The sequence below is a fragment of the Chanodichthys erythropterus genome, chromosome 14 (assembly GCF_024489055.1).
Source record: "Chanodichthys erythropterus isolate Z2021 chromosome 14, ASM2448905v1, whole genome shotgun sequence".
NCBI lineage: Eukaryota > Metazoa > Chordata > Actinopteri > Cypriniformes > Xenocyprididae > Chanodichthys > Chanodichthys erythropterus.
Window position 1 is genome coordinate 11,345,570 of NC_090234.1, and position 60,948 is coordinate 11,406,517.

Consider the following 60,948-nt stretch of genomic DNA (forward strand, 5'->3'; position numbering starts at 1 on the left):
TCTTAAATAAATAATGTCTGATTACATGTGGAAGTTATTTTCTCTAGTTCACACTTACAAATGATCAAATAGAGTAAATAATAATAATAAATAATAATACTAATAATTGTCAGAGGGCTCCGAGCTTGGAATTTAGCCCAAAAAGAATTTAGCCCACCCCAAGAACGGGGAGGCGGAGGGAGTCGGCTCTTGTCTGTATACCTCCTCTTGAGCTGATTAGATAGACAGTTTGAATGAGCTCCTCGCAAACTTTTTTTTTTTGCAATTTTATTTGTATAGCACATTTCATACACAATGGTAATTCAAAGTGCTTTACATAAAAAAGAATAATAAAAATAATAAAAAAATAATAAAAACTTTGTTAATAAAACATAATTTGTGAATTCTTCAATCTCTCGAGAACCAGACATGTACAACCTACATTTTAAAACCTTTATTTGAATATAGCAACATTTTTATTTAAAAATCTTTATTTGAATATGACATTTTTATTTTAAAATCATTATTTGAATATGGCTACATGATACCTCTTTCAACAATATTTCTATGAATGAATCACTGACAGAGACTCCTCCTCCATCAACCAATCACTGTGGGCATAGTTAGTAAGCTTGTTGACATTATCCATAGCAACGAGGTCAACCCCGCCCTTACTCTTAGCTTAAGAGTTTTCTCTATTTCTTAGTAAAAGTTTGTCTCAGCAGCTTTGTGAATAGGTTTTAAGAGAAAACTCTTAACTAAGAACTTTTAGTGCCTCTTCACAAACAATCCTAAAATGGCTGTTGCCGGCAATCCACATCGGAACGTAAACATTTTAGAAAGAATTAACGATAACAAGCTTTTATTTTTTTATTTTTTTGAATATTTTATTTTAGAGTATTTTCCAAAAATAAACACAGAACAGACAAACAACCCTGTCTCGGACCACATAAGCAAAAAAATAAATAAAATAATAATAATAAATAAAATAATAAATAAATAGACAATAATAATAATAATAAATAATAACAATAAAAGTTTAGCTCAGTAACCAGAAATACTACAGTAAAAACCTGCTAAACAATCAGTCAAGGTGCTCAGGAAGATGTACAGTATTAACTTCAGAGGGGCCACTAGGAGCTGGTTGAGCAGTTAACTTGTCCAAATGGCCCAGGAATTAACCCCAAACAGCAGAACATTTTTCAATGGAATTAGTTCTCAAGAATCTTAGTCTTTCCATTTGAATAAGAGAGATCATATCCATAATCCAATTTCAAAATGAAGGGGATGAGGGTGACTTCCAGTTCCCATTCAGTCGGACAGACCGACGAATAGGAATCTCGCCAGAGAGGCCAATCTACTTTGAGAGTAACTAAACGAGCCAATGCACATTGGCATTCAATCATCTGCATCAGCTGCTCACCTCGCAGCGCGGGTATATAATGAGCAGCAGGTGCGTTGCATCTTCAGCTTTTCGCTTCGGAGCCGAACTACTGAGCAAACACGGTGGTTTCTACGAGCGAGTGTTTGAAGAAAGGACTTCAACGAGCCAGCTCTCTCTCTGACTGCTCTTCTCGTCCGGTGCAGGAGGAACAGCACAGCAGCGGGGCCGATTTTTTCTTCTTTGCTTTCATTTTTGCCTTTTTTCATTTGAGCAAAAAAAAAGCTGTGTATCAGCGTGAAGGCCGTTTTCACGGCTGGTGACGGTGCGCTTTAAGAGCGCTAAAAAGCTGTTCTCACAGCTGGTAAGAGCAGCGTCTGCAAAGAGAGTGCACACGACAGGCTGCACATTCCCTGTCTGTGCTGCAGCGGCTTTCCCCTGCGTGCTTCAGCACTGAGAGAGTTAGTCCCTGAAAGAGCTTACACGAGTAGTTCGCGTCTTTTTAAAGATGTCGTTCTACTGCTGCTGGATGCGGTCGTTACCTGGCGCCTCGGGATGGTCACCAACGCTGTATCGCGTGCTTGGGCTTAAGGCACGCTGAGGCGGCGTTTGTGGAGTCATTTACCCATTGTGGGAAGATGACCGTCGCGGAGTTGCGGTCTAGACTCCAGTTCTTGCAAAGGGGCGGAGTCCCAGTGCCGTTGCCTCGTTCCAATCCTCCTCAGAGGGTTGCTTCGGGCGGCGGCACTGGTGACCTGTGGATCACGGGGAGTGCGCTTCCTTCGGGGAACCAACCCCCTAGGAACCCTCATCCCTCCTGCACTCCGCAGCCAGTAGAGCTGCCGGGGGAGCGCGGTGGACCACCCCAGAGGTGTGGACCATCCGTAATCCTTCGGAGCTCCCCAAGACGACCGGATGTCGATCGCTGCATCGGAGGGTGAGCCTGATACTTCCGCGGATGACGATTCGGCGCAGCTGCCTCCCTCGGGACTGACAACTGTGCCCGATTCAGACCCGGAAATGATGGCTATGCTTTCCCGGGCCGCCAACAGGGTCGGGCTTGTGTGGAATCCTCCACCGTGTCCCGAACCCTCGAGGTTGGACGATTGGTATCTCGGGGTGGCAAGGGCTGGTTCTCAGCCCCCCACCCCATTGCCTTTCTTCCCAGAGGTGCATGAAGAGCTCACTGGCACGTGGACGGCACCTTTTACTGCCCGAAACCGTGTCGGTGGGTCCTCCTCCCTCACCACCCTTGACGGCGGGGCAGCAAAGGGTTATACGCGCATACCCCCTGTGGAATGGGCCGTTGCTATGCAACTGTGCCCTAACTCCACCTGGCGGGGGGAGCCGTCTCTCCCTTCCCGGGCCTGTAAGCACTCGTCGGATCTTACCGGCAAGGCTTACCAGGCCTGTGGGGAAGCTGCCTCTGCCCTACACGCTATGGCGTTGTTGCAGGTCCATCAGGCAAAGGCACTGAGCGATCTGCACGAGGGTGGTCATAACCCACAAGTTCTTCAGGAACTTCGTGCCGCGACGGACCTCGCGCTTCGTGCGACGAAGGTTACGGCGCAATCAGTGGGTTGTGCGATGTCCACACTTGTGGTCCAGGAGAGGCATCTCTGGCTGTGTCTCGCGGACATGAGGGATACCGACAAGGTCAGGTTTCTTAATTCCCCCGTGTCCCAGACCGGCCTCTTTGGCGACTCGGTCGAGAACTTTGCCCAACAGTTCTCGACTGTACAGAAGCAGTCTGAGGCCATCAGTCACATCCTGCCCTGGCGGTCAGCTGCTGCTCCACCACCGCCCGCAGCACCTCAGACTGCTCGCCGCCGAGGGCGCCCCCCTGCGGCCGCCCCCGCTCCCGTGCCCCAGCAGCAACAGCCTCCAGCTAAGCGGCGCCATGGAGCCGGTCGGGGCGCCCAGCCCGTCCCGCCACCCCCCAAGAAGAAGGGTGGCAAGGCCAAGTCCAAGCGGCCCAGAGATGGAGGGGCGACCCAGAGATGGAGGGGACTGCTCTACAGGAGGTGGTGACCGCACCGCTCCTTCCCCCGGAGGAGGGCCGGGTGGAGAATCTTTTGTTTCCTTCTGTTTTTGTTCCGCCGCTGGCCCAACAGCCAGCTGTACCCAAATTTTCAATAAAAGAGCAGTTTCCTCTATCTCCGGGTCCGAAGAGGGCTCGGAGAGCAGTGGGAGGGCAAGAACCTCACCACTCTCATCCCCCAAAGCCTCGACTGCTCCCTCTGTCCACCCGTGGAAGCAGGTAAGTGTTGCACAGCACACTGTGACGCCGCTTCGGGCCGCCTCGCAGAGAGAGCCTCCCGGGCCGCGTCCCACCTCGCTGCCCCTCTGCGGGTGTGCCTGTGGTTCCTCTGGTCCCGCTGATACGGTCTCTGGGGGCCTGGTTAGCGCTCACCAGTCCGTCCCGCTGGCTCATTCGGACCATCATGCTCGGCTATGCGATTCAATTCGCCCGGCGTCCCCCCAGGTTCAGGGGTGTCCACTTCACTGTAGTGAAAGATGTCGATGCCCCTGTCTTGCATGCGGAGATAGAGCCGGTCCCTCCAGCCGATATGAGGTCAGGGTTCTACAGTCCCTACTTCATTGTACCCAAGAAAAGCGGAGGGTTTACGACCGATCCTGGATCTGCGCGTCTTGAATTGGAGCCTTCACAAGCTACCGTTCAAGATGCTCACGCAGAAACGCATTTTCGAATGCATCCGTCCCCGGGATTGGTTTGCAGCGATCGACCTGAAGGACGCGTACTTTCATGTCTCGATCCTTCCGCGGCACAGGCCTTTCCTGCGGTTCGCGTTCGAAGGTCGGGCATATCAGTACAGAGTCCTACCCTTCGGGCTGGCCCTGTCTCCCCGCGTCTTCACGAAAGTCGTGGAGGGAGCCCTTGTTCCCATGAGAGAACAGGGTGTTTGCATTCTCAACTATCTCGAAGACTGGCTCATTCTAGCACAGTCCCGGGATCAGTTGCGCGAACACAGGGATTTGGTGCTCAGACACCTCAGCCAGTTGGGGCTTCAGGTCAACTGGGAAAAGAGCAAACTCACCCCGGTGCAGAGGATCTCTTTTCTCGGTATGGAGTTGGATTCGGTCGAGTAGATAGCACGCCTCACAGAGGAACGTGCTCGGTCGGTGTTGAACTGCCTGAATACATTCAATGGCAGGACAGCGGTCCCACTGAAGTTCTTTCAGAGGCTCCTGGGGCATATGCCGGCTGCAGCGGCTGTAAAACCGCTCGGTCTGCTTCATATGAGACTGCTTCAGCACTGGCTTCACGGCCGAGTCCCGAGATGGGCGTGGCAACGCGGCACGTTCCAGGTGCCAATCACTCAGGAGTGCCGCCGAACCTTCAGTCCGTGGTCGGACCCCTTGTTTCTTCGGGCAGGAGTGCCCTTAGAACAGGTGTCCCGGCATGCTGTGGTGTCCACAGATGCTTCTGCCACTGGCTGGGGTGCCACGTACAACGGGCATGCAATGTCAGGGGTTTGGACGGGACCCCATCTGCAGTGGCACATCAACTGCCTCGAGTTGCTAGCAGTACGTCTTGCTCTGAGCCACCTCAAAGGCCTGCTACGGGGCAAGCATGTACTGGTCCGTACGGACAACACTGCGACCGTTGCGTACATCAACCGTCAAGGTGGTCCACGCTTCTGTCGCATGTCGCAACTCGCCCGCCATCTCCTCCTGTGGAGTCGGAAGCATCTGAGGTCGCTTCGCGCCATTCATGTTCCCGGTGTGCTCAACCGTGTGGCCGACGAGCTATCATGAGCTGCGCTGCCAGGAGAGTGGCGACTCCACCCCAAGGTGGTTCAGCTGATCTGGAGAGAGTTCGAAGAGGCTCAGGTAGACCTGTTTGCCTCACCAGAAACCTCCCACTGCCAGTTGTTTTACTCTCTGACTGGGGGAACACTCGGGACAGACACACTGGCACACAGCTGGCCCCGGGGCCTGCGCAAATATGCATTTCCCCCAGTGAGCCTACTTGCACAGACTCTGTGCAAAGTCAGGGAGGACGAGGAGCAGGTCTTGCTGATTGCGCCTTACTGGCCCAACCAGACCTGGTTCCCAGAACTCTCTCTCCTCGCGACAGCCCTTCCCTGGCCCATTCCTCTGAGGAAGGACTTTCTTTCTCAGAGACGGGGCACTCTTTGGCACCCGCGTCCAGACCTCTGGAAACTCCATGTCTGGTCCCTGGACGGGACGCGGAGGTTCTAGGTGACTTACCCCCCGAGGTACTTAACACCATCACTTCGGCTCGCGCACTGTCTACGAGACGTGCTTACGCCTCGAAGTGGAACCTGTTCGTCGAGTGGTGCTCTTCTCGCCGAGAAGACCCCCGAAGATGCTCGATCGGTGTTGTGCTTTCCTTCTTGCAGCAAGGGTTGGAGCGTAGGCTGTCCCCCTCCAACCTCAAAGTCCATTCTGCTGCTATCTCCGCTTACCACGACCTCATAGATGGCAAATCTGTTGGTCAGCACGACCTGGTCGTCAGGTTCCTTAGGGGGGCGAGACGGTTAAATCCTCCTCGTCCCCCCTCCATACCCTCTTGGGACCTCACTCTGGTGCTCAGAGCACTTCAGATTGCTCCCTTTGAGCCTTTGCTGTCAGCAGACTTAAAGATTCTGTCTATGAAGACTTTGCTGCTGGTGGCAATGGCCTCCATCAAGAGGGTAGGGGACCTGCAGTCTTTTTCGGTCGACGAATCGTGCCTGGAGTTCGGGCCGGGTGATAGTCACGTGGTACTAAGACCCCGGCCTGGCTATGTGCCCAAGGTTCCTACCACTCCCTTCAGGGACCAGGTGGTGAGCCTGCAAGCGCTGCCCTCGGAGGAAGCAGACCCAACCCTGGCTTTGCTCTGTCCAGTCCGCGCCTTGCGACTGTACATATACAGAACTCGAAGCTTCAGGACCTCAGACCAGCTCTTTGTCTGTTACGGAGGCCAGCAGAAGGGAAAGGCTGTCTCCAAGCAGAGGATGGCCCACTGGATAGTGGATGCCATCGCCCTGGCTTACCAAGCTCAGGGCGTTCCCTGCCCGCTCAGGTTGCATGCTCACTCCACGAGAGGTGTAGCATCCTCCTGGGCGCTGGCTTGCGGCGCCTCGCTAACAGACATTTATAGGGCTGCGGGCTGGGCGCCACCCAACACGTTCGCTAGATACTATAGCCTTCGTGTCGAGCCGGTCTCCTCCCGTGTTCTCGCCTCAGGTCAGAGGCACGGAGAGGCCCTGGCTTAGTGTCGGCTTGCTGCGTGCGCTTCTTTGCTCCAGAGAGTCCCTACGGGCAGACCCTGTTGAGTCCTCCGGTTACCCTTCGGCAGCCGATGTGGCGGAGCGTCTGGCGCCAGGCCTATACTCCGTTGCATCCCTGAGAACCGGATTTAGGCTGGGTTCCATATGTGTGACCCTACGGGGATCCCATATGGCTTTCTCCACGGCTGCTCCTAAACGAAGCCCGTGTCTTTCCCTCTGGGAGAACCCATCTCTATCGAGTTGGAGTCACCCCAGTTCTTCCATATGTAGCACAGCCCTACAGGGTTAGTCCATATGTACTTCTCCACATAACTCCTTCGGGGAAGGATGTGGCTTCCGCAGCATTCCTTCAAACAAAGGTTACGCTTTCCCAGCGTTATCCAATAGTCTCACTGAATGGGTTTGGGAACAACAGTGATCGACCCTCTCTGTGTGTTAGCCCTGTCCCATCGTCCGCAGGCAAGGGGGTTCAGGTGGCTTACAACAGAGCGCTAAAGGAGGGCAGCTCCTGTGGCGCTTTGGTAGGGATTCCTATTCGTCGGTCTGTCCGACGTACATCGAACGTGACCGACTGAATGGGAACGTCTCGGTTACAAAGGTAACCCTCGTTCCCTGAAGGAGGGAACGGAGACGTATGTCCCATCGCCACAGTTGTTGTCCTGCTGTGCTGCCGCCTGCTTGGTTCGGCTCCTCAGCGAAAACCTGAAGATGCAACGCACCTGCTGCTCATTATATACCCACGCTGTGAGGCAAGCAGCTGATGCAGATTATTGAATGCCAATGTGCATTGGCTCGTTTAGTTACACTCGAAGTAGATTGGCCTCTCTGGCGAGATTCCTATTCGTCGGTCTGTCCGACGTACGTCTCCGTTCCCTCCTTCAGGGAACGAGGGTTACCTTTGTAACCGAGACGTTCTTCAGCACAAGTCTCTTAGCCACTACGATAACAAGCTTTTAAAAAGTTATCGCCTTAATCGTGGGGGTATTATGACTGTTGTCGAGCTTGTCAGGGATGCAGTCACTTCACCAACAAACAGAAATAACCCCATAACGTAAACATTAAGCATGTTTAGTTTCTGAGAATAGTACTCCTCTTGTAACTGAAGAAGCCTCTCTTGTACATCAAGGAACCTATGCTGTTTCTTTAATAAACTAAATTCGAGCTCTAATTTCTGTTCCAACAGAGATGCTGATGGAGCAGAACCACCACCAGCGGGTGCAGGACTGGCAGGAGCCGGGCCTGGAGAAAGAGCAGCAGGAGCCAGGAGGGCAGGAAGGAGGGGAGCAGGAGCATCATCATGATTGCCAAATGAAGTGATGGCAAGCCTTTGAGTCATTTTCAAAATTATTGATATGTTTATCATCATTTTGTTAGTCATTGTAATTTTATGATTTGTAATTGATATATTGACATTACTGTCCCAGCTGTGAATAATTATATGACCCCTATTGGAAACCCATTTAACTTAACCATTTTTGTTTTTACACAGCATGAACATAAAATCTTAAGTGGTGCTGCAGACAAATCAAGTTTACATCTGAGATGTTTTTACTGAAATTCTTTAGTTCACATTATTAATGTTTTCTGGCATACATTTTATGAAATATCTATTAAGTTAAATAATTTTAAGTAGAAATAAAGATATTTAAGTAATGTCTTGTTTAAAAAATAATACTACTTAGATTTATATTATTTGTATTAATTGGAAGAAAAAACAATAACATTTCAATGTTTCTAATCTACAAGAAAGACTAACCAACAAATAACAATTTTGATTGTATTAGATAACCAATATAGTATCACTTATTGTGAGTGTGACATGTTTTAAATGTACAATGGATATGGGCTAAGCCTGGTTTGTTGTGAAAGCGTTGTCAACAGCTGTCCAACATTCTCTCTCAGATCGAAAGATCTCAATTAGACGAATACTGTGAAAAAGAGTAACATCGACCGGTATTTTAACAAATAATGCTACCTATCACATTTTGCTACCAACACTGTATTTGTATTTGTTACGAGTCCCGGGCGTGGAACACGTAAACAGATTACAAAAACCCCTGAAATATCAGAAGTAGTAAACACAAGAAAAGATCAGTGGCTTTCCTCAAACGCAGCTTGTAGCGTCTCTTTATTGACATCATATCATCATACTTATCAATATCACAAAATACACATTAACACATCTGTAGTCTTTACTGTTATATTAGTATCTTTTAAAATTAAACCGTTTTACTGTACAAAATTATCACTGTCACGCTCATAACACATACACACTACTTTAAGTCTGAACAAATATACAAATATACACTTTCTGAGTCATTTTTATATTAATAAATTAGCGCATTCTCAAATAAAATGTATTATTTACATGTGAATTGACTACGATCATAACAATCAACCGTTTTACCCTTACTTTCACATTTAACACAAACAATTTATTAGTTTTAAACACATAGGAAATGTGAACCGACATGTCTTATATTGGCAATGGCACATATTTTCATTTCTTTTATGAATATATACCTGAATTATCAGAAGTAGTAAACACAAGAAAAGATCAGTGGCTTTCCTCAAACGCACGCAGCTTGTAGCGTCTGAAGTAAACACACGCGCATCACCATAGCAACCCACAACGGACTCCCTCTAGTGGCAACAATTGTATTCTTTTAAAACTTCAGTCTTAAGTAGTGATAATTAATGACTCAGTGTACAATAAACTCTTTGTCAAATAAATGAATAAATAAATACATAAATAATTAAATAAATGTATAAATAAATAAATATTAATACCAAAGACACATTACCTTGTGAATACACATGGGTGTATCACAAACTCCCCCGCAAAGAAAAAGATGGCTCCTGCCAGCATAATCTTAATTTATTTACACTCTTTTAATACCCAATTGTCATAGGAGGAACCCAAATTGGAAATGTAACTTGAGGCATGAGAATAGGGTAAGGTGTACTAATGCAAGGTGTATTAAGGTAAGGTGGAATGTGGTGAGATGATAACCCCCAATATGGTATCTGATCTATCCCGTAAGTCTCTAAACTATTCACTGTCGGAGGTGACTGAATTGTTGGCTGCCCTAGGGTTTCATAAGTAAACCTTGGTGTGTATCTTCGGTCACGTGTGGATCTTCGGACTTGGTTTGTCTGGTCAATTTCATCTGAATTCAAGGAAGGTCTGTTGTCTAAGTATATCACCTTCATCTGTCTGACTACACTCTTGCTCATACTGTTCCTCATCTTCTTCAGATCGTTCTGCCAGTGTTTCTGCCCATGTCACTTGTCTTTCACAGGTAAGCTTACACTCATCAGGAGAATTACAAGTAAGTTTCTCATTTTCTGTAGGTTGTTCTCTCTGAATCTCTGGCCGTTTTCTTTGTCTTTCTCTTTCAGGTTGGGACTGTTGCGGAGAGTCACAGGTATGTTTCTTGTCCCCTCTAGGTTGTGCTCCCAGGGTCTCTGTCCATGGTCTTTGTCTTTCTTTTTCAGGTTGTCCATAGGATCGTCGTCATGGAGGATCACAGGTAGGTTTCTCATCAGGTTGATTAATGGTAAGTCTTTGGTTGTTCCCTCTGGTGTCTCGTACCCTTAGCCAATAGTAGTCTTCGTCATCCTGCTCCTTATCACTATCAGACTCACTGAGTGATCCCGACTCATCCTGTGGTTTTGTCTGGTTTCTCTTTGTCATCCGTTTAGGTGCTTCGTCTGGCATCTGTACTGGTAAGTCATTAACCTGATGTAGCAGATTCCTGTGTAGAACTCTTGACTTTGAGCTATCTGTCTCTGCTACCACTCGGTAGACTGGCCCATTGTTTATCTGTTCCTTGACAATGTAAACAGTTTGCTCTCAATATGATCTCAATGGGCCACCTCTCTCACTTAGGTTTTTCACTAGTACTCTATCACCAGGTTGAAGAACAACTCCCCTTGACTTCCTGTCATAGTACTGTTTTCCTCGGGTGCTTGAGTTCTTACTGTTCTCTGAAGCAATTCGGTAAGCTTCTGCCATTCGCTTTGCCCACTGCTTGGCATATCCTTTTGGATCATTTCTTTCCTCTCCGTTTGTCACTTTGAATACAAGATCAATGGGTAATCCTGGGTGTCATCCATAGAGTAAGTAAAACGGTGAGTATCCTGTCGCTTCATGTCGTGTGCAATTGTACGCATGCACAATCTGTGGTAGGTGTTCCTTCCATTTTTCCTTTTCCTTCTCTGCCAGTGTTCTCATCATCTGTAGCAGCGTTCTGTTGAATCTCTCAGCAGGATTGCCCTGAGGGTGATATGGAGAGGTCCTTGAATGGCTCATTCCTGACAGTCGGCTCAAGGGTTTGAAGAGGTCATTCTCAAATTCTCAACCTTGGTCATGATGTAATTTAGTTGGAAATCCAAACCGGGGAATGAAGTCATTGAAGATTCTTTCTGCTGCTGTTCTTCCAGACTTATTTTTAGTTGCATATGTTTGGGCAAACCTTGTAAAGTGATCCACCAGTACTAGGATATATTCATAACCACCTCTGCTGCGTTCCAGGTGCAGGTAGTCTATGGATACTAATTCGAATGGAGAACTGGTACTTATACTGCCCATCGGAGCTCTTTCATGTATAGCAGGCTTCTTCTGTTTGATGCAAAGGCATTTTCGAGTAACATATATCTCATTATCTTTCTTCATGAATGGCCAATAGAATCTGTCTCTGACGAGGTTCACTACTCTCTCCACACCCACATGGCCCATGTCATCATGTAAGTGCTGTAAGACGATCTGTTTGTATTGAGCTGGTAAGACAAATTGGCGTCGTTGCTCAGTCCTCCTGTACAATAGTCCTCCCTCAAGATGTAGTCTTGACCATTCATGCATTAGTTTCTTTACCGGCCCACTGGCTCTCTGCCTCATTTCATTAATGACACTTGCATGGGACTCTTTCAGCCTAATAATCTCACCAATTGCTGGGTCCAATCTCTGTGCCTTTTGCAATTCATCATGACTTAGCTTTCTTAGAACTTCACCAGCATCACTCTCATGTCGATCTTCCTGAGCCTGGGTAAGAGCAGCGACCCAAGCAACATCCTTTTGTTCGGCAGCCCTAGTGCCCTCCCACGTAGTTTTGACGATTTCACTAGACAACTCTTCCGTGCACTCTGTGATGTATTTGTTGATATCCATTGGGTACCGGGAAAGACTGTCTGCATCCACATTCACTTTTCCAGGTCTGTACTTGATATCAAACCTGAAGTCTGAGAGTTCTCCAACCCATCTATAACCCACAGCATTGAGTTTGGCAGTAGTCATTATGTAGGTAAGAGGATTATTGTCAGTATAAACTGTGAAGTGTTGGGCATAAAATAGATAATCCCGAAACTTCTCACAGATTGCCCACTTCAGTGCAAGGAATTCGAGTTTCCCTGAATGGAGTCTGTAATTCCTCTCTGCCGGTGTCAGTGTTCGTGATCCATAGCCAATGACCCTCAATTTCCCAGCCTGCCGTTGATAAAGTACAGCTCCAAGTCCTTGTTCTGAGGCATCTGTATGAAGTGTGAAAGGCAAATCAAAATCAGGATAAGCAAGTACAGGTGGAGTAGTCAAAGCTTCAACTAATCTGCACAGAATCCTTTGATGTTCTTCCTTCCACTCAATGGGTGTTCGCGATGATAATTGAACATTCTTCTTTCCATCTGCCTTTGGTTTTGTTTGAACAGACCCCATTCTAGCTTGTTTTACTTGCAAGAGGTCATATATTGGCTTGGCAATGCGAGATAAATCCTGGACGTATGATCGATAGTAACTCAGAAACCCCAGCATCTTTCGGACTTCTCCAACCGTGCTAGGCTTCTTTGTTTTCCAGGCTCGTACGGCATCTAAATCTTTAGGATCTATTCTGACTCCTTCTGCGCTGACCAGTCGCCCAACGTATCGCACTTCTTTTTTGAACATCTCACACTTGGTCGGTCTTAGCTTAACCCCATGTCGCTGTAAAACTTGCAACACCTTCCGTAGACTTTCCACATGTTCTTCGAATGTCTTTGCATAGCACAGAATATCGTCAAGGTAAGGAATACAGCATTCATTCCTCAGAGAGTCCAACATCTCCTCCATGCTTCGTTGAAAGGCAGCAGGTGCATTGGTTAATCCGAAAGGAATTCGTACCCACTCATAGAGGCCCCAAGGAGTAATGAAAGCAGTCAGATGTCGTGATCCCTCCGCAATAAAGCCTTGGTGATAAGCTTTCCCTTGATCCAAAATCGAGAACCAGCTATACCCTCCCAACGTGTCAGTGAGGTCTTGAATCCGAGGAAGGGGATGCCTATCGGGGACAGTTTTCTTGTTAAGTAGTCTGTAGTCAACACAAAGTCGAAGTGTTCCATCCTTCTTTCTGACACATACAACTGGTGCAGAATAGGGGGACTTTGACTTCAGAATCCACCCTCTGGCCAGGAGATCTTGGATATACTCTCTCACTTCTTTATGTAGTGGCTTAGGAACTGAGGAGTATGCTCTCTGAACAGGAATGTTGTCAATCAAGTTGATGGACATCTGTAAACTTGGGACACAGCCCACGTCTTCATCTTTGTATGCAAATGCCATAGACTCTTCGTACAACATCCTCTTTGCTATCCTTTGTTGCTCCTCAGTCAAGTGACTTAGATCTACAGGCGGGTCCCAATGCTCTGTTACTGTAATGCTGTTGTTATCTGTTCCTTCTTGGGTCTCTGCACTGTTAACTTCCACAGGAACTGGTTCTGCTATTTGGTCTGTCTCCACAATTTTCTTTATGGACTGTATGCTCCCGAGTGTTGTTTGTCGTGGTAAGATAATGTCATGTCTGGTATGATTTTCCACTGGAATGCTAATGAACAGTTTTTGTCTTCCACAGACTTCCAGCAATCCATCTCCGAGATCAAGTCTCTCAAGTTGTGGATTGTCTACATTGGTCTCAAACAAGAAAACAAGATCTGACGAATCAAAATCTGCAGGTATAGAACATTTTATCTGTGCCAGTTGACCTGAAGGAATAACAACATCCTGACGTCCAACTTTGACAATGGCCTCAGTATCACAAGATGACTTTTGTGTCTGTATGAAGTTTACTATCACCTCAGCCTGATCATCTCCAATCTCCATGGCTCCCTTTAGCAGCGTAGTGATTGTTGCGAGAACACTTGCACCAGTCGTCTGTCCTTTGACCAGCTGTTCAATGACGTTAAATCCCAGGATGGGTCGCTCAAGAACCATTTTACCAACCAGGAAAGGAACTTGAATGGCTAACTGTGGATCACTGTTGCCAGGGAGGTTTACTGTTGCTTCAACCCATCCATCGAACGGTAAGACATCTCCATTAACGGCCAAGACATGAAGAGGTTTAGACCCCATTATTTCACTCAGAGGTCGTAGGTGCTGATCGGGTAAATAGGTTCTTTTCCATGTCTGATCAATGATACTGACCTGAGCACCTGTATCAAGTAGGGCGGACACGGCATAACCATTAATGTTACACTTTAACAAGCATTTGTTTCCAATTAGCTCTGCTACTCTGTTCTTTGTCGAGTTTGTCTTTCTAGACACAGAAGAGCAGACTGCACTGTTTGCATTGGCTTCATGTACTCTGTTCTCTGGGAATCTTTCTCCAGTTGACAATCTCAGTTCAGTAGTCTGGTAAGTATTCATTGTGCCCCTTGCCCTTTTACCGCATCCAATGGCTCGGTGTCCTTCTTCTCCACAGATAAAGCAGTGGTTGCATGAGCTGTTACCTTCCTCTATACACCTCGGACACCCATATGGTCCTCCTCTCTTTGTTGGTGTTGGTCTATGTACAGCATGTGAACCTGCTCCCGTTTGTGCTGAGCAGTGACATGGCCATTTAGCTTGTTTCAAAGTGTCAATTGTACTTTTTAAAGCTTCTACTTGAGCGCTTAGTTCTTGTATGGTTTTTGTAGCTTTTTTCAGCTGTCTGTGTGGTTTGCTTTGAGGCCTTCGTTGATCTGCTTACACAAATTGTTGTATACAATGTCAGACGTGTTGTCACCCACCTGCCCCCCATATATCTTAAATTCTCTACATGGTAAGTATGATAAATCTCTCAAGTACAACATGCTATCAGACTGTATGGGTGGTAGGTGTCTTGTATTTTGTGTGCTACCCTGCTCTGTGAGAGGTGATTGTTCTACTCGTCCAATGGTAGATGGGATTTTAAACTCAGACAGCTTTCTTCCTAATTCCTCATAACTAGAGAGTAGCTTCTCATACTCTAAAAACTGTGTATCACCATTGGCATTTATGGGTAGTGGTGATGTAAATGTTTGCATGTGTGGACTTGCTGATTGTGTTTGTGTTCGTTTAACTGGTGTAGGTGTTTTCGTGTACACATCTGTTTCAATTAAATCATACATAGAATGATCACTTACAACAGATAGACGATTCTGAATAAGCTCATCAATACTGTCTTTTAAAAACAGTAACTGTGCGTAACCTTTATCTTCTAGTTCTGTTAACGTTTTGCTGTGCATGTAGGAAGAGATGAAGTTGAAACAACCTCCTTCGTCGTCCCTGGATATGGTGGAAGAATCCTGACCTGCAGATGGTATGATGCTCTCAGCTATCTGACACAGTTCACCAGCAGTCAGTGTATGAAGACTTTTCTTGATTTTCCAAACCAGTTGCTTCCTTTCGTCGGCCATCTTGTCCAGCTTCAGACCCTCTCACGACCCTTAGCGATGCGTCACCTTCCTCTCAGCTCTGTCCCTTTTGGCTCTCTGGACGTCAGCAGCTGCCACAAGGTCACACGCAACCCTTTGTGTCGTCGTCTCGTCGTCGTACAGTCTGGATCCCAAACTGGCTTCACACTCTGGATGTTGATCTCGGTGGAACCTCCATGAATCTGTTACGAGTCCCGGGCGTGGAACACGTAAACAGATTACAAAAACCCCTGAATTATCAGTAGTAGTAAACACAAGAAAAGATCAGTGGCTTTCCTCAAACGCAGCTTGTAGCGTCTCTTTATTGACATCATATCATCATACTTATCAATATCACAAAATACACATTAATACATCTGTAGTCTTTACTGTTATATTAGTATCTTTTAAAATTAAACCGTTTTACTGTACAAAATGATCACTGTCACGCTCATAACACATACACACTACTTTAAGTCTGAACAAATATACAAATATACACTTTCTGAGTCATTTTTATATTAATAAATTAGCGCATACTCAAATAAAATGTATTATTTACATGTGAATTGACTACGATCATAACAATCAACCGTTTTACCCTTACTTTCACATTTAACACAAACAAGTTATTAGTTTTAAACACATAGGAAATGTGAACTGACATGTCTTATATTGGCAATGGCACATATTTTAATTTCTTTTATGAATATATACCTGAATTATCAGAAGTAGTAAACACAAGAAAAGATCAGTGGCTTTCCTCAAACGCAGCTTTTAGCGTCTGAAGTAAACACACGCGCATCACCATAGCAACCCACAATGGACTCCCTCTAGTGGCAACAATTGTATTCTTTTAAAACTTCAGTCTTAAGTAGTGATAATTAATGACTCAGTGTACAATAAACTCTTTTTCAAATAAATGAATAAATAAATACATAAATAATTAAATAAATGTATAAATAAATAAATATTAATACCAAAGACACATTACCTTGTGAATACACATGGGTGTATCACATATTGTAGAAATGTTTAGGGTTGGGGTGTAGAAGTTAATAAAGCCCCCCCAGCTAACACACGACTCAACAGTTACGTATTTTGATTAGCTGGGCCATACCGCATAAATATGCTGGAAGCATAATCTGATAAGTTGCAATAACATTACGTTACCTTTTTATTGTTTAACTAACATTGGCCCGGTTTGGGGTAATCACTTTTGCCAGAAAGATAGGATTTATACACTCGCCGTTTAAAATTTCTTTCAAAAATCCACGTTTGGTGTGCAGCATTTGGTAGACTCTTCAAACAGTGGCTCTGCACACTGTCACCTGTTTCAATAGGCCCATCCCTCCCACTCGGGTAAAGCTGGTTTTATATTCGCACATTCGGACATCCGTATTCAATAGCCTTGTTAATCACACTACATTGGACATTCAGTGGACATTCACAAGTAAATATGCCATTAAAAACATACTTGAATATTTTGATTGACTGTAAAAAATGTTGTAAGTTGACAATCGTTGGTTGTCAGTATCATGTCGCAGCTTAAAATTCGCAAACATTAATTTATTGGAAAGTCTGAATTTATCAGAAGTCTGAATGTGTGAATATAAAACCAACTTTACCCAACTATCCCTCCCTTACAGAAGCACATTCAGAGTTATCACAGCTTAACATGATTTTTGCACTAAATATTTCGTCTGTAGCATGAGGCAGCTAGCAGATAGTCGGTTTAGCCGGTCTGTCTGCTTCCTGACCTGGGCCCCAGTTTGTCATGTTAGACACTGTTGACGAATATGATGATTATGCAATTACTCTGTTTTGTTTAAAGTTGTTTTTGCTTTGTAGTAGTGTTATGTAACCCAATTAGTGATGATGCATTAATATGTATTGTAATGATGGAATGTAGAAAAGCAAACTATGTCTAAGAATGATATTAATTGCTATTATGTATGCATGTATGCTTAACCATGTTAAAGTAATTTGTATATGACTACTTTACTTACAGTATATGTTTATGTTAAAAGGAAATATTAAACTGTAGCGTATAGTATGAAATTTATATTAAAGTAACAGAGTAGAGAACATTTATGTATTAGATAAAAGGGAATTGTAATGCTGTAGATAAGGCATATTTTACAGACGAAAAGGAGACGGACACAGAGAAGAGCCTAGAGGAGAGCTGATAGGAGAAAACGCAGGCTACGTCAGAAACACCTTAAAAGGATTGTGGAAGACTTGGCAGCTCTCCAACTGATGACAACAGAAGAAAATTTAACATCGGCAGTGAACTGTTTGAGTATAAAAGACTGATGAGAAGACTGGCTAGACAGATACTGAGTGAGCAGTGTCTCTCGATGCGAGAAACCCAGCTTATTACACCTTTGATTGAAACTTTGCTTTGTTTTGTTAACTTTGTTAATAACCTTTGTTTGCCTTTACTTTTGTTAAATTGTAATTAAAACTATTACTACATTAATTGCAAATAACTGTCGATATTTTTATTTCTAAACCCTTGAGCACGAACAGACCACAGAGAAGTCTTCTGAACAACTTGTAAATTACTGTTTGAATGCTTATGATTTACCCCAGATTTTACTTACTCAAGCTAACCTGAGAATAATAAATAATAAGGTTAAAGGTGTTAATCAAACTTAAAAGAAATAAACATTTGAAATATATCAGTCTGTGTGTAATGAATAAATATAATATATAAGTTTTAATTTATGAATGGAATTAGTGAAATAAATCAATGATATTTTAATTATATGACCAGCACCTGTATTCAGCCCTGGTTTGCATACATTTTGCCTTGCTGAACCAGTCCAACAGGAATGGAGAATAATCACATACTTACTCCTTCCTGCATCCATACTCTGCATCGTTCAGACATTCAGTTCTCCGAGTGAACAAGGACACAAAACCTAATGCAAAAATGATGAAACTCCTTAAAACTGCTAACATCTTTCATCTCGTGTTGGCCGGCCTCTTAATAATGGGGTATGTATCTACTATTTTCTAGTTTTCTAGCTGTAACCGTATTAGATGAAATTACCAAATAGTTTATTGAATTATTTACTGCAAGTAAACAAAGGGCAGGAAAACCTAATTCAGGAATGTGTAGCTGTTGGTTGGAACTTAAATTAATAAACTATAAGTAAAACAGTTTACGAGTTGAGGAGTAATTTTCATTTCATTTCATTTTTTTTTCAATTAATTATGTGAATTATTCAATACTGAATATAAATACACAAAATTCTTAACACTGTAAAATATTTAGGGCCCGAGCACCAGAGGTGGGTAATAAAGAAGTACATTTACTTCGTTACATTTACTTGAGTAGTTTTTTGGCAAATTTGTACTTTTTAGAGAAGATTTAAATGTGGGTACTTTAACTTTAACTTGAGTACATTTGTAATGAAAAATCTGTACTTTTACTTCATTATGTTTGGCAACGTTCCTCTCATTACTTTTATTTTAATGCAAGACTGTACATGTTAAGAAATGCATAGTGTATTCCAAGCACGCTGTCTCTTTTTTTCGTGAACGATGCCCCATTCACAAATGAATCACTCTTTTGAGTTGATTCTGTTCAAAGACTTGATCAAATAAGTCTAAATTGGTTCACGAATCAGTTTGAAAGATTTGTTAAGTTCCTGCACTCAGAGTGCAGCTCTCCCCTATTGCACTTATAAAACACTTTTGTATATTTGGTTTACGTTATATGACTACACTTAAAATTTTAGCTTAAGTGTTAGTGCTAATTAGTGCATTTATATTAAGTGTACTTACGTACCACAGTTGGGAAAATGTTCTTGTAACTAGTACAATCAATTTAATTTAAGTTAAGGATTACTATATGAAAGTCTACTAAGACTGAACAAAATTTTAAAGCATTCAAAGCACACTTTTAAGAAATACACAAAATAAAACTCTTTTTTATATTTTTGCGGTAGTATACTTGATTTCAGCGCACTAAAAAAGTCAATTTAAGTGCACTGAAGTATAATTGAAGTATAAATGTACTTTAATTAGTGTATTTACAGTGTATAACTTTTACAATTTTATTTAGCAAAAAAAAAAAAAAATAAGAATGTACTTGCTTGTATTTAAGTGTTTTTTTTTGTTTGTTTGTTTTTTTTGTGCATTTAAGTATGCTTTTTTTCACCTGGGGGAGAAATGATACATTTTGGTAAGTTGTACTGTATCTTTCAACACACCATTTGATGTTCATTTGTGCTTATTTACTGTTAACTAATAGGAAAGATGAAGAGATGATCGATTCATGTGCCGCTTCAACTGAGGCACTACAGTGACCTGTCACATCACATTAAAAAGCACCAAAACAAGATTTATTGTTTGAATTTCATAATGAACAGAATTCAAAAGCTGAGACTTTGTTTAATATAAAAAAAAAACTTTTTTGTCTTGTTTGTCAGTGTCCTCTAGCTCTGTGATTTTTCACTGTGTGAGAGCATGAGGACACATTACATTCCATTAGCAGCCCTGCCTTGTTTAACTGCAGGTGCACTGAGCTAGATAAACTGGTTCATACAAATAGGTGTGATGACATCTCAGATCATTATCTAGTCTCTGTTACAGACACGTCAGGTTCCACCTCACTCCCTTACCCACGCACCCAATCACCGGAATACTAATCACCATCACCTGATACTCATCACCACAGTCATCAACCGCACTACAAAAGATCCACACTCACACACACACATTGTCCAGTCTCGTTCGTTGTACAACTTGTTGTATGCTTACCTCAAGGACTCCCAAAACGATACTTACCTGCCTCCATCGTCTCCAGTTCTCCCCGTGTTCCTACCTGCCTGCCTGTGTGTGTGAGTGTTCCTGTCTGCCCTCTTCAGCGACTCCTTTCACCATCACCTGCAGCACAAGAAAAAGGACAGTATTAACTTGCATTCTTCTCCATTACCATCTTCATCACCATCCACTTACCTGTTGCTTTGCTGATCCCTTCAATAAACACCGAAACTGCTTATATCTCTGCTTCCTGTGTCTCTGTTGTAACAGTCTCGTGTATACTACAGTCAAGGCTGCTAAACTTCCTCCCTGCCATAAATATGGTAGAACCATCACTTCTACCACTAAAGATCGCTTTATAATTAATCTTCCTGATCGGTTTTATCGCCTTAGCATACCAGACAGCTTAGAAGACCTCGATGTTGCAACATAAACTATTGCCTCTGTCTTTTCCAGCACATTAGACTCAGTTGCTCCTTTGCATTTAAAAAAGATAAGCGCTGCTAGGCTAACGATGGCAGAGACTGATGACGCCCGAAAAGACAGCACACTCGAAAGTGTGATTGAGAAGCTGGATGATGTGTGCCGTAGTGTGGAGAGATGGAGAGCTAAAATGAGGGCTGAGATTGTCGCTCTGAGGACTGATCTGGGAGGAGTGGAGAGGCTTATCCAGACCGCAGAGGCCCGCATCAGCGATACAGAAGACAAACTCCCCAAGTTGAGAGAGCTAAAGGCGTCGAAAGCAGAGGTGGACGAGGAGAGCGCTCAGTTGTGGGCTGAAAACGCGAGTCGCCGGGACGCAGAAAGAATCTCAGACTCGTGGGAATTCCGGCGGGAGAGGAACCAGCAGACGTTGAGGGCTTCTTTGAATCGTTGATCCAGGAGCAGGAAGAGGTTTCTTCAGGTGACAATAGAATGGGCGCACACACTTGGTGCGATAAGAGAGATTCCTGAATTTCAAGGACAAGGAGCGAGTCATGCGCGCTGCCAGGCTTAAGAAAAACATCCAGTACGAGAGGAAGAAGATCTACTTTGCCCAGGATTTACCATACCCCATTCGTCAGCAGCGAGCAGAATTCCAGCGGGCCTGCGAGGAATTCAGAAGAAGGAAACTAAGCCATGGTTTCGCCTTCCCCGCTACATTGCTGTTGACATACGAAGGAAAGAAATATGTGTTTAAATTGCCAAAGGAGGCAGAGTGCCTCCTGAAAAAAATGCAACAAAGCAGTGCAAAGGACTGAGCAGATGGACTGAAAGAGATCCGCCAATATGGGGTTTGTGAGTTCATGTTTACCTTATGAGACTTTTTTGCTCTGAAGCGGCCCAGAAATGTAGCTATATGGCTGTTTTGTTTTTTCTGTTTTATGTTCTGGGGCAAGTGAGACTCATAAGTCTTGGTATGGAGGGCCCTCATTTAGAGATGGCTCTGTCTCCAAGTTTTGATCTTTTAGTTGATCAGGTTTTGGAATCGTTGCACGTTTTTTGTACAAATCCTTTTTTTCTTTTTCTATGTTAATTGTTGTTGCTGTTCCTGTCCTAATTTTTTCTGTTTGACCAAAGAGCTTTAGCATATTGATGTTTTAATGGTGGTGAATTCAATTCAAGTGAAACAATGGCATCTGATAAGTTACGAGTAGCATCCTTTAATGTTAACGGCATATTAAGCCCAATCAAACGGTCAAGAATACTAACGAAAATGAGGAAAGAAAAAAATAGACATCATATACTTGCAAGAAACCCATTTAAATGACTCAGAACAACAAAAACTAACTAAACTTGGTTATAATAAACTGTACTTTTCCTCGTTCAAGGGTAGACATTCGAGGAGAGTTGCCATATTGATCTCAAGCCGAATAACTTTTGAACAGAGCTTTGAATATAAAGATAAGGAGGGAAGATTGGTACTCGTTAAGGGTGCTATTAATGGAGAGGTATTTACTTTTCTAAATGTATATGCCCAACCAATGAGCGATTTCATTTTCTATACTCATGTTATGGACTTGATTGTAAACCACTCTGAGGGAACCCTTACCTCCAGCCCACACTGGATGTGTCAAATTCAAAAAACGTAGTAAAAAGGATAAACAACAAATCCTGAAAATTGATAAAAATATAAGATTGATTGACATCTGGAGAGAGATGAACCCCAATGCCCGCCAATACACCCACTTCTCTAACCCACATACAATTTATACTAGAATAGACTTTTTTTTTTTTTTTCAATAAGGACAGATCAAAAATTATGAAGGTGGACATAGGTACAATAAACACCCCTATCTACATTACTATAGATTCGGAGGAAAAACGTAAAAATACTCTCTGGCAGTTTAATGCTAGTCTGCTTAATGACCCTCAGATGAAGAAAAAGCTAACTGATGATGTCAAAATTTATTTAGAGGAAAATTATAATGGTGAAACTTCTCCACCCATCCTCTGGGATGCTGCTAAGGCCATTTTGAGGGGTAAAATTATCACCATCACCTCAACCAAGAAGAAACTAATTGAACGATCTGCAGGACACACTAAAACAATTAGAGATCAATCACGCAAAGAATAGAAATCCTCAGTTGCTACAGGAAATTAAAAAGATAAGAGACTAAATTAATGATCTGACCACACAGGAAATAATTAAGAAAATGCTCTTTACTAAACAAAGATATTATGAAAATTCTCTAAACCACTACCTTGGAAACTTAGAAAACAACAATCTGAAAGAGCAATCTTTAAAATACGAGATGGACAGAATAGTGTAATTTTAACAAAACAAGACCAAATTCAGTCAACATTTGATTATTTCTATGAAAAGCTTTTTTTCGAAAATCTCAGTAGATAAGGATGAAATGGATTCTTTTCTGGAAACTCTTAACTTGCCTGTCATGACAGAAGAACAAAATAAAAAACTAGGGTCTGAAATTACTACTCTGGAATTACAGAATGCAATCGAGATTAAAGAACAACAAATCTCCGGGGAGAGTACAAAGCATTGAAAGAAACACTTACTCCCCTGCTTTTAACAACCTTTAATTGGGCACTTAAACACGCTCAGACCAGGGTTTATTAATAATAAACAAACTCAGGACAACATAAGACAATCTTTACACATAATGAATTATGTTCAAAAACACCAAAATGAAGCTGTCATAATTAGTTTGGACGCTGAGAAAGCCTTTGACTCCATTAACTGGCTTTACTTATTCAAAGTGTTAAACAAATGTCAAATGGATGACCTAATAATTAGAAATATTGGGGCTCTCTACGATGGTCCAACATCAAGAATCACAATTAACGGTCATTTGACAGACTCAATGACTCTGGAAAGAGGGGTGAGGCAGGGCTGTGCCTGGTCCCTTCTTCTGTTTGCTTTATACTTGGAACCATTGACCCAATATATTACACAATCAAACAATATCCACAGTGTTTGTTGGGATTGAACATAAAATTGCATGCTACGCAGATGATGTCCTACTGTTCCTGACTAAACCAAAAATCTCTATACCTAATGTGATGCATTTCCTCAATGATATTGGTCCAATGTCTGGATACAAATTGAATATACAGAATACTGAAATTCTTTCCTACTGGAGACCTCCGCTGATTTTTAGAAAGACTTATCCATTTAAATGGCAAGCAGATTCTCTAAAATATTTAGGTGTAATTCTCCATAAAGATTTATTAACAATTCTAAAGAAAAACTATACCCCTCTTTTTTCCAATTTAAAGAAGAATCTTATTCCATACTTAAGTCTAAGTCAAAGGATTGAAACTATTAAAATGAATGTTTTGTCCAGATTCCTCTACTTGTTCCAGACTCTCCCAGTTTCCATTCCCAATCGTTTATTCGATGAGTGGAATAAAACAATCTCAAGATTTGTATGGCAAGGCAAGAAACCTTGTGTCCGATTTAACTTTCAAAAGAAAAATGCGGATGGGGTTTACCTTGTCTAAAAGATTACTTTATTTCAGCCCAAATCAGAGCATTGCTGTACTAGTGTGATTCAAAATATGAAGCTCAATGGAAAAATATTCAGTGTAGTGTTTTGCCGGAGGTTCCTGTTCAGGCCTTATTGGCAGATGACAAACGGCTGAGTCATTTGGATGAAACTGAGAATCCCTGGGTAAAATCGGTGCTTACAACCTAGAAAGAGCTGATCAAAACATACAAACTAAACAAAGATGTTAAAATCTTAAGCTGGTTGGCTTCATGACCAAAGTTTTGTACCAGACAAAACCTACATGAGATTTAAGGTCTGGGTCACAAAGAGTATAAAGATTTTTTTACCAAATTGTGAAAGAAAATCAAATGAAAAGCTTTGAGGCGTTGAGGGAATCCTTTGGCTTGGGAAAACAGGACTTTTTTAGGTATTTACAGACAAGGAGTTATTATAACCAAGAAATTAAACAAAATGATGACCTTCTGATCAAAATCTTTATCAAGGCATATAAATCAGAACTTTCAAGGGGAACAATATCAAAATATAAAAATGTCTTAACAATTTGGGAAATCATTCAACTCAATATATTAAAAATAAATGGGAAAGAGAAGGCAATTTCACTTTGACTGAGGAATAGGAGAATATATGTACAACACAATGGAAGAATTTAGTTGGAAAACTGTATCTCATTTTTTCATAACACCTTGTCAAAGCGTTCATTTTTCAGAGGCTTTATCTTAAATTGTATCTTAAATTTGATGGGTAATTCCATTGAAAAAACATATGATCTGCTTCACTTGTTTATTCATGATCCGTTACTGTGTTTCCTTACAGACTCATGTATTTGTGCTACATCTCCACCTCACTCAGGTGAGTGTTTTTCTTTTTCAACTTTCACCCATCAAAACAATCTTGAGCAAATATCTCTAAAACATAACCAGTTAATAATTGCTTATTTTTCTATGGGATACTGTTTCTTCACAACTGATTACTTTGACATGTTTCAAAAATCTATGTTAAAGGGTTAGTTCATTTATAAACTATATAATAAAAATATATTAAAAAACAAAAACAAAAAAAAAAACAACAAAAAAACATGCAGATTGGCTCGAGAAAGTGTATATTGGACAAAGATAAACAGACATTGAAAAAAATGTTAATTATTTTAACACAATTTGGGACAGGAGACTAGTGTAATGATGTTAAAAATTCACAGGAATAAATTCACATATTCACATAGAAAACTGTATTATTGTTTTTCACAATCATAAGAATGTTTAATCTCTTTTCCACAATTGGAGCTCTATTCTGTGAAATAACAAAGCTCCTGAAAGGACAAATAGCTATACTATACTACTATACCGACCACATCACAGCACAGAGACAGCACTCATAAAGATAATAAATGATATTCGCCTTAACACAGATTCAGGTAAATTATCAGTGCTGGTTCTTCTCGACCTCAGTGCTGCGTTTGACACTGTCGATCACAACATTCTTATTGACAGGCTGGAAAACTGGGCTGGGCTTTCTGGGATGGTCCTTAAATGGTTCCGGTCATACTTAGAAGAGGTTATTATGTGAGTATCGGTGACCATAAGTCAGAGTGGACATCCATGACATGCTGAGTCCCTCAAGGTTCAATTCTTGCACCCCTCCTGTTCAACCTATATATGCTGCCACTGAGCCAAATAATGAGAAAGAACCAAATTGCATATCACAGCTATGCAGATGACACCCAGATTTACCTAGCCCTATCACCTAACGACTACAGCCCCATTGACTCCCTGTGCCAATGCATTGATGAAATTAAAAATTGGATGTGCCTAAACTTCCTTCAGTTAAACAAAGACAAAACTAAAGTCATTGTGTTTGGAAACAAAGATGAAGTTCTCAAAGTGAACACGTACCTTCACTCTAGGGGTCAAACAACTAAAAATCAAGTCAGGAATCTTGTGATTTTGGAGTCAGACCTGAGATTTAGTAGCCATGTAAAGACAGTAACTAAATCAGCATATTATCATCTCAAAAATATTGAAAGAATTAGATGCTTTGTCTCCAGTCAAGACTTAGAGAAACTTGTTCATGCTTTCATCACCAGCAGGGTGGATTATTGTAATGGACTCCTCACTGGTCTTCCCAAAGAGACCATAAGACAGCTGCAGCTCGTACAGAACGCTGCTGCCAGGATTCTGAGCAGAACCAGAAAACATGAACACATCACACCAGTCCTCAGGTCCTTGCACTGGCTTCCAGTTGCATTTAGAATTGATTTTAAAGTTCTGTTACTTGTTTATAAATCACTCAATGGTCTAGGACCTCAATACATTGCAGATATGCTCATAGAATATAAACCTAACAGATCACTCAGATCATCAGGATCAAGTCATTTAGAAACACCAAGGGTTCACTCAAAGCAGGGAGAGTCTGCTTTTAGCTGTTACGCCAGCCGCAGCTGGAACCAGCTTCCAGAAGAGATCAGGTGTGCTCCAACAGTAGCCACATTCAAATCCAGACTCAAAACACATCTTTTTATCTATGCATTTGCTGATTGAGCACTGCGCTATGTCCGAACCGTTTGCACTTTATTTTATACGTATAATCTTTTTATTCTTTTAATTCCTTTTCCTGTTTTTATTTCATTTTTAATGTATTTTATATCTTTTATGTATCATCTTGTTATTCTGACTTTTAATGCATTTTAAATATTGCTGTCTGGTTGAAAGAGCTGGGAGAATTAGGAAGAAAGGGATTAGGTTAAAATTTGGTAAATTTGGATAAGGGGACAAACCATGGGTAAATTTGAGCTGTGGTGCATGGTTAAGATATCTCTGGATTACAGTCAGGACACTTTCCAAAGGGGAAATTTGAACTGCGTTGCATAGGTAAGATATCTCCGGAAGGAGGATTAGGGCTGTGTTGTGCAGTTTGAGGTGTCTTGGCAAAAGGGGAGATTGAAACTGTATTTATCAGTTTGAAGTGCCTTAACAGGTAGCAGTCCTGTCGTGTGAGGAAGATCCATTCTGATCCGCTCTGATGGATAGATCCGTTTAGATCCACTCTGATGGACGACAACAACAACAACAAACTCCCTGAGACTTCCTAGCTCTTCCATCCAGATAGCAAAATTCTCTGTTTTTACTGTTATTTCTATTCCTTATGTTCTATTTGTATTATTCTTTTTTATGTAAAGCACTTTGAATTACCATTACAAATGTGCTATACAAATAAAATTGCCTTGCCTTGCCTTACTACTACTACTACTACATTCACTAGAAAGTTGCCATAAAAACACACATTCTGCACTACATTCCAAGTCTTCTACTCTTTTTAGCCCCAGTCCAGCCCTGGGATGCATGCAACTAAGCGACAGAACTGTCCATTAAAGGCACAATTGTCATGAGCCGTTTGGGAATCTTTGAAAACTTTGATGAAGTGAAATGTATATAATGAGAAAATTAAAGTGTTTTTTGACCTTTGATGCATGTAAACCTGTTGCTGGAGACCTCCAAAATAGGTGCACTTTAATCAAAATAATATTCATTCTTGGACATTAGGTTTTTCGTTGTTTTGACCAATCAATTTTATTTATTTATTTATTTATTTATTTGTAATTCCTGGTAAACCAATAAATGGCTCCATCCTTTGGATTTTTAAAGAATAGCTCATAAAAGTTCCACTGCATCAGGAAACAGCAGTGTTCAGATTCATAATAAAAAAAATAAATAAAATAAAATAACATAACATAAGAGAAAATTAAGAGAAATCCCTTATCACTGAATTAGAGGTGAATATATTCTGATTATAGACACAATTACACCCAACACTGGCCATGCAAAGTTTCAGTATTATTATAACCACATATCCGTTTCAGATATCCCGAAGAAGACCAAAGAATCCGCCTCAAGTAAGTAGTCACTGTTCATGCACTCACGGAAACACATACTCAAAACATATGCTTACATATTCACAGAAGTATGCATTCATTTATTGTAACGAGGTTAGTAGATGGGGGAAGAAGGAGGCGGGAACCAGCGAACATTCAACAAACTTTAATATAAAATAAACAAAGAACAAAACGAAAGTAATGCCGGCAGACCCTCGCGTACGTCTGCCGGCCACACAAACATAATAAAACATAACATAAAGTCCAGGCCTGGTCCTCTCTCATCCTTCACTGTAGTCGCTCCTCCTTTTATGCCTCCGGAGCTCCTCCGTGAGAGACTCGAGGCCGGCGCGCCTCGCAGGTGACACTCATTATCACTCGCGTCCCTCACGGCTCTCGCCCGCCCTGCTCGTCACATTTATATGCACATACTTTCAGACAGCTTCTGTGCACACACACACTCAAACACGCAAACCTATAGGCTAAACACGTAAATGAAAAAATGAACAAGAATGTACATGTAAATGAACAAGAATGCATGTGGGTCTGGAACGACATGAGGGGAGTAACTGATGACAGAAACTTAATTTTTGGGTGAACTAACCCTTTAAGCTCTGGGTATTATTTGTGTTTTTTATGTGTACACTAGTGTACGAGCACAGTTAAACGCACAGCCTTGGAAAATATACTTCATCTGACTCATACGCATACACAGGCGTTCTATGCATGCGCAGTTTTGAGCAATCTCTCGCTATGAAGTTCAACCCATGTAAACATCTTTGTGTTCTTTCATGCTGTTGTACGAATGAAGGTACTTTTTAACCTCTTCACACAATCTCTATATAAGCCTCCATTGTCGCTGTAGCTTGCATGCGTTCCGGTCTGTTCTGTTTATGCAGTTTTTCTTTGACTACCTTCTGAATCGACACTTCCAGGGCACGGTTGCCACCTTGTGGATAAACTAATTACTGCAAAAACTAAATTAAATGTGCATGTGCGGTGCACGTACAGTACACTCGTACTCTTCTGATAATGAAATCGCGTCACGTGCCTGCAAACACATGCAACACACAAACAACAGAAGTTTTATTGCAGAACACAAGTATCCACTGATTGTATCTCTTATTTCTTAGCGGAGAAAGAGAGCACCAGGACAACGTTCAGTTGCAAATACCACAAGGGTGAGTACAACACTTCCTTCAACAGTTTTGCTCTAACTTATTGTGACTTGTGTGTTGAGTTTTTAGAAACAGGGTCTTATTCAGAGCCCAGGAAAAGCACTGGTTCTTAATGCATCGTGTTTCCTTCTGGAGCATCAGCAGAGGTTGCTTTAGACTGTAACTTTGTCCATCATTTTGACGGACAAGGTCGTAAAAAATCCGTCATAATCTATTATTACCCGTCATTTTAATTTTTATCTTTAAATTATAATAACACATTTAATTGCTTTTTATTTTTGCTCACATTTGAACAAAAATAAAAGCAATTAAATGTTTTATTATAATTAAAATATGAAATTAAAATGACGGGTAATTCACACATGAAATTTCTCTGTACATGTTGGTAGCTATTAAAGAGAACGTGGTTTCATATTTATGTTTAAATAGTCCTATGTTATGTTTTAAATTCATTCATCTATTTGATTATGAAAAGAGCATGAGGAGCATGAGTAAGATGCATCATAAGATGCGCAATATATCGGGAGACATGGAGTGTGTCAGACATGATTTTGACCATTTCATAAAGTTTTGTTTTGTAGAAAGCCTTTCTTTAAAGTGAATTTCGTATTGTAAAAATTGTATCTTAATTTTAATCAATGTTTCATCAACCAATTTCCTGTATGTAATAAATAAGAAGCAAATATAGTAGAAAATATATGGAGGCGCGGGCGCGATCACTGGCGCGTGAACTTGCGCGTCTTACATGAATGAACCGAAACTCAGCGTATAGGCTGCTTGCCTCTGAGACATGAGAAATATCTCTATAGAAAGCATGAAAAATCTACTTTAATGAAAATGAAATAATTCAAAACGAAAAGAAAAAGGCTACTCTGTTTATGTAGAATAAACCGAATGAAATGTGCATTCTCTCTCTAAGCGCGTCCATGAGGAGATGAGGAGAGTCTATGTCAACTTCATCTTTGTCGCCGACACTTATTCAGAAAACATTACTTTATTATTAAACACTTAGGGATTTTAAATGGAGCGGCATTTAATAGACAGAGCCGTAGTTCACTGACAAGCCATGCAATATGGCACTCATATCGCAGATGAATCGCCTTCGATAATGAATGCGATATTGCGTGGCTTGTCAGTCAAGTCAAGTCAAGTCACCTTTATTTATATAGCGCTTTTTACAATGCAGATTGTGTCAAAGCAGCTTTACATTGATAATTGGTATATAATTTTTCCTTTTAAAGAATAGTGTCAATGCAGGCAGATCAAAAGCACTGTTGAATAAATGTCAAGGATACTGTTGAATATCAAATGTCAAGTCAAATTAAATTAGGGCTGCACGATTAATCGTATTTTATCACGATAACGATATCTGCTTCTCTCGATTGATTTTAAATAATCGTCACGATATTGGCCCGCTTTATGAAAATGAACATAATTTGGAAATATTGGAAGTAATATTAGGAATTTCACTGTTTTATCTTTTGAAGTTCCTAAAGGTTTTATCAGTTTTCATAATGTTGATCAGCTAGAAATGATTTTTCATTGCTTTACGAATTTGCCGGGCAATTTGAATCTGGTTTGTCTTATTGCAAACGAGTTGTGTTGCTTTAAAATCTAATGTGAATACATATTACAAAGCGCTCACCAAAACCATGTTTTGTATTGATTTACCATCTAACGAAGTTATCATAGTTGGTTAAATTTAAGTCTTTGTGCCACCTACAGGCCTTTTGGGTGAAGTGTAGGTTGATAAAGAACTTGCAAAATAGCCAAAGTTACATTACTCTTTTGATAGAATAAACATGATTAATAATCGTGATTATAATTTTGAGGCTCTGTGTATTAAAAGCCGCTCCATTTGAAAGCAGGTGATGGTGATTTAGCGGTAATCAGAGAACTGGCTTTACTGACGAAATGCGAGTGAAAATCACATGTGATATATCGCCCAGCCCTATAAACAATTAAATTGCTGTTTTCACATTCATACACAACTCCTGTGCGAGTTAATTTTTAATCTTGATCATATATTATACAAGCGAGAATTAATTTTTTTCTCGAGTATCCCCACAATTGCAAATGTGAAATTGATTTCAACAAACGAAAAGGTAGTATTAAGTGATGTATATTTTAATGCTGGGCAAATGATTAATCGCATCCAAAATAAAAGTTTGTGTTTACATTATATATATATATATATATATATATATATATATATATTAAATTAAATATATATATATATATATATATATATATATATATATATATGTGTGTGTGTGTGTGTGTGTGTTATGTGTATATATTTTTTTTATATATAAAGACACACATGCATTTATATATTGTCATGATCATCTGCTGAAGTGCCCTTGATAGCCACCAGAGGGCACTCCACCCCAGACTATTGCCACTATCACAGACTCCATTTCCCATAACCCACTTCCCAGACTCATTACTGTTCATTGCACACAGCTGTTATCACTCATGTCATTAGTGTCTGCCTATTTATACCTGTTTTGTTCTCATGGTTTTGTTATTGTTATGTTGCATGTCTGAGCACTGTTTTTGTTTTCATGATTTATGGACTGGTTACTTGTGTTTTTGACCCTTTGCCTGGCTGTGGCAACGATTCTGGATTTTCCTATTAAGCTGCACTTGGATCTTACCCTCAAGTCTCAGAGCTCTGTGACACGTTTAAGAAAAAAAATGTTATATTCAGTAAAGCAATATAAGACATAAAATAAACACCTGTAGGCTACATTCAAAACATGTCTGTGTACTCATTTGAAACCAAGAGCTTTTTTTGTTCTATGTTATGTCCGTATGATATTGAATGTGTAATGTACGTAGGCTTTTATTGTTTATATTATATAACAGGATACAGATACTTATATATGAAATACTGAATAAAGCTAACTATCTTATTATTAAATGACACATTTAAAAATTGTAAGCTGGAATGTAAGAGGCATCAACCAGTGAAAAGATCCAAAATTTTGAACCATCTTAAAAAACTCAAGGCAGATATATGCTTATTACAAGAAACCCACCTTTTGGAATCAGAACATAAAAAATTAACAAATACACAATTAACACAAATATACTCTGCATCCTACAACTCAAAGAAAAGAGGTGTAGCTATATTAATCAATATATATGTTATCATTAGCATATCCTTTAATAATAAAATACTGACCGTTGCTAATATATATGGACCAAACACCGATGACCCCCAATTTTTCCATAACTTCTTCTCCTCATTAGCCAAACTTTCTCAATAAGGTATCATAATAGGAGGAGATTTTAATACAGTTATCGATCCAACTCAAGATAAATCAAATACACCATTGCATTTTAAACCATGGCAATCTACAGAAATCATTAAACAATACATGGCTGACCTAGGTCTTGATGATATCTGGAGACTTACAAACCCAACTTCACGAGAATACACTTATTTTTCAGCAGTTCATAAGTCACTTGCGCATTGATTATTTTTTAACAAGCAACTCCCTCATTCCAGACATTTTAAATACAACAATTAATCATATTATTATATCCGATCATGCCCCAAACATTATAACTATTAATAATACAGTGGTTGCAAAAAAATCATTTAGATGGAGGATGAATATATCTCTACTCAAAGATAAAGACTTTAATGAATACTTTGAAAAGGAATGGGCAATTTTCATGGAAACAAATAATATACCAGGTACCTCTGCAGTAATTCTCTGGGAGACAGCTAAAGCTGTATTAAGAGGAAAGATTATATCATACTCTGCATATAAACACAAAAAGGAACAAAAAATAGAAAAAGACCTAGAAAATAAAATACATGTGTTACATAATAGCTACTCTCATAATCCTAATGAACAGACTTTAAAGGAGATTAACAAAACAAAAACTGATTATGAAAATATTATAAATAAACGGATAGAATTTCAAAAACAATGTCTAAGATATACACACTTTGAACATAATAATAAATCAGGTAAATATCTAGCCAACTTAATTAAACGTAATAGAGAAAAAACAACAATCCCAGCAATTAAGAACACAGAAGGGAAGGCGCTCCACACCTTACAAGACATCAACAACACCTTCCAAACATTCTACAAACATTTGTACAGTAACGATAAAAACCCGAAAATAAAACATACTAATTTATTCCTTAACAACATAACTCTACCTAGTTTAACCCTGACGCAAAGAGAAGCATTAGATAAATCTCTATCAGAAATTGAATATAAGCAGGCTCTTGAATCACTATCAAACAATAAAGCTCCAGGTTTAGATGGATACCCACCAGAATTTTATAAACACTTTTGGTCAACTATATCACCGCTTTTCATGCAAATGACAGCAGAAATTAAAAAAATGTCGTCTATTCCAGCTCATATGAATACAGCACTAATTACAGTACTACTCAAACCAAATAAAGACCCGACTCAATGTTCTAGTTATCGCCCATTATCTCTTATCAATACAGATTTAAAAATAATAAGCAAAGCTTTGGCCAATCGTCTGGAATTAGTCATTTCATCCCTTATCCACCCCGACCAAACCGGTTTCATTAAAGGACGTCAATCATCAAACAATACTAGACGATTATTCAACATAATGCATCTATGTAAACAAAATAAGAAAAAAACAATAATTGTATCACTGGATGCAGAAAAAGCTTTTGATAAGGTCAACTGGTACTTCCTTCATACAACACTAAAAAAATTTGGGTTCGGAGAATCCTTTATTCACTGGATTAAAACATTATATAATATACCTTTAGCATCTGTCATAACAAACGGCATAATATCACCACCATTCCAGCTTCACCGTGGGACCCGACAAGGGTGCCCCTTATCTCCATTACTTTTCTCTTTATTTATAGAACCTCTGGCCACTGCAATAAGACAGAATGACAATATCTCTGGAGTTTTATCAAACAACACAAATCATAAAATCTCCTTATATGCAGATGACATATTACTTTTTCTACAAAATCCCAAAACATCACTTTCAGAAATAATTAACGTCATCAATAAATACTCAAATATTTCAGATTATTCCATAAACTGGACTAAATCAACAATTTTACCACTGAACATGAATTCGCAGGACACTAGTATACAAGACACATCATTTACAATAAGCAATATTACATATTTAGGAATACACATCTTTTCAAACCTCGCAGACTTATTTAACCTTAATTTTACTTCACTGTTAAAAACAATAGAAGATGACTTAACTCGATGGATGATCTACCACTTTCCATTTTAGGTCGAATTGCAACAGTTAAAATGTGTATACTAGCCAAAGTCCTTATTCACCATGACTCCGGTACAACCAAACAAAAAATGGTTTACATTATTAAATCAAATAATAAGCAAATTCTATTGGAAAAACAAGAATCCGAAAATAAGCCTACAAAAACTTCACAAAAAATAAAGCTCAAGGGGGTCTAGCAGCACCAAATTTTCAACAGTATTATCTAGCATCTTAATTACAATATCTTTGTAAATGGATCAGAAATGATGCTACTCAATATCCATGGCTAGAGATAGAACAAGCAGAATGTAAGGAAATAATCATCTCAGATCTTCCATCACTCACAAGTAAAATCAAACAACAAAATCTCTTCAAGAATTTGACAATTAAAACAACTCTAACTGCCTGGTGGAAAACGAATACATTGATAAATCACAAGCTTGTACCACACATCAACTCACCTATATGGAATAATCCGGATTTCACAATTAATCATAAGCCACTTCACAATATTAAATGGAAAGAGGAAGGCATCACATATATACATCACTTGCTCTCTGGTAACACCCTCATCATTTTTTCAGAATTATCGCAGAAATTTAATTTAGGTAAAGAACACTATTATTACTACTTACAAATCAGGAACTCTATTAAAACCACAACCAGAATTACAGATATTGCACAACCTTCCCCGATTATTAAACATATTATTACAATCAGTAATTCAGTAAAGATGCTCACAAAACTATATTCTTTAATATCTTCTATAGATACCAACACAGTGGCACCAGTCAAACAATGGGAAAAAGACCTTAATATCAACACAGATGAGGAATTTTGGAAAACAGTCTGTAAAAATAGCTTTATCTTTAGTACTAACTACAAATATTCAATTAATACAGTATAAGATTGTACATAGAACACACATTACACAACAGAAGATGTTCAAAATGGGCCTAGAAACTTCGGACAAATGTACTAACTGCAATTTAAACATACAAGACTCTTACTTTCATGCACTTTGGTTATGCCCTCCAGTTCATCAGTTCTGGACAGATGTCACTAACAAATTAACAGAATTTTTCAAAACCAAAATCCCGAAATTCCCTTCATTATGCCTCCTAGGCGACACCTCCCAAATTAACCCATCTTTTAAATATCCAATACCTTTACTCATGTCTCTAGCTATTGCCAAGAAAACAATATTACTTAATTGGAAAAAGAAATGCCAAATATCAATTACACAATGGCTACATCTATTAAAGGAACATATTAATCAAGAAAAACATGCATCAGAAACACAAAATCACTTATTCAGATTTAATACAGTTTTTAGCCCACTGCTTCTATCCTTAAACATTGATTAAATCTGGCTGGTGAGCTGATGCCCCAATCCTCAGGGTACATACAATAGATGCATTTTCAAATTAGATGAATAGGAAATGAGAAATCATGCTTCAACAAAAGATGAATAAAGTTTTATCTAATATATATTATTACAATTATAGATTAATATAATGCATATGTTTTATATGTTATATGTATATGTCTATATGTGGATATATGTTTATGTATATATATATATATATATAATATATATATATATATGTGTATGAGTATATTGATGTATGTGTATGGGGGTTTATGTACATATATTATGTGTATTAAGTGACTGCGATTTTATATTATGAATATATGATACCTGACTATATAGTTGTACTGTATGCGAAAATATGTTGTATGTGTATATGTATGTATGTATGTGTATGTGTGCATATATATGCATGTATGTGGATGCGTATATGTATGTATATGTATGTATGTATGTGTGTGTATGTATATGTATATAAGTATATATATATGTAAGTGTGTGTGTATATATATTTATATATATGTATACATATATATTTTAAAGTATATTAGTACTATTATTACTATGATTATGGTTATTAGTAGTGGCAGCATTGGTCGAACTATCAATACTTTCATTTTTTTATAGAACAATTGGGCCTCTTCTGTATCTACATTGATTATGATAACAATTTCACAATCATTATGAATTTTTAATAATTTACATAACATATACACACTCTGGGTTTGGTGGCCGCTCTGTTTCTGTCGGTGGGCCTGAATGGCACATCCAGTTGATACAGGCACTGTCGATTATGTTTTTTTATTTTTTTTATTTTTGCCTACCTCCTCCCTTCGCCACCTCTGCCGGTGATCTGGGTCAAACATCTCTATTGGGTTACACGTGGTGTCTCTGGCTAGGGCACGCCGCAGTTATACCCAGAGAATATAACTTAAAATGGCTCAACTGATACATCGAACACCAGAAATTCATATAAGAATAGTCAGTTGTTGGGTCACACCCAGACAAGGTGAGCCTTGTCTGGAGGTGCCTGACACTTGCACAAGAGTCTGGTATGTCCGGGGGTGTGAAGGAGAGAGAAGGTGAATCAGAGGCGGTTTTGATGGTTGTGAGGACGGGTCTGTCGATTGTGCTTGCCGCCGGGGGCAGGGTGGCTCCTGAACCTAGCAGGGTATGGATTCGTCTGTAATCATTTCACTGACTAGTCCATTCATTATTATCATTAATATTATTGTCATTATTATTATCACTACCAATGCTACTGCCATTACTTCCAATCCAGCACCGATGGGTACCACAACTACTATTATTATTATTATTATTAAGTTATTTACTATTAATATTAATGTTGTTGCATTACATTGTATTAATAACTATCTATCACTGAGTACAGCCACTTCTAGTTTTTGTTCTGTTGTTGTCCCCCCCCCCCCATCTTTGTTCCTCCCTACAACAATACAAGGAAAGTTAAACAGTAATTACTAATATAACTCATGATACTGATCTAACTGATCTCTTTACCTGTACCTGCAGAAACTACTACAACCATATATCTATAGCCTACTCTTTGTCTCTCTTTTCCTGTCCTCTTCTATTTGTATATGTATATAACTGTCACTGTTTTTTCTTCTTTGTCTTTTTGCTTAATAATAATAAAAAAAAACTATTTATATATTATATAAATATATTTACAGTATATACATGCAAACATTATATATATATATATATATATATATATATATATATATATATATATAAATATAAATATATATATATATAGATAGGTGTGTGTATATATAATATACAAAAAGTGTATACTAATGTTTTTTTTTTTCCCGTTTTTTTTTGTTGTACAGGCTTTCATACGATCAGCCCCGTGTAATTGGGTAAGACCATAAACCGTTCTTTGTGTATATATACAGTAGTCAAAATTTGAAGTGGATCAAAACTTTTCATCAAAGTTGTCCTAAAACCATCTTCTTAGGAAAACTTTGATTAACTTTTTTGATGCACTTCAAATGTTGACTACTATATATTAATATGCATTTGGATTATATATTAATTTGGATTTGCATTTCATGTATATGTATTTGAATTTATTTAAAACAGCCCAGATGGCAAAGGTATTCCCTTGACACCATGGTTAGCCCCAATCGTATGGGAAGGAACATTTGATCCCACATTGATTGATTCGATCTACAAACGACAAAACTTCACCATAGCAACTACAGTCTTCGCTCTTGGGAAGTGAGTACCTATCTCTTCTATCTCTGATCTTCCTTTACTTTGAGTTTAAACCGTATCAAAATAAACATGAATGCCTTTTCAGTACAGCTGAGGCTAAATGAAGGATTGGGCATTTCACGTGCAGAAGTTAAACTGCATCGACCAGCTTTAGGCCTGGGGGGTATTCCAGAAATCTGATTTCAAGTCAAGTCACCTTTATTTAAATAGCACTTTTTACAATGCAGATTGTGTCAAAGCAGCTTTACATTGATAACTGGTACATAATTTGGCTGCACAGCAGCTCTTAAATAATAGTGTCAATGCAGGAAGATCAGAAGCACTGTTGAATAAATGTCAAGAATACTATTGAATATCAATTTTGTACTTAATATACTGTTTTTTGTATTTTTTTGTATCTTAATATAAGAACATCTAAGTGTACTCAACTGTGCTATTTTGAGACACCATAAATATGAATTAAAATGTGCTTTTTAACATACTATCTCTGTATTAAAAAAAAAAAATTATTTAGTTACCACTTGTAGTACACTTGAACCCATCTTTCATACACTTTTAAAATATATTCATTAGACATAGAAAATACACTTATGAATTATTTAAAATATAAGATAAATATATACAAAATGTACTTATGTATTGCCCACATATTTTTATATATTAAATAATTCATTTCAAATGTATTTTAACTGTTAATATTACCTTTTATTTGATATACTTAACTGCATGTTAATGGTGTCTTTAAATGGTGTGTAATGTTGCTGTTTGATCATAAACAGCATCTGCAAAGTTTCGACACTCAAAGTTCAATGCAAAGGGAGAGATTTTCTTTTACATAAATCACAACAAAAGGCTGGTAGGGACTACAACTAGCTTCTTCCTGGTTTAGTGACATCACAAACCCTAAAATTTACATAAACCACGCCCCCGAGAACACACAACAAAGGGGGCGGGGCCATTTTGGGCTGCTTTAGAGAAGAGGAAGAGTTGTTGTAGTCGAGTGTTGTTGTCATGCCGTCATTTTACGCCGGACTGCTTCACAAACGAGGGTCAATTCAACACAAAAGATGAATATGACGGCACATGCTAGTGGATGAGTTGAATCAACTCCACAGCAACTACATCAATTTATCCACTAACCATTCAGAAACGTCTAAAAGTTGTAACTTCTTCCTGAGTCTCTCCATCAGTGTCGACTCCGGTTTGAACAATGTAAGGCTGAACACCGTTACTGACAATCCTCATTTTGGCTGCGTGAGATTCTCCAGCTTTGTTGTTGTTGAGCTGTTAAAGCTCCGCCCTCTTCTGGAAAGGGGGGCGGGAGCAGCAGCTCATTCGCATTTAAAGAGACGCACACAAAAACGGCGTGTTTTTGCTCACACCAAAATAGGGGCAAATTTGATAAGCTATAATAAATGATCTTCAGCTGAAACTTCACTGACACATTCTGGAGACACCAGAAGCTTATAAGTTCATTAGTGCCATGTTTTGTAGTTCTTTGTAGTTTTTCTTGTTTGGTTCTCTGATTGTTCCCAGGTGTTTTTTGTTTGCCAATCAGCCCATGTGTGTATATACCCCAGTGTTTCTCATGTTCTTTGTCTGGTGTTGTCCTACTTGGATGTATCATGTGCATTTGTTTTAGTTCTTGTTGTTCCCTGTGATGGATTATCCTGTTCATTGCCTGGACTTTTGTTCTCTGCCTGGATTTACATCTGTTGTTTTTTTATATAAACTCTTAAACTGCATCTGGATCCAACATGCTATCTTCTAAAACAGCCTCGTTACAATTAGTAACATGTTAATTTAATTTAAAGGGGTCATGAACTGCGTTGTTTTATTGTTTTATAATGTTTCCTGGGGTGCACTTATAATGTTTATGACCATTTTTGATGTAAAAATCATATTATTTAGAAATAAAAGGCATTTTTCCTACCCTGATTTTAGCTTCTGATATTTTTTTTGAGGGGCGTGTCTCTGTGAGACTTCAGTGTAAATGCCCACTGCTGTGATTGGCTGACATCTTTGCATATGAAAATAAAATTACTTTCCCTTTTAGCACATTTTTACTATTACAACTCTCAAGGTTAACTAATCGTGAAAAGTGTTGCATTATATTTAGATCTGCGGCATTATATTTAGATTGTGGCATGAAAGGTTGTAGAGATGAACATTGTAGTCGATCACAGACATGTTGAGCAGATGAAAGCAGTGATCTCGTCTTTAAACTCAATTTCTGCACACTAACAAATGCTTTCATCTTCACTAACAGTGCAAACGCGATATAATTAAGAGATTCGTTGAATAAAACATCTCAGTTACGTATGTAACCCTCGTTCCCTGAAGGAGGGAACGGAGACGTACGTCAGTAGTGACCGACAAATTGGGATATTGCTTAGAGAGCCCTATCAGCTTCTTGTGAACTAAAACAAGCCAATGGAATTGGCGTGCGATATTTGCATAATGTGCACCGCCCCCGACAGGTGTATATAAATAGGAAGCAGATGCAATCGCACTCTGTTTTTCGCTGAGGAGACAACTGGTGTCCGTGCTACAGCGAGGGTACAGAAACTGTGGCGACGGGACGTACGTCTCCGTTCCCTCCTTCAGGGAATGAGGGTTACATACATAACCGAGACGTTCCCTTTCAGTCGGTCACGTTCGACGTACGTCAGTAGTGACAGACGAATTGGGATCCCAACTAAAGCACCACAGTTACGAAACCCCTTCCAGTGCTCAACGTGAGCTCTATCCGCCCATAGCACCGGAGGAACGGAGAAGGGGGCGAGCTCACACTGAGGAGTTTACTGCTGTTTTACCTCATACCCACTAAGTAAACTAGACTACACTGGGAAAGCGAACCCGTAGGGGACGCTGCGGAGGCCACTACCTACCCAAGGGGGTGGAGTTTACGTGGAGAATACACATATGGACTGGCCCGGGGGGCAGTACACATATGGAGTCCCTGGGATGGCTCCACCTGGGTAGGGGGAGACTCATCTGACAGGTGACAGCAGAGGTGGCTCTGCTAAGGGAAAGACACGGACTCGCCGTAGGGAGTTTTAAACCGTGGATAATTACACATATGGGACCGCTCACGTAGAGGGGTCACGACATATGGGCCCCAGCCAACAGACAGCGTCAGCGACGGATGTAGGCCTGGCATCAGACACTCCGCAATGTCCGAGCCGAAGGGGGAGGCGGAGGAACTCGACAGGGTTCGCCAAGCGGGGAACACGACTGGAGTCAACAGACAAAGAGCTGATCTGAGGTCCTGAAGCTTTGCGTTCTGTCCACGTACACACGCAGAGCGCGGACGGGACAGAGCAAAGCTAGGGCTGGGTCTGCCTCCTCTGAAGGCAGCGCTTGCAGGTTCACTACCTGATCTCTGAAGGGAGTGGTAGGAACCTTGGGCACATATCCAGGCCGGGGTCTCAGGATGACGTGAGAATCACCGGGCCCAAACTCTAGGCACGCTTCGTCGACCGAAAATGCATGCAGGTCCCCTACCCTCTTAAGGGAAGCCAATGTGACCAGAAGGTCAGTTTTCAGAGACATTACTTTCAGGTCGACTGATCGCAAGGGCTCAAAGGGATGACCCCGGAGAGCTGAGAGAACCAGGGTCAGATCCCAAGAGGGTACGGAGGAAGGGCGAGGAGGATTCAGTCTCCTCGCCCCCCTAAGGAACCTGACGATCAGATCGTGTTTCCCCAGGGACTTACCCTCAACTGCGTGGTGATGTGCAGATAGCGGCAACATACACCTTCAGGGTGGAGGGAGACAGCCTTCGCTCCAACCCTTCTTGTAGGAAGGAAAGCACGTATCTGACCGAACATAATCGGGGGTCCTCTCGGCGAGAGGCGCACCATTCGACGAACAGGTTCCACTTCAGCGCATAGAGGCTCCTAGTGGAAGGAGCTCTAGCGGAAGCGATGGTGTCTACAACCGCTTGCGGGAGATCACTCAGAACCTCCGCATCCCGTCCAGGGACCACACGTGGAGGTTCCACAGGTCGGGACACGGGTGCCATAGGGTGCCCCGTCTCTGAGTCAGGAGGTCCTTCCTCAGAGGAATCGGCCAGGGAGGGGCTGTCGCGAGGAGTGTGAGGTCCGAGAACCAGGTCCGAGTGGGCCAGTACGGCGCCACTAACAGAACCTGCTCCCCGTCCTCCCTGACCTTGCACAGGAGTTGTGCGAGAACGCTCACTGGGGGAAACGCATATTTGCACAGACCCTGGGGCCAGCTGTGTGCCAGGGCATCCGTGCCGAGCGCGCCGCCGGTCAGGGAATAGAACCACTGGCAGTGGGCAGTTTCTGGGGAGGCAAACAGGTCTACCTGGGCCTCGCCGAAATCCTGCCAAATCAGCTGAACCGCCTGGGGGTGGAGCCGCCACTCGCCCGTAAGTGGAGGCTGCCGTGACAGCTCGTCGGCTGCACGGTTGAGCACACCTGGGACATGAGTGGCCCGAAGGGACCTCAGATGCTTCTGACTCCACAACAAGAGATGGCGGGCGAGTTGCGACATGCGACGGGAGCGTATACCACCTTGATGGTTGATGTACGCAACGGCCGCAGTGCTGTCCGTGCGGACCAGTACGTGCTTGTCTGACAGCAGCTCCTTGAAGCGAGCCAGCGTAAGACGTACCGCTAGCAACTCGAGGCAATTGATATGCCAATGCAGCTGAGGCCCCGTCCAAAGACCCGACACTGCATGCCCGTTGTACGTGGCCCCCCATCCCGTGGCAGAGGCATCTGTGGAGACCACAGCATGCCTGGACACTTGTTCGAGGGGTACTCCGGCCCGCAGGAACGAAGGATCCGACCACCGGATGAGGGTGCGATGGCAGCTCGGTGTCACGGGAACACGGAGCGTGCCGCGCTGCCACGCCCATCTCGGGACCCGGCCGCGGAGCCAGTGTTGAAGCGGCCTCATATGGAACAATCCGAGCGGCGTGACCGCGGCTGCAGATGCCACATGCCCCAGGAGCCTCTGAAAAACTTTCAGTGGGGCCGCTGTCCTGCGCTTGAGCGAGCTCAGGCAGTTCAACACCGACTGGACGCGTGCCTCTGTGAGACGTGCAGTCCGTGCAACCGAGTCTAGCTCGAGACCGAGATAAGAGATCCTCTGCCTGGGGGCGAGTTTGCTCTTGTACCAGTTCACCCGAAGACCCAACCGGCTGAGGTGAGCTAAAACCATGTCCCTGTGTTCGCACAACTGCTCTCGCGAGCTGGCCAGGATCAGCCAGTCGTTGAGATAGTTGAGAATACGAACGCCTTGTTCCTTGAGGGGAACAATGGCCACCTCCGCAACCTTCGCAAAGACGCGGGATGACAGGGCCAGCCCGAAGGGTAGGACTTTGTACTGATATGCCCGACCCTTGAACGCAAACCGTAGGAAGGGTCTGTGTCGAGGCAGAATCGAGACATGAAAGTACGCGTCCTTCAGGTCGATTGCTGCAAACCAATCCTGGGGACGGACGCATTCGAAAATGCGCTTCTGCGTGAGCATCTTAAACGGCATCCACCATCACACTGCCACCTGCTGGCGGAATGGGAGGGGGCTGCGAGGCGGGGCCTGGCACACTGGCAGACGCGCCCTCTTGTGACCTGGAGTTTGAGGAAACGGCTCTTTTTGTGATAAAGTGGGTATACTCTCCCGAAGAGCAGAAACCTTACCCTCCAGGTCGCCCGTCTCAGGGCCGAGTTTTCCTCGACCACTTGCCACCTGGCTTGGCAGAGACAGGCTGGGCACCACATCCGTGACCGGCACCCTGCTGTTTGGCTGGTGTAGGCTGCTGCTTTGCCGACGTAGCAGGGGCGGAGGACGACGCAGGCGGGCGCCCTCAGCGACGAGCAGGCTGAGGCTGAGCCACAGGCAGCTGTGTGGAGGCAGCAGCGGACCGCCGTGGCATGACGTGTTTAATGGCCTCAGCCTGCTTCTGTGCAGCGGAGAACTGTTGGGCAAAGCTCTCCACTGCGTCGCCAAAAAGGCCGACCGGAGACACGGGGGAATCCAGGAACTGATGTTTGTCGGTTTCCCGCATGTCTGCCAAGGTCAGCCAGAGGTGGCGTTGCTGGACTACCAAAGTAGACATCGCATGACCAACAGAGCGTGCAGTCACCTTCGTTGCCGGGAGGGCAAGGTCAGTGGCAGCGCGCAGCTCGCCAAGCAACTGTTGGTCAGGCCATTCCTGGGGCATCTCCGACAGCGCCTTTGCCTGGTAAACCTGCAAAAGGGCCATCGCATGCAGGGCCCTTCTCAGTCAGGCTCTGTAAGCCTTCTCAGTCAGACCGGCTGAGAACTTACAGGCCCGGGACGGGAGACGCGGCTCACCACGCCAGCCAGTGGCCGTTGGACACAACTGCATCGCAACTGACTCGGGTAACGCTACCGTCCCGGAGGGCGGCAGCGCGCCCGGATCTTCCTCCCCCGAGGACTCTGGCTCAACTTCCGATGCAGAGATCGACATCTGCTCCGCTGCAGGCGCACCAAAGGTAACGGCTGGACAGTCCGTAGAGGGCCCAGCGGAAACCAACGGCGGCATGATGGGTTGCAGTGCTGGTGAGGCGGCAGGGGCCCACGGAGCGGTGCTCGGCGGGGAAGCCCTGACCATGATCCTCAAGTCACCCTTCCTATACGCCGCCGAACCATCATTCCAACCGGGGCCGGAAAAAAACGGTCGAACGGGGCATAGGGGAGGGGACCCCTGCTTCCTGAGACTTCAGGAAGGAGAGTCTCGACCTCAGCACCGCGATAGTCATATTCCCGCAGTGGGAACATGAACCATCCACAAAAGCTGCTTCAGCGTGCTGAACGCCCAAACACGAGATGCAGCGATTGTGCCCATCAGCAGGGACCAGGGAACGACCGCACCCAGTAACGCACAGACGAAATGACATACTGTCAGGGTTCGTCTGTTAAGCTCTTTTAGAAGGGGAACAGTCAGCTCACTCGTGCTGAAGCACACAGGGAGTGATGCGATGTGCCAGGTACACCACTCCCTGACACACACCGGGGAAACCGGCCCAAATCGCAACACACTCTTATTTTCTTTTAGTTGTGGAGATTTGAGGGTTGCTGTTAAAACAGCAGTTGAGAGCTTTTAAGCTCAGGCTCCCCGGAAGCTTGCGACCTCGCTGAAGTGCCTTGACTGCCAACACAAACAGCGCTGTTTGATCCTCTTCTGAGGCAGTTTAGTTCACTTTGAAAAAAAGTCTTTTTTCTGAAGCAGGACACCAGTGTTTGGCTCCAAAGCGAAAGACAGAGTGCGACTGCATCTTCTTCCTATTTATATACACCTGTCGGGGGCGGTGCACATTATGCAAATATCGCACGCCAATTCCATTGGCTTGTTTTAGTTCACACGAAGCTGATAGGGCTCTCTAAGCGATATCCCTATTCGTCGGTCACTACTGACGTACGTCGAACGTGACCAACTGAAAGGGAACGGGAGTTTTGTGCGTCAGTCACTGATAAACTCAGGCTATTTAATTGACAGCTTCAGCTCGTGCTGCTCCAGCGATTGTAAAGGGAGCTTTCTTTGATCGCTTTCTTTATATAATTTAATCACATTAAATAAATGATTATTTTCATCCTACTAAGAGAAACAGGGCAAGCTGGCTGTAATGGCGATCCAAGCCTTGTTCTTCACCATTTCCATTAGGGTGTGGCACAAAGGATTTGACGCGTGAATCAAATACTTTTCTTGTAAATGTTTACTTTTTCTTTGTCTTATTACATTACAAAATAAATTCAAAAAGAAAGTCTACACTTATTCCAGTTTCCAAAACAAGAAATTTTCAAGGTCAAAAGACTGTCTAGTTCCAACCCTTCCTTCCTTCCGTATTCTTCCTCAAAGTTTTTTTTTTTTTTTTTACGCATACGTATATAACTAGTCACAGTCACATGATACAAATACAAATAATCCAAAATACACATTTTTCAAAAACATAATCATTCTTAATATAAGGAAAAAATATTACAAAATTATTAATGTTGTTATGGCTCTAACACTCCGGCCCCTAATTGTCTATGCCGGTAGCATAACAATTAACTTTTTCTATACTTGAATAGAGACATAACAGTAATTTCTGATCTTTTAATCAGTTATATCAGAAAACTCACAATGTCCATGAAATTTAAATTCACAGTCTTTATGTAAAGCTCTTATTCTTCTTCAGCTTCTTGCAATAAGCAGAGTTTTGATATTGGTCTGTCCAACTGACATGTTTTTGTCTGAACACAAGCACGTCGAACAATACCAGAAGCATCTGGTGTGGTCTTGAGGATTCTTCCCATAATCCAAGAATTTCTTGGAGCAGAATTATCCACAATGAGAACAATGTCTCCCGGTACCAAGTTTCTTTTCAATTTCTGCCACTTCTGTCTCTCCTGCAATAGCGGCAGGTATTCCTTAGTCCATCTTGACCAAAAAAGGTCTGCCATATACTGAATTTGTCTCCATCTTCGGCGAGAATAACAATCCTCTTTCACAAAAACTCCTGGTGGCATGACTGGTTGCTTTTTCATCAGCAAGAGATGATTCGGAGTCAGAGGCTCCAAGTCATTTGGGTCATCTGACGCTTTAGTAATCGGTCGGTCATTTATAATGGCTTCAACTTCACACAAAACTGTGTGAAGCCCCTCATCGTCTAATATCTGTTGATTCAATACAGAATTCAAAATCTTTCGAACTGTGCGGATTTGTCTCTCCCACACTCCTCCTTGATGCGATGCTGCAGGGGTATTGAAGATCCACTTGATTCCTTTTTGGACAAGAACTTCAGCTATTTTGGACTGATCTAATTCTTGGATGGCTTCTTTAAGCTCTCTTTCAGCACCAATGAAGTTCGTACCATTGTCCGATCGAATTGTATACGCCTGCCCCCTCCTGCAGATGAAGCGTCGTATGGCATTTATGCATGATGAGGTATCAAGACTGTTGGCTACCTCAATATGAACTGCTCTTATAGTCAGACACGTAAACAGCACTCCATACCTCTTGACAATGCTGCGTGCTCGCTTTATTAAGAAGGGACCAAAAAAATCCACACCTACATGTGTAAAGGGAGGTTCATCTGGCATAAGACGATCTCTCGGTAGTTCTGCCATTTTCTGTTCACTGACTCTGGCATTTAACCTTCTACACACCGTGCATTTAGAAATTAGCTTTCGAATGGCTGTGTTGGCAGCTCCAACCCAAAACTTGTTTCGTAGTTTTGCAAGAATTTGATTTCTGCCACTATGACCTGTGTTTTTATGCATATCTTTCAGAATCAAAGAAGTTATATGCTGCTTTTTGTCAAGAATTGCTGGATGCTTGGCAGATTCTGGCATTGCAGACTGATTTAAACGTCCACCTACTCTGAGTATGCCGTCTTGCACTACTGGATCCAGTTTGGATAGAGGGCTACTTCTTTTGACATGGTTACTGCTTTGCAAAGACTTGAATTCGTCCGGAAATGTCTGTCTTTGACTGTAACGAATCAGACTCAGTTCTGCATCTTCTACTGAAAGAGGTTTTTTGGTCAGTGTCTGTTTCAGCTTGAACATTTGAGTTTGCAAATGAGCTTGTTGTTTGTTTGGATTATTTTCTGTCTGACTTATGGTAGCTTGAATTTCACATCTCTTGTTTGATAGGTGCAGTAGTATTTCTTTCAGACGTAACATCCAAGCGATAGCCCTCTTCAACCTGTACCATTCTGAATAATATTCAATCAGTTTATCCATAGGTTTCCTTTTTTCTGTAGCACTAACACAATTTACTACAGCTGAGTTTTTCAATTCTACCTCCATTGCACTTGCCTGATCTGGTCGCAAAGGCCATTCATTCTCGTGTTTGCAAAGGAATTCTGGTCCTTTAATCCAATTTTGCTTTTTCATGAAGTTTTCTACTTTGATGCCTCTAGATGCCATATCTGCTGGGTTTAGTGATGTGCCAACATATCTCCACTGTGAAGGCTCAGAAGCTTCTCTGATGAAGGAAACTCTATTGGCTCTATTGGCAACAAATGTTTTAAACCGTGAGGCTTCATTCTCAATGCATTGCAATACTGTGAGGCTATCAGTCCAAAATACAGAATCTTTAAGTTGTAACTGAAGCTCTTGTTTTAACATCCTGTCCATTTTCGCTGCCACCACTGCTGCAGTCAGCTCCATTCTAGGGATTGTTACCTGTTTCAGCGGCGCAACTCTGCTTTTACCCATTACGAATGAACAGTGTTTTTCTCCATGCTCATTAGTGAGCACTAGATAGGAAACCGTTCCATATCCATTTTCACTTGCGTCTGCGAAATGATGTAATTGGGCAGACTCTGTGGGTCCAAAGTTGTTTGGCTTGAAGCATCTGCTTACACTGAAGTCTGACAGTTGTTGTATGTCCTTTTGCCATCTGAACCATTGTTGTGCTTGCTTTTCTGGCATATTTTGATCCCAGCCCAGTTTATCTTTGCACAGTTGTCTCAAAATGAGTTTCGCTGGAAGGATACAGGGTGATACAAGACCAAGAGGATCGTATATAGAGCTCACTACAGAAAGCATTCCTCTTCTCGTAGCAGGTCTTTCTTGTACGTTTATGGAGAATATGAATGAATCTGATTCTGTGCACCACTGTACTCCAAGAGCTCTTTCAACTGGCAGATTGCTTTTATTGAAATCTAAGTTCCTGACTTCTTTGGATCTTTCCGTTTCTGGAAACGATAACAGGACTGATCTGCTATTGCTTACCCACTTTGTCAAGTGGAATCCACCTTTAGAGCACATGGATATCAGATTTTGTGATAATTTGATTGCTGCATCCTCTGAGGCGACAGATTTTAAGCAATCGTCCATGTAAAAGTTTTGGAGAATAGTATTGGCAGCTTCAGCTGTTTCCTCTGTTTTTCCATCCATTGCAGCCTTTCGCAAAGCGAAGCATGCGCAACTGGGAGAAGAGGTTGCCCCGAACAGATGCACCATCATCCTGTATTCCTCTGTAGGCTTACTTAGATCTCCTTCAGGCCACCACAAAAATCGCAAAAGATCTGTGTCATGGTCTGGGACTTTCACTTGGTAGAACATTGCTTCGATGTCTGCCATAATAGCAATTGGTTCTTGTCTGAAACGGTTCAGTACACCTATGAGAGTGTTGGTTAGGTCAGGTCCCTGCAACAATTGATTATTCAGTGAGAAGTTCTGGTAGGTTGCAGTACAGTCAAAAACAACTCTAATTTTGTTCTTTTTTGGGTGATATATCCCATGATGTGGAATATACCACACCCTGTCTGTGCGTTCCAGTTGTTCTGAAGGGACTTTTTTAGCATAGCCTTTATCAATTATGTCTGCCATAAAAGCTTTGTAGTCTTTATGAAACTCTTGGTTCTTGCTGAGCTTTCTTTTAAGACTGATGGCTCTCTGTTCTGCTATGCATCTGTTGTTTGGCATCTTGACAGGATCTTTCTTAAAGGGTAGTCCAATACAGTAATGTCCATCTTTATACTGTACTGATTGTTCAACGGACTGCATGAATTTCAGATCTTCTTGTGACATTTCATTTTTGTCACTGTACTTGCGTTCAGGAAAGTCTACATTGAATTGCTTTACCAACAGTGTTTCAATGTCTGACACTGCAATCCTGTTCACAGTGAAACTTGGAATTCTGACCTGGTCTGATTCAGCACTCACATCTGTTCGCAAAGGTCCGTTAACAATCCATCCAAGTGCTGTCCTGATAGCATACGGTCCATTTCCTTCACTGTTTATTATTTGCCATGGTTCTATGGCCTTGTGCGCATTGGCGCCGATCAGCAAGCCTACCTCTGCATTGAGATGAGGAAGGTTAACTTGTCTCAAGTATGGCTATTTTTCTAGGTCCTGTTGATGAGGGATATTTTCCTGTTTTACAGGAATCTCTTTCTGAGTGAAAACCTTAGGGAGTTCTATGTAGTCTTCGCTTTCCAAACCACTTATTTCCAGGTCTGACAGAATATGACTATGTACAGATTTTTCTTGTCCCATAGTACGAAGAAGAATCTCAGTTTTTCTGCCTCTCAAGTTCAAATCTCTCATTAAAGGCTCGGTGCAAAACGTTGCCGAACTTCCTTGATCAATGAAGGCAAATGTCTTTACTATTTTGTTGCTTTTCTTTGACTTAATCTTCACTGGAACTATGGCAAGAATGCATTCACTGTTTCCGGCCCCAGTGTATCCACAAGTTTCATGGTCTATGGAAGCTGTTCTCCTGCCAGGTTTGTTCTCATCACAACTGCTGGATGTGAGACTGTTCTCCTTAGCAATGTGCAGAATGCTTGGGTGCATCTTGGAACATTCTTGACAAGTAAGTCTTCTCTTGCAGTCTTTGCTCAAGTGTCCTTGCGTGAGACACCCAAAGCACAGTCCTTTTGTTTTCAAAAACTCAATTTTATCTAAGTGTGCCTGCTCCTTAAACTTGAAACAGGAATTCAAGGCATGGTTCTTTTGACAGAACAAGCACCTGGCACAAACTGTTTTGTCAAGTTGAGCTTTTGTTCCTCTATTGCTTGTTTCACTTTCTTTTTTCTGTTCAGTAGAGACACTTGTAACGAAACTACTACCCTTGGTAGTAACCTTTTTCTGTTTAAAATCAGAAGCTTTGCTTTTCTTCCCAACATCAGCACTTGTTTGCTCCTGAATGTCTCCAAACAAGGGATCATTCTTTACTTTGGCTTGACGGTCGATATATTCCACTAAGTCTGAAAACCTAGCTCTTCTGCCTGTCCGTTCATGAATATCATATGCCACATTTCTCCAGTTCTCTCTCATTTTATAGGGAAGTTTGGAGATGACAACCCTCATGTTAGTAGGGTTGTCCATTTCAGCCATGTAATCTACATCCTGCATAGTGTTGTGGCATCCAATCAAGAAAAGAGCATATGCACTTAGCAGCTTCCCGTCTTCCGATTTGATCTGAGGCCATTTTAGTGCCTTCTCAATGTACGCTGATGCAATTTTGAGTTCGTCACCGTAATGATGTTGCAATAGCCTTCTTGCTTCTTTGTATCCATTTTCTGCACTCATATGTCCACAACTCCTTACCAGGTCTTGGGGTTCACCACTGGTATATTGCTCCAAATAGAACAGTTTGTCCTTAGCGTTCTCAGTTTTACTGTCTATGCTATTGTCAAAGGCTCGCATAAACGCTCTGAAGTTAAGAGGATCACCAAGAAAGATTGGGACATCTCTTTGTGGTAGTTGGGACAAGTTTGCATGCTTTGGTTGAACATATCCATGCATTGATTCACCAGAACTTCCATGTTCATCATACACTTTCAGTTTTGCATTAGAAACTGCAATTGCCGTTTGCAATTCTAATTGCTCCAATTTGGCTTCCAGGTTTATCTCTTCTAACTGCAAGGCTTGTTTCTTTTTTAAAGAAGCAGCTTTGGCCAACAGAGCAGCTTTCTCAGCCTCTTCTTTCATTCGTAACCTTGAACTTGAACTACTGGCTGATAATGCAACAGAACTATGTCCAGCTGACGAACCTGCTCTACTCTTCTTTCTTGTTGCTGAAGCAACTTCAGAGACACTGTCACCTGGTTCAATTTCCTCATTCTTTGCATCACTTGCATCCTTTACATGTTCAATCCACTGTTCAGTAGCAAGAATAAAATCCCTGATTTTTGATGATTTGGGTTCAAACCAGATACACTGATCATCCTCTTTTTCATCATCCAGCAAAAGCTCTTGGGTGTTTTCATTTAACTCAATGAACTCTTGGTACAATTTAGTGAGCATTGTTAGAACTTCTTGTTCTATCTTTTCCACATTCTCATCATTTTCTTTTAGCTTGTCAATTTCTTTCATTTGAATGGTAATCTGAGCCATTTTTGACTTTCTCAAATTGACGAGTCTGTTCAAACGCTCCTCTTGCGCTTTATGCGTGTACTTGACCGCCCTCTTGTGGCCAACTTTGTCAGAGTCCGCAATTTCTTCTGCGTCATCCATAATTCAACAGCGAGTCAATATCAATTAATTGAAAACAACAGTAATGCTACCTTTTGAGCTGTAGAAAAGTCCAATTCCAACTTAAGAAACAATTTTGAATGTCTCTATCCAAATAGTCCCGTGCAATCGTCGCACTAGTTTACTTTCACTTTCATCTGTGCGTCGCAATAATCCCAAACTCGCGGTTTTCTCCGCTTACACATCACGTAATGTTCATGATCCTTGAAATCCTCTTCGGTAACCATAGCGTCAATCCAGGCAAATCAATTTCCACTTCACGCAATTCCAATGTGAAGAAGTCTTTTGACTATACTGTAATGGCGATCCAAGCCTTGTTCTTCACCATTTCCATTAGGGTGTGGCACAAAGGATTTGACGCGTGAATCAAATACTTTTCTTGTAAATGCTTTTTCTTTGTCTTATTACATTACAAAATAAATTCAAAAAGAAAGTCTACACTTATTCCAGTTTCCAAAACAAGAAATTTTCACGGTCAAAAGACTGTCTAGTTCCAACCCTTCCTTCCTTCCGTATTCTTCCTCAAAGTTTTTTTTTTTTTTTTTTTTTTTTTTTACGCATACGTATATAACTAGTCACAGTCACGTGATACAAATACAAATAATCCAAAATACACATTTTTCAAAAACATAATCATTCTTAATATAAGGAAAAAATATTACAAAATTATTAATGTTGTTATGGCTCTAACACTGGCGTTTAGTCACGGGTTTGATTTACTGACACACAGACAAAGATCATCTGACTGTACATCAACCATTAATATCAGATCAGGCATTAGAATGAACTCATATGTTGTTGCATTACTGTCGAGTTCAGGCACTGCACAATAGTTTGTAATCCTCAACGGCATGTTTATTGCTTGGTAGCTCGATCTGGTTTAGCATCACGTAGGCCTATGTTACTTAGGCTACCTATTCTATTGCATGTCATGTGTGAATCGGTGGGCGGGGCTAAACAGGCAGGGATGAAGTAGGCGTTGATCTTCTTCTGCGTAGGCGGTGCTTGCTGCCCTCTGACCTCATAGATCCCCACTTTGAAAAATCCTGTCGTTTGCTGTGTCCGGTGTCAATTAAAGCTTTTATTGGACTAACAAGGAAGTTTTCAGTTCTGAAACTTACAGTATAGTCTTAAATATGATGACCTCTTATATGTCAAAAGCTCAAGAAAATTTTTATTTCTCTGTTCATCAGCCCTTTAAAATTTCAAAACAGAAAATTCTTACTATCTTAAAATATATAAAACTATATCCCCTACTATCTTTAAATATATAAAAAGTATATTAGTATCATATTTTCACAATACAACTTTTAACACACTTTAAAATAATTGTACTTTAGTATATTTTATAAAAAATATATTTTAGAAAAATATACTTGAAGTTTTGTTTATTTTTTAAAGGTGTATTTATTTTCACTTTATAAAAAAATATATTTGAGGAATATTTTAACAGTGTGCTGAAAATGATCATTATAACAATGCACTGAAAGTATTTTTAAAAAATACATTATTTAATATCCTGAAGTTGTAGTGTATCTAAAGTTTAATTTGAGTATTTTTTTATTGAGTTTTTTTTAAGTTTACTTATTCATTCTTGGAATTCATTATATTACTTGTGCTATTTATTTCAGTATGAATGCATTACAAGCCCATTTAATATATGCAGTGTAGCCTATAATTTCCAAATATGAGTGAATGTTTAATAAGTTTACACTGGCAGAATCATTTTACAATCGTACACACAAATCTATATTGAACAACACACCAGCAGCACAAGTAACGTTACATGCGAAAAAATATGTCAAGTGGTTAAACTTGAGACTTATCGGAATTCAAATGTAAGACAACCGTAATTATTTTGTAATGTACTTAATGTACTTAAATCACAAATAAAGTGTACTTATAACACAAAGTGTACTCATAACAGAAATAACACAGAAATAACACAAATAAAGTATACTTATAACACAAATTAAGTACATTTTAATATCACTAATTAGTCCCTACACAGACATATACTTAAAGTGTACTAAGTATACTTGAAGTTGTTCCAATTTATCACACATAAGTATACTAAATATACATAAAGTTGTATTTTAATACTACTTAATTTCAACTTAAATATACTTAGTACAAAATTAGTTGTTTCAGAAATAGTACACTTTAAATGAACTAATCATTAACACACTTGAAATATACTAAGGAGTCTTGCTGCAAGTCAAGTCAAGTCAAGTCAAATTTATTTATATAGCGCTTTTACAATTGGTAATTGTTTCAAAGCAGCTTTACATATTAGAAGCACAGAAAAAAAGGGAAGCGGTTAAAACTGTACAAACAAGCGTGGTAATATGTAACATATACAAGATGGTGCTACATTAAGCCAATGTCGGCTGACTTCCAGGGGTGGAAAAAAAACCCCTAGGAGAAAAACCCAGCGTGCTAGCACTGGGAAAAAAGTCCTAGGAGGGAAAAAACCCCTTGGAAGATATATATAATATATGTAAATGTATATGGAGATCAAAATCTGAATTGTACATTTTTATTATAGAGATTAAAAATCGATTATATATAAATATATGTAAGCGGATACGGGGATTAAAAATCTGAATTATAGATGCAGCCAGAATTGGATCTTTAGGCCCATTGTCTCCTGGGCTACGCTGTAGTCAGGTCCAGACGCAGGTTCTCCATCTGACCTGGATACGGCCTGGATCCAGCACCCGGCAAACCTCAGGATAAGCAGAGAGACAGATATTAGCGTAGATGCCATTCTTATTCTGATGTACAGGTATATCTAGTGTTATAAGAAATGTTCTCGGTTCCGGCCGACCTAATTATTGCAGCGTAATAATCCTTTAACGGATTTGAAAAATGTTAATGTATTGATAATGTGTTATGTGTATGCAAGAGCAAAGAGATGTGTTTTTAGTCTAGATTTAAACTGACAGAGTGTGTCTGCTTCCCGAACAATGCTAGGAAGATTGTTCCAGAGTTTAGGTGCTAAATAGGAAAAGGATCTGCCGCCTTCAGTTGATTTTGATATTCTGGGTATTATCAACTGGCCTAAATTCTGAGATCGCAATAAACGTGAAGGACTATAATGCATTAAGAGCTCACTTAGGTACTGGGGAGCTAAACCATTTAGAGCTTTATAAGTAAGTAGCAAGATTTTAAAATCTATACGATGTTTAATAGGGAGCCAATGTAATGTTGACAGAACTGGGCTAATATGGTCATACTTTCTGGTTCTAGTAAGAACTCTAGCTGCCGCATTTTGGACCAACTGTAGTTTGTTTAAAAGCCGAGCAGAACAACCACCCAGTAGAGCGTTACAATAATCTAGTCTTGAGGTCATGAATGCATGAACCAACTGTTCCGCATTTGTCATTGAGAGCATATGTCGTAATTTAGATATATTTTTTAGATGGAAGAAGGCGGTTTTACAGATACTAGAAACATGACTTTCAAATGAAAGATTGGTATCAAAGAGCACACCCAGGTTCCTAACTGAGGACGAAGGTTTAATGGAGCACCCGTCAAGTGTTAGAGAGTATTCAAGGTTTTTTCGTGAGGAAGTTTTTGGTCCAAAGATTAGGAAATCAATTTTTTCTGAATTTAATAATAAGAAATTTCTTGTCATCCAGTTTTTAATGTCAGCTATGCATTCTGTTAGTTTTGTGAATTTGTAGGTTTCGTCAGGGCGCGAGGAAATATAGAGCTGAGTATCGTCAGCGTAGCAGTGAAAACTAACACCATGCTTTCTAATTATCTCTCCTAAGGGCAGCATGTACAGAGTGAAAAGCAACGGTCCTAATACTGAGCCTTGTGGTACCCCATATTTAACCTGTGATCGATACGACATCTCTTCATTAACTACCACAGACTGATAACGGTCAGATAAGTATGATTTGAACCATGCCAAAGCAATTCCACTAATGCCAATATAGTTTTCAAGTCTTTTTAAAAGAATGTTATGATCGATAGTGTCAAAAGCAGCACTGAGATCTAATAACACTAATAGAGAAATACAGCCACGATCGGATGATAGGAGTAGATCGTTTGTAACTCTAACGAGAGCAGTCTCAGTACTATGGTATGGTCTAAATCCTGACAGGAAATCCTCACAGATTCCATTTCTTTCTAAAAAGGAGCACAGTTGTGTTGAAACTGCCTTTTCTAGTATCTTTGACAGAAAAGGTAGATTCGAGATTGACCTGTAATTTACTAAATCTCTCGGATCTAGTTGAGGTTTTTTAATAAGAGGTTTGATAATAGCCTGCTTAAAGGTTTTTGGCACGTGTCCTAGTGTTAAAGATGAATTAATTACATCAAGAAGTGGACCTACGACCTCTGGAAGCATTTCTTTCAGTAGTTTAGTCGGCATTGGGTCTAACATACATGTCGTTGATTTTGATGATTTGATAAGTTTAGATAATTCTTCCTCTCCTATAGCGGCGAATGATTCTAGTTTTACCTCAGGGACACTACAGTGCACTGTCTGAAGCGAAACTGTAGACGGTTGCATGTTTATAATTTTCTCTCTAATATTATCAATCTTGCAAGTAAAGAAGTTCATAAAGTCATTACTGCTGTGCTCTATGGAAACGTCAGCAGTTGAATCTCTGTTTCTAGTTAATTTAGCCACTGTGTCAAATAAATACCTAGGATTATGTTTGTTTTCTATTAAGAGATTTGAAAAATAAGTAGATCTAGCATTTCTTATGGCTGTTCTGTACTCAATCATTTTTTCTTTCCACGAAAGGCGAAAAACTTCTAGTTTTGTTTTCTTCCAACTACGTTCAGCTTTTCTAACAGCTCGTTTTAGAGCCCGAGTGTGCTCATCATACCACGGCGTTGGATTAGTTTCCTTAATCTTCTTTAGACGTAAAGGAGCGACCGCATCTAATGTGCTGGAAAAGAGAGAGCCAATAGTTTCTGTTGCAGCATCGAGTTCTTCTAAGTTGTCAGGTATACTAAGGCGATGAAACTGCTCGGGGAGATTATTTATAAAGCAATCTTTAGTGGCAGACGTGATTGTTCTACAATATTTATGGCTGGGTGGTGGTTTTGTAGCCTTGGCTAATTGTATTATACACGAGACTAAATAATGATCTGATATATCATCGCTCTGCTGTAGAATTTCAACAGCATCAATATCTATTCCATGCGACAGTATTAGATCTAGGGTATGATTACGACAATGAGTGGGTCCTGACACGTGTTGTCTAACTCCAATAGAGTTTAAAATATCTGCAAATGCCAATCCAAATGCGTCTTTATTATTATCTACATGGATATTAAAATCACCAACAACAAGGACTTTATCCTCAGCCAGTACTAACTCTGATAGAAACTCAGCAAATTCTTTGATAAAGTCAGTATGGTTCCCTGGTGGCCTGTATACAGTAGCCAGCACAAATGTAAACTTACATAATGTTACATAAAGCACCATCACTTCAAAGGAATTATATTTGAAATTCTTTTGAATGATTCTGAATATATTACTATAAATTACAGCAACACCTCCCCCTTTGCCTTTCTGTCGAGGATTGTGTCGATAATCATAACCTTGAGGACTAGATTCATTTAAAGTAATGTAATCGTCTGGTTTTAGCCAGGTTTCTGTCAAACACAGCAAGTCTAGTTTATTGTCTGTGATAATTTCATTTACAATAAGTGCTTTTGAAGAAATAGATCTAATATTCAGTAACCCAAGCTTTATCATTTATTTATCTGATTTATCTGTGATTTTCATTTTTTGAACATCAATTAAATTTTTACGCTTAAAAGGTTTTGGAAGTTTTTTGTATTTACTAGTTCGAGGTACAGACACAGTCTCTATGTAATAATATCTAGGTGAAAGTGTTTCTATGTGCTGTGAATTATCTGAGTTCTGTGACGTGTAAAGTATACTTAGCATACTTTTTTTTTCACTAGGGTTACTATAAATTACAGCAACACCTCCCCTTTTGCCTTTCCAACGAGGATTGTGACGATAATCGTAATCTTGAGGGCTAGATGGATTTAAAGTAATGTAATCGTCCAGTTTTAGCCAATTTCTGTCAAACACAGCACATCTAGATTAATTTTCAAACTGAACTTGTTATCAGTGTGACAGGTTATGTTTGGAGGATAAGTTTCTATAGCTACTTACATATTAGAAAGCCACCTACATTTTTTGGAAACGAAAGTTAAGATTATTTGCATACTTAATCTTAATCATACTTGGATATGTTACATATACACAGTTTCTGGAAATCTCTAAGGTCTCTGTGGTTCTACCCATCTATATGAACCAGTTTATCTAGCTCAGTGCACCTGCAGTTAAATAAGGCAGGGCTACCATTGAAAAATGTAATGTGTCCTCATGCTCTCACACAGTGAAAAATCACAGAGCTAGAGGACACTGACAAACAAGACAGAGGTTACTTTGATATTAAACAAAGTCTCAGCTTTTGAATTCTGTTCATTTTATTATGAAATGAAAACAATAAATCTTGTTTTGGTGCTTTTTAATGTGATGTGACAGGTCACTGTAGTGCCTCAGTTGAAGCGGCACATGAATCGATCATCTCTTCATCTTTCCTATTAGTTAACAGTAAATAAGCACAAATGAACATCAAATGGTGTGTTGAAAGAGACAGTACAACTTACCAGAATGTATCATGTCTCCCCCAGGTGAAAAAAAAGCATACTTGAATGCACTAAAAAAAAAAAAAAAAAAAATTAAATACAAGCAAGTACATTCTTATTTTTGTGTGTGTGTGCTAAATAAAATTGTAAAAGTTATACACTATAAATACACTAATTAAAGTACATTTCTACTTCAATAATACTTCAGTGCACTTAAATTGACTTCTTTTAGTGCGTTGAAATCAAGTATACTACTGCAAAAATATTAAAAAAGAGGTTTATTTGTGTATTTCTTAAAAGTGTGCTTTGAATGCTTTAAAATTTAGTTCAATCTTAGTAGACTTTTATATAGTAATCCTTAACTTAAATTAAATTGATTGTACTAGTTACAAGAACATTTTCCCAACTGTGGTACGTAAGTACACTTAATATAAATGCACTAATTAGCACTAACACTTAAACTGATTTTAAGAGTAGTCATATAACGTAAACCAAATATACAAAAGTGTTTTATAAGTGCATTAGGGGAGAGCTGCACTCTGAGTGCAGGAACTGAACAAATCTTTCAAACTGATTCGTGAACCAATTTAGACTTATTTGATCAAGTCTTTGAACAGAATCAACTCAAAAGAGTGATTCATTTGTGAATGGGGCATCGTTCATGAAAAAAAGAGACAGCGTGCTTGGAATAAACTATGCATTTCTTAACATGTACAGTTACTGACATGTTGTGTTCCTGTCGAGTTCAGGCACTGCACAATATTTTGTAATCCTCAATGGCATGTTTATTTTTTCAAAACAAAATTCTTTGGTCATTTGTCAATACAGAAATCCTAAAAAATCTCCTAAAATAAGTACAAAACAAGTAAAATTAAGTATTTTAATTCTCCTTATCTGTGAGCCTACCCCAGTGACCACTAAAGTCAAGCTGTCTAATTTTACTGTATTTTTCTGCTTTTATTAGAAAGTAACAGTTTACCTCATGCCTATGGTGAATTTATCAACAACTGTATATTTGTCTTTCAGTTCTTGTGTTGAGGAATTTTATTGCCATCTTATTTATTACTTTTGTAATCCTTCTCCCTTGCTGTTTTTCAGATACACACGGTTTCTTAAAGATTTTCTGGAGTCTGCAGAGCAGAATTACTTTGTTGGATTTCATGTGCATTATTATCTATTCACTGATGAACCAGAACAGGTTCCTGCAGTGGAACTGGGTGAAGACCATCATCTGACTGTGATAAAAGTCCCTAGTTCTAACAGATGGCAGGAGATCAGTTTGAGCAGGATGAGAAGACTGGAGGAACTGATCGAGAGTCAACTGGTCAATGAAGCCGACTATGTTTTCAGCCTTGATGTGGACACAAAGTTCTATGGTCGCTGGGGGGTAGAGACTTTGGGTCGCCTAGTAGGTGCGTTACATCCGTGGTTTTATAGTTCCTCTCGTGAACAATTCACATATGAACGCAGGCCAGAGTCTCAAGCATTCATTCCTTACTCTGAGGGTGATTATTATTATATAGGAGCTGCGATCGGTGGCTTAGTGAAAGATGTATATCAGCTTGCTAAAACCTGCCGGGAGCAGCTGGAGATTGATGCATCTAAATCCATCGAGGCGTTATGGCAGGAGGAGTCTCATTTGAACAAGTACTTCCTTTATAACAAACCCAGTAAAGTGCTTTCATCTGAGTATCTGTGGGATGACAAAAGATCTAAACCAGGAGAGATCAAAATCATTCGGTTCTCTCAAGTTCTTAAAAACTATGCTGAAATTCGTCCAAACCCTTAGCAGCTGATACCAGAAACATGGATATTATTTGTACTTTTTTTAATTAAGTATGAAGATAACTGCCAGGTTTCACAAATATTCAGTTGTTTTTGTCTTAGTTTCATTTCCATAGACTTTTAGTTTGTTTTCCTTCAGTCACATGTTTCCTTTGTTCTATGAGTTTGTCACTATGGGTACTGATAATGATTAATAGTCATTATCCCAAATACTGGCGACGTATCCTAGGGGATACAAACATTTGAGCAGCTGTGGGGAGAGTCAGAGGAAGTGTAGGTCTCATTTCTTGGTTTCATCTTTGTTGTGAATATTTAGATCTGGTGACTTTGTTCGTACAATCTTTGTTTAGCTCACGACAGCATTTAAAAACAACATGACCACCTGTAGAGGGAAATCTAAACGTTTAGATAAGTTTATTATACATATTTACAGTATTTGGAGGGGACTTGCATGTTTAAAAAGTTGTTGTGTAGGGTTAGCTTATTACATTTATGTTGAAATTTTATGAATTTAATTTTTACATTTCCCAGGATACGTCGCCCGTTCGGGGGTATAGATTTGCTGAAAACAGAAAGCTGGTTTGGCAGTGTGTATTACAACATTAT

At 40.6% G+C, this 60,948-nt stretch overlaps 1 protein-coding gene across 1 annotated transcript; it reads left to right on the forward strand.

Annotated features, from left to right (window-relative positions):
- Nucleotides 1–18,209: 18,209 nt before the first annotated feature.
- Nucleotides 18,210–60,405, forward strand: LOC137035452 (globoside alpha-1,3-N-acetylgalactosaminyltransferase 1-like). The gene is made up of 7 exons (XM_067408744.1): nt 18,210–18,300; nt 24,840–24,875; nt 27,880–27,912; nt 29,025–29,072; nt 37,563–37,592; nt 37,816–37,953; nt 59,656–60,405. Exons 1-7 carry the CDS (start codon nt 18,236–18,238, stop codon nt 60,344–60,346), a joined length of 1,041 nt encoding a protein of 346 aa, XP_067264845.1. The 5' UTR covers nt 18,210–18,235; the 3' UTR covers nt 60,347–60,405.
- The last annotated feature ends 543 nt before the right edge of the window (nt 60,406–60,948 follow it).

Coding starts and splice junctions, on each gene's coding strand:
- LOC137035452 (XM_067408744.1), top strand. CDS start 18,236: ATGATGAAACTCCTTAAAACTGCTAACATCTTTCATCTCGTGTTGGCC. Junction 18,301..24,839: donor GCCGGCCTCTTAATAATGGG/GTATGTATCTAC, acceptor GTTTCCTTACAG/ACTCATGTATTTGTGCTACA. Junction 24,876..27,879: donor TACATCTCCACCTCACTCAG/GTGAGTGTTTTT, acceptor TATCCGTTTCAG/ATATCCCGAAGAAGACCAAA.